Genomic DNA, 72,089 nt, shown 5'->3' on the forward strand with positions numbered 1-72,089 from the left:
CTTAACTCCTGGATGTGATGCAAGTAGGGGAGTATCTTAGAGTTCTTGGTTGCCCACTCTTCTCGAACTTGATGTACGAGCAAGTCTGAATCCCCGATCACTAGCAACTCCTAAATGTTTATGTCGATGGCCATCTTGAGACCCAGGATGCAGGCTTCATATTCGGCCATATTGTTGGTGCAAGGGAATCTGATCTTGGCAGATACCGGGTAATGCTGGTCGGTTTCTGATACTAGGACCGCTCCTATGCCAACTCCTTTGAAATTTGCGGCTCCGTCGAAAAACAACCTCCAACCATCGTAGGATTCTACAATATCTTCTCCTACAAAGGACACCTCTTCGTTAGGAAAATACGTTTTTAGGGGTTCGTATTCTCCGCCAACAGGGTTCTCGGCAAGGTGATCTGCTATGGCTTGGCCCTTGATTGCTTTCTGAGTCACGTAAATAATGTCGAATTCACTTAGCAAGATTTGCCACTTTGCGAGCTTGCCAGTGGGCATGGGCTTCTGGAAGATATACTTCAGCGGATCCATCCTTGATATGAGATAAGTGGTGCAGGCACAGAAATAATGCCTCAATTTCTGAGCTACCCAAGTCAGAGCACAACAGGTGCGCTCTAATAGAGAATACCGGGCCTCATACAGGGTGAACTTCTTACTGAGATAGTAGATGGCTTGCTCCTTTCTCCCCGTTTCATCATGTTGTCCCAGAACACAACCGAATGCTCCATCCAAAACCGCAAGATAAAGCAATAGAGGCCTTCCTGGCTCGGGCGGAACCAAGACTGGTGGCGTTGACAGGTATTCCTTGATTCTGTCAAAAGCTTTCTGACAATCGTCAGTCCATTTAGTAGCAGCGTCTTTCTTCAACATTTTAAAGATGGGTTCACAAATGACTGTGGACTGAGCTATGAACCGGCTGATATAGTTGAGTCTTCCCAAGAAACTCATCACGTCCTTCTTGCTCCTTGACGGTGGCAATTCTTGAATGGCTTTGACCTTTGATGGGTCCAATTCTATTCCTCGACGACTCATGATGAAACCCAGTAATTTTCCAGCAGGAACCCCGAATGCACACTTGGCGGGATTCAGTTTCAGATTGTACCTTCTCAGTCTGTTGAAGAACTTTCTCAGATCTTCCATATCAGTGGCCTTCTTGAATTTGATGATGACGTCGTCAACATATACCTCAATCTCCTTGTGTACAATGTCGTGGAAGATAGTGTTCATGGCTCTCATATAGGTGGCGCCAGCATTCTTTAACCCAAATGGCATCATTTTGTAACAATACATTCCCCACGGCGTGATGAAAGCCGTTTTCTCTGCATCTTCCTCATCCATCCATATCTGATGGTATCCGGCGAAACAATCAACAAAAGACTACAACTCATGCCTGGCGCAGTTGTCGATAAGAATGTGTATGTTTGGCAAGGGGAAGTCATCTTTGGGACTAGCCCGGTTAAGATCCCGGTAGTCGACACAGACTCTAACCTTCCCATCCTTCTTTGGTACCGGCACAATGTTGTCTAACCATGTTGGATATTCCACTACCCTAAGAACCTTCACTTTGACTTGCTTAGTAACCTCTTCTTTGATTTTCAAACTCATGTCGGGTTTGAATTTCCTGAGCTTCTGTTTTACCGGCGGACAGGTTGGATCTGTTGGCAGTTTGTGAGCTACAATGGACGTGCTGAGACCAGTCATATCATCATACGACCAGGCGAATATGTCCTCGTATTCCTTTAAAAATTCTGTGTATTCTTCCTTTTCTGACGGCGACAGGTGAACACTGATGCGAGTTTCTTTGACATTTTCTGTATCTCCAAAATTAATGACCTCAGTTTCTTCCAGGTTAGACTTAGGTCCATTCTCAAAATGCTCAACCTCCCTAACGACCTCTTCTGGTATATCATCCTCTTCTGAATCTACATCATTTTGCTGCGTTGTTTCGTTGCAAGTCACAGTCGTTGGTTCATCATCAAAGTAAGTAATAGTAATGCTGTGTGAAAATAGAGTAAATGATAGAGAAAATAATAAGAGCGAGATATATGATAAACAAAAATGCTTTGATTAAATTCATGATTGTTTGGAACATCGGAGCTCTTTTCAAAATTAAAGACAATGCGGAAAAAAAAATCAGCTAGTAAAAAGTAAAATGAGATGCATGGTGCTTTTGTTTAGCCTTGCTACCCCGAAGCCTTCTGGGCCCCGACGGTTCTGATTGACCAATTGCTGAGGCGGTCTCCTCGATTTACAGCCTGTATGGAAGGGCCTTCCTCCCCTTCCTCCTCGAAAAGAACACAACAGTCCATATTATCATCCTCCAGAAACAGATTCTTCATGGCTGCCAACGCTTCATCTTCCTCTGACCCATACATAGTATCTGCCGGTTGGAAGGTCTGCCCTAGGCTGGGTATCGGAAGCTCCAGTGGATAGTAGGGGCTGCGCCATGGTGGCGACCAGTTCTGGAATTCTTCCCAAGTATAACCGTACCCTAAACCAAATGTAGTACCGTGCTTCTTCAGTTTGATGGGTTTGGTGATTCCCTGGAGGTTTTTGCCGAGTCCCTTTCCAGGTTCGTACCCACACCAATTCAGGATACTTTCGATCTTGTTATCCCAGCACTTATCCTTATCTACAGTGTTGACCCTTTCGATGTGGTGGTATGTTTCTCCGCCTACTCTCCTTCTGCCTCCAATCATTGGGATGGTCTGATGACTATATATGGGGTTACTACCATCGCCATGAATAATCACCTCCTGGTGANGCCCATGAATGTTGCTTCGGACGGTTAGGATGACGTCCTCGGACCATGATGTCCTGGGCCATGAAGCGCAAAATTAAAGGATTCGCAGGCTATCAAATGATGTTCTCGGGCTATGATAATGATGCCTCCGAACCATGATGCCTTTGAATAATAATTTGCAGGATATAAAGTGGGGTCCTCGGGCCATGGCATGGTGTTCTCGGGCTATGAGGATGATTCCCCCGAACAATGACGCCTTCGGACAGTTTTGGCGATATTTCAGCCCATGAAATGCAGGATTTGGTGGTATTTCAGCCGATGCAAAAAAATGTAAACGGCGATATTTCAGCCGATGCAAAAAAATGTAAATGGCGATATTTCAGCCGACAGAAATTTAAATAAAGCAGGCGATGTTTCAGCCGATGCAAAAATGTAAATGGTGATATTTTAGCCGACAGAAATTTAAATAAAGCAGGTGATGTTTCAGCCGATGCCAAGAAATGTAAATGGCGATATTTCAGCCGACAGAAAGCATAGGTATAGATGATGATGGAGATGAACTGGCGATCTTTCAGCCGATGTAGAATTTAAATAAAGTTTGGCGATATTTCAGCCGATTGCAAGACGTAAGTAAAGGTGGCGATATTTCAGCCATGCAAGAAAGATAAGGTGGCGATATTTCAGCCATGCAAGAAAGATAAAGTGGCGGTATTTCAGCCATGCAAGTGGAGGTAGTGCTTAACCTCGGAAGGCAGAAAGGTAGCCTTATGCAGATAATGCAAGATGGAGACGACGCTTGGTCTCGGAAGGCAGAAAGGTAGCCTTATGCAATGCACGAAATGCAAATGGAGACAACGCTTAGTCTCGGAAGGCAGAAAGGTAGCCTTATGCAATGCAGGAAATGCAGATGGAGACAATGCTTAGTCTCGGAAGGCAGAATAGTAGCCTTATGCAATGCAGGAAATGCAGATGGAGACAACGTTTAGTCTCGGAAGGCAGAAAAGTAGCCTTATGCAATAAGATAAAAGCGAATAGTAAGAAAGAAAAAAAAAAATTCTTAGCTGATAGCTGATCGTGATATTGCGGCTGCTGGGGCCATTGCGTGCGGATAGCAAATGCGAATAGGCGCGACGGTTCAATGCGATTGCGTAACATGTTTCGTAACTTTGTGACTTGGGTGCCTGCATCCAAAGAAAATCGTGAGTTTTGTAAAGGGGAAAGGTTAGTTCGCTCTTCCGTAGCTTCCGTCGTCATGCATCATTGGGGTAGCATCACTAAACAGCAGCTATTATAGTTATGCATGATTTAACGAATATAACGTAAGTAGAAAATGGTTTTGTTTAAATGAACCAACGACTGCGACGTGGTTCAAAGCATTACAACCTTTCTTGTTCCGGAATTTTGAGGGTCCTCCTCAAAATTCTGTCCCAGTTTACTAGGCTGGCACTTCTGACGGCTGCGCTGAACGGATGAAAAATCAACTTCGGAATTTTGAGGGTCCTCCTCAAAATTCTGCCCCAGTTCACTGGGCTGACATCCCTGGCGATGAGCGGCTGAAGACTGACTTCGGAATTTTGAGGGCCCTCCTCAAACTTCTGCCCCAGTTCCAATAATAGGGGGACATGAAATTTTTATTAAATTGTGACCGAACCCATAGGGCTGCCTACGTATTCCCTCTTAAACGGGAATCAGGTCAGGCGTAGTTCAAATTACATCATAAAGCAATCATAGGTGATTACACATAATATCGTTTCATTGCATCTGAGTTGATTGGCTTTGGCCAGACTTCTCCGTCCATTTCTGCAAGAATAAGGGCTCCTCCAGTTAGAACCTGGTGAACCATGTACGGACCTTGCCAGTTGGGAGAGAATTTCCCCTTGGCTTCCTCTTGATGTGGGAATATTTTCTTCAACACCAGCTGCCCCGGTGTGAACTTCCTTGGCTTAACTCTTTTGTTGAAGGCTCTGGACATTCTGTTCTGATACAACTGACCGTGGCAAACTGCACTCATCCTTTACCCATCTATAAGGGTTAACTGCTCGTAGCGACCTTTTACCCATTCTGCGCCGTCCAACTCTGCTTCTTGTATGATCCTTAAGGAGGGAATCTCTAATTCGGCGGGGATGACAGCGTCTGTACCATAGACCGGCATGTAGGGAGTTGCTCCGGTCAATGTGCGGACTGTGGTGCGGTATCCCAATAAAGCGAACGATAACTTCTCATGCCATTGTTTGTGACTTTCGACCATCTTCCTTAGTATCTTCTTGATATTCTTGTTGGCTGCCTCCACGGCTCCATTCATCTGAGGCCTGTAGGCTGTAGAGTTCTTATGTTTGATCTTGAATGCCTCACACATTGCTTTCATCAAGTTGTTGTTGAGATTGGAACCATTATCAGTGATGATTGATTCCAGAATTCCGAATCGGCAAACAATATGGTCACGGACAAAATCTGCCACAACTTTCTTAGTCACTGCTTTGTATGATGCTGCCTCAACCCATTTAGTAAAATAATCAATTGCCACCAGGATAAAATCTGTGCCCGTTTGATGCGGCAGGCTCGATAGGTCCAATGACGTCCATTCCCCAGGCGGCGAATGGCCATGGTGAGCTTGTTGCAGTAAGCTCGTTTGGAGGCACCTTTATCATATCTGCATGTATCTGACAGCGATGGCACTTGCAAACATACTGGATACAGTATGTTTCCATAGTCATCCAGAAATAGCCTGCTCGGAGTATCTTCTTTGCTAAGACAAAACCATTCATGTGCGGCCCGCAGGTCCCTGCGTGCACTTCGTCCAATAGTCTGGATGCTTCTTTTGCTTCGACACACCTTAGCAAACCCAAATCGGGAGTCCTCCTGTACAGGATTCCTCCGCTGTGAAAGAAGTTTTTGGATAATCTCCGGAGCTTGCGCTTTTGAGTGGAGTTGGCAAGTTCTGGGTATTCTCATGTTGTCAAGTACTCGTTGATGTCGTGAAACCATGGTTTTCCGTCTGCTTCTTCCTCAACGTGAGCACAATAAGCTGTCTGATCATAGATCTTCACTGGGATGGGATTAATGAAATTCGTATCTGGATGTTGGATCATGGCTGATAATGTAGCTAATGCATCAGCGAACTCGTTCTGGACCCTGGGGACGTGCTGAAATTCTGTCTTTGCGAATCTTTTCCTCAACTCCTATATGTGATGCAAATAGGGAAGTATCTTAGAGTTTTTGGTGGCCCATTCTTCTCGAACTTGATGTATGAGCAGGTCTGAATCCCCGATCACTAGCGGCTCCTGAATGTTCATGTCAATGGCCATCTTGAGCCCCAGGATGCAGGCTTCGTATTCGGCCATGTTGTTGGTGCAAGGGAATCTGAGCTTGGCGGATACCGGGTAGTGCTGGCCGGTTTCTGATACTAGGACTGCTCCTATGCCAACTCCTTTGAAATTTGCAGCTCCGTCGAAAAACAACCTCCAACCCTCGTAGGATTCTGCAATATCTTCTCCTACAAAGGACACTTCTTCATCAGGAAAATACGTTTTCAGGGGTTCGTATTCTCCGCCGACAGGATTCTCAGCAAGGTGATCTGCTATGGCTTGCCCCTTGATTGCTTTCTGAGTCACGTAAACTATGTCGAATTCACTCAGCAAGATTTGCCACTTGGCGAGCTTGCCAGTGGGCATGGGCTTCTGAAAGATGTACTTCAGCGGGTCCATCCTGGATATGAGATAAGTAGTGTAGGCACAGAAATAATGCCTCAATTTCTGAGCTACCCAAGTCAAAGCACAACAGGTGCGCTCCAATAGAGAATACCAGGCCTCGTACGGGGTGAACTTCTTACTGAGATAGTAGATGGCTTGCTCCTTTCTCCCCGTTTCATCATGTTGTCCCAGAACACAACCGAATGCTCCATCCAAAACCGCAAGATAAAGCAATAGAGGCTTCCTGGCTCGGGCGGAACCAGACTGGCGCGTTGACAGGTATTCCTTGATTCTGTCGAAGGCTTTCTGACAATCGTCGGTCCATCTAGTAGCAGCGTCTTTCTTCAGCATTTTAAAGATGGGTTCACAAATGACTGTGGACTGGGCTATGAACCGGCTGATATAGTTGAGTCTTCCCAAGAAACTCATCGCGTCCTTCTTGTTCTTTGGCGGTGGCAATTCTTGAATAGCTTTGACCTTTGATGGGTCCAATTCTATCCCTCGACGGCTCACGATGAAACCCAGTAGTTTTCCGGCAGGAACCCCGAATGCACACTTGGCGGGATTCAGTTTCAGATTATACCTTCTCAGTCTGTTGAAGAACTTTCTCAGATCTTCCATATGATCAGTGGCTTTCTTGGATTTGATGATGACGTCGTCCACATATACCTCGATCTCCTTGTGTATCATGTCATGGAAGATGGTAGTCATGGCTCTCATGTTGGTGGCGCCAGCATTCTTCAACCCAAACGGCATCATTTTGTAACAATACATCCCCCACGGCGTGATGAAAGCCATTTTCTCTGCATCTTCCTCATCCATCCATATCTGATGATATCCGGCGAAACAATCAACAAAAGACTGCAACTCATGCTTGGCGCAGTTGTCGATAAGAATGTGTATGTTTGGCAAGGGGAAGTCATCTTTGGGACTGGCCCGGTTGAGATCCCAGTAGTCGACACAGATTCTAACCTTCCCGTCCTTCTTTGGTACTAGCACGATGTTGGCTAACCATGTTGGATACTCTACCACTTTGAGAACCTTAGCTTTGACTTGCTTAGTAACCTCTTCTTTGATTTTCAAACTCATGTCGGGCTTGAATTTCCTGAGCTTTTGCTTTACCGGTGGACAGGCTGGATCTGTTGGCAACTTATGAGCTACAATGGCCGTGCTGAGACCAGTCATATCATCGTACGACCAGGCGAATATGTCCTCATATTCTTTTAAAAATTCTATATATTCTTCCTTCCCTGATGGTGACAAGTGAACGCTGATGCGAGTTTCTTTGACATTTTCCGTATCTCCCAAATTAATGACCTCAGTTTCTTCCAAGTTGGACTTAGGTCTATTTTCAAAATTCTCAATCTCTCTAATGACCTCTTCAGGTATCTCATCTTCTTCTGAGTCTATATCCTTTTGTTGCGTTGTTTCATTGCAAGTCACAGTCGTTGGTTCATCGTCAAGATAAGTAATAGTAATGCTGTGTAAAAATAGAGTAAATGATAGAGAAAATAATAAGAGCGAGGTATATGATAAACTGAAATGCTTTGTCTAAATTCATAATTGTTTGAAACATCGGAGCTCTTTTCCAAATAAAAGACAATGCGGAAAGAAAATCAACTAGTAAAGTAAGCTAAAAAAATGAGATGCATGGTGCTTTTGTTTAGCCTTGCTACCCCGAAGCCTTTCGGGCCCTGACAGTCTTAATTGACCAGTTGTTGAGGCGGTCCCCTCTGTTCACAGCTTGTATGGAAGGGCCTTCCTCCCCTTCCTCCTCGAAAAGAACACAACAGTCCATATCATCATCCTCCAGGAACAAATTCTTCATGGCTGCCAACGCTTCATCTTCTTCTGACCCATATATAGTATCTTCCGGTTGGAAGGTCTGTTCCAAGCTGGGTAACGGAAACTCCAATGGATAGTAGGGGCGCGCCATGGTGGCGACCAGTTCTGGAATTCTTCCCAAGTGTAACCATACCCTAAGCCAAAGGTAGTGCCATGCTTCTTCAGTTTGATGGGCTTAGTGATCCCCTGAAGATTTTTACCAAGTCCCTTTCCAGGTTCGTACCCGCACCAATTCAGGATACTTTCGATCTTGTTGTCCCACCACTTGTCTTTGTCTACAGCGCTGACCCATTCGATGTGGTGGTATGTCTCTCCGCCTATTTTCCTTCTGCCCCCGATCATTGGGATAGTCTGGCGACTATATATGGGGTTACTACCATCGCTATGAATGATCACCTCTTGGTGGTTCCATTCAAACTTTATCTCCTGATGCAGGGTTGATGCTACGGCTCCAGCAGCGTGTATCCAGGGGCGTCCCAACAGCAAGTTGTAGCATGTCGGGACGTCTATCACTTGGAAGTCGAAGTCGAACCATGTTGGTCCCATTTGCAAGCATAGGCTAATTTCTCCAATAGTAGATCTCTGGGACCCATCGAAGGCTTTGACATTGATAGCCCCGTCTTTGATCTCGTGTAGGCCTTTCCCCAGAGTTCTAAGAGTTACAAGCGGACAGATGTTGAGGCTCGATCCTCCATCGATTAGAACTCTAGTAATGAAATAATCTTCACATTGCACGGTGATGTGCAGTGCCTTGTTGTGGCTCAAACCTTCTGGCGGCAACTCATCTTCGTGGAAGGTTATTTTATGGCTCTCCAGCACTTGCCCTACCATATTTTCCATTTCACCCCCAGTTATGTTGCTGGGCACATAGGTTTCGCTCAGTATCTTCATTAGGGCATTCTTGTGAGCGTCTGAACTCTACAGAAGAGCCAGGATAGATATCTGTGCTGGTGTTTTGTTCAACTGTTCAGCGACCAAGTACTCCTTAGCCTGTATTTTCCTCCAAAGATCGTCGGGCCCTTTTTCAATAGGCCGTCCTGGGGCTTGCTTACTAGACTCGGCTAGGTGCTCTGGGGTGTAAACCCTTCCTGTTCTAGTCATTCCTTGTGCGGCAATCGTTTCTCCTGCCTTGGTCTTTCCTTTCCTCCTAGCTTCGGCAGTGTAATCCCATGGTATGGCATTTGAGTGGAATGGTGTTATGTCTGTCATTGCCACTGGAATAGGCACCCTAGGTGGTAACACAGCAACTTCAAAGGGTGTAGGTGCCTTTGGAACTCCAAATTCAACCTCGATTGGTCCGGGCGCCTTTGCAGAGGGAGGCGCCTCAAATTCGAGAGGTATAGAAATATTTACTTCTTCGTCCCTAGAGGGCTGATTCTGCACAACAATTGGGTTAAGGGTAACCGCTGGTTTCTTTGGTTCATCCCATTCCGCAATCAAACCTATCGACCCTTTAGGATCCCAATCATCCTCGATCTCGATCATATGAATGTCTCCACCTTTGTGGTCAGGCAGGGGGTTATTACGAACATTAGAAGCAGGCTCCTTTGCTACAATGACCTTATTGTCGATCAGGGTCTGAATCTTGTCTTTCAACAAACGGCACTCGTCAAGGGTGTGTCCCTTCATGCCGGAGTGATACGCACAGGTCTTGTTGGGGTTGACCCACTGGGAGGGATTTTCTGGAGCTTTGGCTGGGATAGGAGTGACGTAACCAGCAGCTTTAAGTCTTTCATATAGCTGGTCAATCGGTTCAGCGATGGTTGTGTATTGTCTGGGAGGTTTGCGGTCAAAATTTGGTCTGGGTCTTGGAAAATTTTGACGGGTGGGCGGTGATTGGTAATGAGAGGGTTGAGCGTTATAATCTTGGTAAACAGGTGCTGGTTTAGAGTATCTGGGTAAGGTGGGTTTATATGTGAGAGGTGGAGAGGATTGGTAAACGGGAGGTGGATAGGAGGGTGCGGGTGCTTGGTAATTCGGGATGGGCTGATATGTAAGTGGAGGTGATGGGTAGGTGTGGTATTTTGGTGGTGATTTGGCTCCCTGTGCGACCATCACGGCACTCACATCTTTCTTCTTGGATGCGCCACCAGTTTGTAAAGCCTTATCGGTGGCTTGTAATGCTTCAAGATTTGTAACCATACCATTCTTAATGCCCTCTTCGATTCTTTCTCCGAGTTTGATGATATCAGAGAACTTTTGACCCTCGATCAGCATCAACCTCTCGTAATATTGGGGATCCTGAGCCCGGACGAAGAATCTATTCATTTGCTCTTCTTGTAGGGCCGGCCTGACCATTGCAGCTTCTGACCTCCAACGAGTGGCATACTCGCGGAATGTTTCGGTGGGTTTCTTCTTCAAATTCTGTATGTAGAATACATCCGGTGCATTCTCTGTATTGAATCGGAATCTATCTGTGAAGTCCGATGCCATACCTACCCAACTTGTCCATTTTTTGGGGTCCTGACTGATGTACCAGGATAGTGCATCTCCCTTCAGGCTCCTCATGAAGAGCTTCATACGGATCTTCTCATCTCTTCCAACCCCAACTAGCTTATCGCAATAGGTTCTCAGGTGGACTATGGGATCTCTTGTTCCATCAAACATTTCGAACTTGGGAGGTTTGTACCCCTCCGGAAGTTCAACATCTGGTTGAGTGCATAAGTCTTCATAATTTAACCCCTCGATACCTTTGTTACCTTCCACGCCCTGAACTCGGCTGGTCAATTTCTTGAGTTCTGCTGCTAAGTTCCTGATAAGGGAGTCTTTGTCATCAGACTCAGGTGCATTTGAGATTGGTTGAGTGAAGTGGGGTACAGTATCCACATAAATAGGAGTGTTGTGGAGATGGTCATTGGTGGTGTTTAGTGGCTCGGGAATGAGTAGTGGAGTGTTATTTGGAGTGTGGCATGCGTTGCAGTGCTGGGTATGAGTGGGTTGTATCTATGGTTATGGGGTATTTTGTGGAGGTGCGGGATTCTGGGTGTTGACATCAGGAGCGGTGGGGGGAAAATGATAGGTTCGCCAAATTCCGAACCTGATCCAGTTCTTCTCGAAATTTCAATAGCTTTTGCTCCAATTGTGTGGCAGTTTCCTTAGCAACCGGGGTACCCTGAAGAATATCAATCTCCTTTCTGGCGCTTGTATCTCCCATTTTACCTTTGTTCTTGTTCCGGACAGGACTCGGAGGAGGAGGAGGTGGAGGGACCTTGGATCTTGTGGAGTATGATGATGGTGCCAGAATGCACGAACTAACCTTTGGGGAGGGGAATAAAAATAAAGGTAAAACAAAAAGGTAACAAGTTAGTGCGGGTTATCAGGAAAAAATACTGCAGTATTTAAACACATTGTGTGGGAATATAAATCGCGTCCTAATTTTGGTGCCTCATTGTGCCCGAGGTAGGCCTAGCAACAAATAGTTTTGGAGAACTTATAATGCTAAATGCCTCATTTTATTGATAAAAATAAGACGAATCCAAAACGACTCTAAATAACAGAAAGTAAATGTCACTAGTGGCCATTGGCCTTATTACATCATTAAGGCAAAATAAAGGACTCCCAACTACTTGGTCCTAGAAGGACCTTCCCCAGATTTGGCATCTTCGTTGATCAAATCCTCCAGCTCGCGTAGGTTTACCAGTAAAAATGCCTTTGCCAGGCGTTCTCCTTCGTTTCCCTCAGCGTTCTGGCAGTCGGTGACTCTTTTTCTTACTTTTCCTTCCAATTCCAGCAGATTGTATTCCAGATATTACAGCTTTTCGCTAGCCTTGGTGACCCTCTCTTTCCACTCATTGATTAGGTCATTTGATGGGAGATTCCTCCACCAGGTCAGCAAGAGTGAAGGTATACTGACCATACCGAAGTCGGGGACCTTGTTCTCCATTTTCAGCAAAACAAAGCGTTAGGCCCTCACCCCACCAGACTCGACTATTTATACCAATAATTAGCATAGCAAGCATTTAGTTCTCCAAATAAATGCACAAAACATGGAGGTGTCCGTTTGGGTTTCAAGGAAACCCAGTGGACTTTGGACAAGGCTATCTTAATGAGTCATTATGTGGACAACATAACTGACTCGGCTAGGTTTGACCATGATGCATGTACAATTTAAATGGAATAAGGTTTCTATTGGGGTATTAGACAGGTACCCTTGAGCGGACAACTCAAGAGGGAAAGGCACGGAACCGTCGACTGCACCGCTGATCGACTGGTTTTACCGCAAATATGCCTTTTCCAAATTTAGGGGGTGATAGTATTGGAAGAGCGCAACTACTCATTATAAGTGTTGCTATAGTATTTGTTTGGCACGAGTGGAATATGATGTTGAAGATGCAGTTTACAAGAATGAAACAAATTGACATGTATTTTCACGTTCATACAATAAAGTTTACAATGATTGCTCAAACTTACAACAACATTGACGGGAAAGCGGTAAGCAAAAGTAATTAAAGAAAAAGAAACAAAAGAAACAAGTCAGTTTCAGATAAAGGCATTAAACAAAAGCAGTAAAAGAAAGCAATAAAGTCACATATAGCATGCAATGGTAAAAGCCTAAAGAATCCCCAGCAGAGTCCCCATGCTGTCGACGCCCCCTTTTTTCCTCGCGGAATCGGGTTCACGACATTCGGGAAGACAACTCTTATCCTGTTTGGGAATTGGGTTTTTGGAGTTTGGAGAGTCTCCACCTAATGATTATAGTGCATTAGGACACTTTTAGAAGGATTAAAGATGCAGACCAGAGTTTTGGGTAAGGGCTTGAAATTATCTCGAGGGGAAGGTGTTAGGAACCCCTCAAGATCCACTAGTGTGGTTCCCGGCCATGCTACAATTGTGACTTTAAGTGCAAATGCGAATAAACTAACAAGTATAACAGGAAGCACAAAAAGGTTAAAAGAACTGCTGAAATTCAGAAAGGGAGCAGTTTAGTTGTAAAAGAAATGTGCAAGTAGAGGGAAGAAGTCAAGCAATTAGTGCAAGCAAACCAAAAATCATGTGAGAAACAGAAGTTGAAAGTGCAGCAGCTTTTAAAGTTCTAAAAAAAATTTTTAAACTAATAAAAGGAGAGGGGAGTCCTAGGTTTATACATTACATGGATCATTCGCACAACACTGGTACCCAATTGTACACATAGTGTTATCGTGTAATCATCATCTCCATGTCTACCCTTCCCAACCCGTTAAGGTATTAAAGCGCGGAACGGTATCGTTTACTTATCGCATGCTACTACCCGTCCCAATCCTATCAGTTCCGGGGTATTAGGACTTCTAATCCTAAAAGGAAAGAAAGAGATGGAGGCCTTTGTGGAGTTTAAAGGATAAAATTCTAGCTCGAAATTCAAAACAAGCATCAAATAAAGGGAAGAATAAACAAGCAAATAAGGCTCAAATAAACCCCAGAAATCAAATAATCATATAGTTTAGCATGCCTTGACAAATACTGATTTGGTCTTAGATTAAAATTAAGCAGTGAGCGGACAGGTTCAACACATATATTTGGACAGAAAGTCTGCATTAGGCAACTCGAATACAGTTGTCAGAGATTAAGGCACTGAATTAGTCGCGAGTTCATTTAAGAAAGTACTGATTTTAGAAGATGATCATGCAGAAGAGTCTTGAAGAAAAAGGGTATACTGCAGACGTAGAAACTAGTTCAAAAGGGAAAACAAATTGCCTAATTTTAGTTAAACACAAAAAAGAAAAGTTTTGAAAATTCCAGAAGGGACAGAGTTATCTAAAGAAAAGAGTGAGTTGCGGAACTGATTTAAAATGACGAGTTCAAAAGACAGGAATTGAGTTGGAAAACACGTTTAGGCAGAATATTAGAAAGAAGGAGTTTCAGAAAAGATATGCCAGTTAAAGAAATAGATTTTAGGGAAAAGTATACACTGATTTGAAACAAGTTTTATTAGAGACTACGTTTTGGAAAACATGTACTGACTTAGGCGTATAAGAAACGGCTAATCAATTGCTACTACTGTTAGACAGGCTAAGCGAGTTTGGTTCAAAAGAAGCTCCTATGGACATGATATCTACAAGTTATTGATTACCGAACTTGTTAATAAACTTGTGGACGGATGCTTGTTTATTAAACCTAAAGTTTGCCTAATGTCATGCGTATGCACATCCTATAGGCATGACACCTATAAATTTGCAGAAAATTAACTCCTATAGGCAGGATTTCTATATGCATAATTGCAGAAAGTGAGTGTTAAGTCCTATAGACATGCTTTCTATGTGATTAAAACGGTCCTATAGGCAGGATCTCTAGATGGTTAAATAATAAAGTCCTAAGATCATAATTTCTACCCTTTTGATGCAAGAAAGTAAAGACCCCTCCCACATCGCTTTACTATACTCCCCGAGTTTATACAAGTTATTACAGAATGTAGAAAAAATACATCAGAGGCTAACAGCTAGATCCGAGCAGCCTAATTCAACCTTAATGTCTAATAATATGCGATTGAGCCACTCCCGGGATCCAGATTTCCAAAGCCTTCTCTTTACCCAGGGTGTTTCAAAGTTCCAAGGAATCTCAGGGATTCCCGGCATTGCTTACACCCAAGATACCATTAGAATACAAACAGTGCAGTGTGGAAGAGCCAGCTCTCAGGCATCCAAGTTCAGAGGGAGCTCAGGGGTCCCAAAGCATGGCTTGCAAGAAAGGGGCAGAACTTAATAGCAAAGAGTAAGTGCAAAGTGATGGAGGGATTGTGGAGCCATGACAGGTTGTGGTCATACCTAGCCACAAAGTAGGCTGGCACACCCCTGATCACCTGCTTGGTCAAACACATTAAGAGCAGACCCTTGAAGGTCAGACCAAAGTCTGGACAGTGATTAGGACACTGCCAGACCCAAGTCTAAAGCTCAAAAACACATAAAGGGGGAAAGGAAATGGGAACTGATTGAGTTTGGGATTCAAAGAATCCAATCCAGAATCATGGACAACAATATTAGAGTGTTGTCATGCCCTGAACCATAACTCACATATAAAGGGGTATGAGGGTTTGGGATTCATAAAGTATCAAATTCATGACAAGCAACTGACAGGATGCATACATAATTTAAATACTGAATTACAAAGGAAAGGGGGAACATGTTACAATATGCTAGAAACAAATGTCAACTAAAAGAATTGGACAGAAGTGGGCAGAAGTAAACACATTGTGGTGGAGACATGTAAACTAACTAAGACATACCAGTAGAGAAGCAAAAGAGTGCAGGAGAAAGTAGAGTAAACAAAGTCCACAGCAGCATAAGTAAAAGAGAGAGAGTTTTAAGTGAGAGTGACTTGTGAACTCAGATTGCGTTCTGTGTTCGTGTGTGTTCAAAGAGAAGGGAGGAGAGTATTTATAGTTTGAAATCAGGCAGGGAACAAGGTAAGAAAATAACCATATATCAATTAGAATCAATCAGTAGCGGAAAATCCCTTTAATTGAGGAATTCAAATTTGAACGGTAAAGGGCAAGAGTTTTTTTTTTAAGGAAGGAGATCAAGTAAGCATATTGTGCATAGCATACAAATAAGGGGTAAATACATAGGGGTTTTAATTAAGGAAAGAAAATTTTGAAATACACGGTCAAATAAATAAGGCAAGGACAAAGTAAATCAAATGGTACGTAGTAAATCAGGAAATCGGGGATTCAAAATTGCCCCTGAACCAAGTCAGAAATAGGGGAATCGAAAGGTTAAAAAGAGTTTTCAAATAAAACAAGGAAAGAATCAATCATGCTTACACAAAGAAGTCTGAAATTAGTCCCGAATCTATGGTTATTTTAGAGGGACATTCAACGTGTATAAAGAGCGCACAAACATTAGGCATGCGAGGTTAAACCAATTTAGAGATGAGAACCAGACAAAACACATAGCAGATAACCTTAGAAGAAACATTCAGAAACCTCAAAAGAAACCAAGATTCCTGACATGCAAGTTCTAGAATGTCATAAAAGGTCACAGAGATATGCAGACATGCACAAACAGAAACAAGAGAAAACCACGAGCGTTAAGACAAAGGTAGGCAAGAACATGATCAGCGGAACTTTAGAAACAAAATTAAAGCATGAGCCTGAACACATATAGCAAAAAGTAAGTCAACAACCTAGGCTAGCATGTGAACACAGAATGTAAAAGAATCTCTGTAGAAATCCGGTAAGAAACAAGAGAACAGCCTCGAACATAATAGGAAATAAAACAACGAGCATAAACACACATAAGGGAGAGTAAAAGAATCAGAAAACATTTTAGGAGCCATTTTCAGAAAACCCTAAAATTGATTTGAACAGTTTTGAAAAAGGAAATTTGGGGAAAAACTCTAAAATGTTACCAACAGCGTAGATCTAGCACAGATCTAAAAGAATAAACGAAAAGGAACCTCAAATAGGCTAGGGCTTCTGAGAACCCTAAAGGACGAGAAAGGCTTGGAAGTCACGAGAACGGATCTGAGTTGATAAGGTCGAATCCAGGCTCAAGAGGCCAAGATACGCCGGAGCAAGGCCGGAAACGGCCAAAGAATCTCGAATCGACCAAGGTCTGGATGAAGACCCTTGAGGTCTAGCCTCGAACCTTCAGTGAGCAGGCGTGTGGGAGCAGTACGTGGTGAGTAGAGGTCGTCCATGGTTCGATTAGCCATGGATTCCGGTGATTTGAGGTCAAAGAGGGGGTAGGCGGCTATTAGGGTTTCAGGTGGGTGAGAGCGTTTGAGAGAGACGAGGGATTAGAGGCGGCGGTCTTTGAGAAAATGGGGAGGGTTTGGGGGGTCGTTTAGAATTAAAAATGGTAAGGGGGAGCCTGGGCCGTTGATCAAAATGATCAACGGCTCAGATTAAAAGGGACACGGGCCGGTTCGGGTGATTGGGTGTTGGGTCGGGTGGATTAGGAAATTGGGTTAGGGAATTAGGTTCAATTTGGGGGTGAGATTGGGCCCAATTCCGGTAAAAATTGAAATGCAAAAAGGGCTAACTTTTAAATAGCCACTTTTCCATTGTTTAATTTATAAAAAATAGCAAAATAATTTCTGGAAGTAAATCAAACGTGCTAAAATAATTAATAATACATAATTATCAAATTAAAAATACTGGGGCCAATTTTATAAATATAATTACAATTAAATCTAAAAAGGAGCTAATATTGCAATTATGTGCAATTTAATTTTAAAAAATACTAAATAAATTTGTAAAAAAATATGAAAAAATCATGTTAGCCATATTTTGGTGTAAATATTAGAATAAAAAATAGGTTGTCCACCAAAATAATAACTTTGGGAATAATTTTTGGATTTTATGGTATAAAAATAGGCAATAAATTGGTTTTAAAAATCATTAAAAATTTGGTAAAGTACCAAAACTCTTGTGTGTGCTCATATATGCACATATATGTTATTTTAAAAGTATTTTGGGTATAAAAAATATTTAGGGAAAAATTGGGTATCAACAACTTGTCCCGACGATGGATCTCTGTCGACTGGGTTCTTGAGGGACTAAGTCGAGAAAAAAAATTTGGAAATATAAAGACTCTTCCTAATGACGGATTCTTTAGACAATTTTCTTGAGGGAAGCTAGTCTACAGAAAACACCAAAAAGATTTTTTTTTCAGGTAGTGTAGTAACTCCCCCTTGGTTTTTCTTTGGGCCACGGTTCTTTTCCAAGGGTTTTGCTTGAACCGGGTATAGGTAGATTTTTTTTTTAGGTCAGGATTAATGGGCGAAGAGCTGAAATTTGAAGAAGAAAGACCCTTAGCGTTCTTACACCTGAACACGATAGACACTAGAGTGTAGCGCTTAGCTTCAAGGGTTGAATCTTGTTTGAGTGCCTTAAAAATTGTATGTTTGTACTTAACTTGAACACTCGAAAGAGAGTATCTTGATAAACTAATCCGGAGTGAGTCATGTGCCAAGTAAGTGTGAGTATTGTTTGTATTCCATGCTGTACATTTGATGCCTAGAACTTGCCCTGTGTGTTTGCAAAGTGAAATAGTAGCTTCATTCAATTTTAGAAGTGATATAGGCATTTCTTTGTTGAGCCAGGAAAAAAAAAATTTTTTGAACCCACCTGAATGCTTTACATCTTAGTTAACCCCGTTGAGCCTATAAGCCTGTTTCTTTGGCAACCACAATGTGAACCTTACCCAATTGTTTGAATAGCCTGCTGTTTGAACCAGTTTTCCTTCCGCTCACTAAGCACCAGAATGGTATTGAGATTATGCAAAAACAAGAGTGTGGGGTGGTGGTTTGGTTTTCGAAGTGGAACCATGGAAAATAGAGAAAAATGTGCGGAATGTGAAGCGTAAAAGAGAAGCACCACGAAAAAAAAAAGAGAAAAAAAAATTCATATATTTTGTAGTGATTAATAAGTGGTAGCTAGTATAAATTGCACCTAATGTATGGGGATGTTTAAATACGGTGGAGTGTTGGCTTACAAAAGGATGAGGTTGAAGTTCAATGTAATTGTATTACAAGTGCTTAGGGAGGTTAGTCACTATATCCAAATGTATCCTACATGTCCCTTAGCCTACATTACAACCAAATAAAGTCCTATTGATCTTAGACTGAGTGGGGCACGATTAGTCGAGTACTACACTAGGGGCAAGCCTATGGTGCGTCTTTGTTGCATGCGAATGTTTCTTTTGGAGAGTGAGTGAATTCTGTCTATTTGAGTTCCTAGATGTATCATTATCATTATATACATGGAACTACTCTCTTGTGTGATGTGGGGGCATGTGATTCACGAAGGAAAGGTGCGTCTTGACTATTGTATAGAGTGGTTTGAGTAAGTGCAGATGTTGCAGGGTACGAAAAACTTGATTCTTGAGGTAAAAGCTGCTCACTACTAGGTGTAACTCTTGTAAAATGTTCATGGTGTGAGTCGTTGAGGGAAAAGCATAGGGAATAAATTTTTATGAGTGTGGTGAATTGCTCGAGGACTAGCAATGATTTAAGTGTGGGGTGTTGATAATAGGCTATATAGTTGTTATTTACGCCATAATTACCCATGCTTTGTGGTTGTTTTGTAATGTAGTGTAGTGCCATGATACTTGAATATTTGGTTCGGGTTTCTCTGAGCCGGATCGGTCTGCAGAGGTCGAGGCCACCTAGTATCTTTGATACGCCCAATGGCCAATACTATGGCGGAAGCATTTACGCTGAAGTTATATTCTGATATTCGGGGTGCTTCATTGGAACTGACATCTCTATCGAAACCACTCTTGCTCATGAGCCCTCGGGAGCTTTGTCCCCAATCATTCCTTCTATCGTTCTGAATGGGGTTGTGTCCAGACCCGCTATTTCTTCGATATCTCCCGTATGGCTGATATCGGTCTCTTTTGATCGTGGTTACCGATCAACATGCCTTTTAACTCTGTCCACGGGCCTGTTGGGATAAATCGAACCAATTGGAGCCCCCAGTTGATTGTCTTCGACCCTAGTCTTCGACTGATATTGATTATGCACGTCGGACCACGTGGTGGCTGGATATTTGATCAAATTCTGCTTTAATTGTTGCGAAGCTATGGAACTCTATTCGTTGAGACCTTAAGTGAAGGCTTGAACGGCCCAACCGTCGGTGACCGGTGGCAAATCCATCCGTTCCCTTTGAAATCAAGATACGAATTTCCTGAGCATCTCGTTGTCTTTTTGCCTTACCTTGAATAGGTCCGACTTTCTAGTTGCAACCTTAATGGCTCCAGCGTGTGCCTTCACAAAAGAATCTGCAAGCATAGCAAACAAATCAATAAAGTTAGGTGGTAAATTATGGTACCATATCATGGCACCCTTTGATAGAGTTTCTCCGAATTTCTTCAGCAACACGGATTCAATCTCGTCATCTTCCAAGTCATTTCCCTTAATGGCGCACGTATATGAGGTGACGTGTTCATTTGGATCTGTCATCCCGTTATACTTTGGAATCTCGGACATACGGAACTTCTTTAGGATTGGCTTCGGAGCCGCACTCGGGGGGAAAGGTTTTTGGACAAACTTTTTGGAATCAAGTCCTTTCAATACCGGTGGTTCCCCCAGGATCTGGTCGACCCTAGAGTTATAAGTTTCCACCTTCTTATCATTTTCCTCGATCTTCTTTTCCCCTGTCTCGATTCGCTTTGTCAGTTCCTCGAGCATTTTTACGATAGCGGGATTAGTCTCCGATTCTCCTTCATTCGATCTCTTGGCACCGATTTGGCCCTATGAATAACTTTTTGTAATGGCTCAAGCTCGATCCTACTTGGTGCACGATTCTGATTTTGGTATTGTGCTATTGCAGCTTGTTGAGTCTGCAACATCTCGAATATCATTCGAAGGCTAATTCCGCCTTCTTCACTGCTCTGTGCATTCTGATCGGCTGTTCGAGCACCTCGGACGCTATTCTCAGGGTCAACGCCCAAATTCCCATTAATGGCAATATGGGAGCTGACGTCGATTGGCTCCACGGCCGGAGCTCCATCGGGGTTAATTGGAGGTACTTCGTTTCCTGGGGCGGCTATGTTTTTGTTCTCGCCATGAAGAACAAGACCGTTGTCTGTGTGCGTGGGTGGTACTTGGGAGTTTGATATGTTGATCCTGAAATCAAAGACACTTCAATGAACAAGCATAAATAATGTGTGTTACGAAAATTGTACCGGGCAATCACTATTATCCTTAGCCCCACGGTGGGCCCCAAACTGTTTACCCTTAAAATCGGATAATAACAAACTTATAAGTGAATTTAAGAATATGTGATTTCACTTGGCACAAACTGATAAATATAAGAATTAATGCGAGGAATTAACAGTAAAACAAAGCAAACCAATGCAATGAACAATTATGGCCCTTGAGCTAATTGCCCTCGAACCAACTGAACAAGCTATTAAAAGTATGAACTGGACAACAGAGCTTGCAAGAGATAAAAGTGTGATATATTATTTTGATATGCGTGAATGTAAGATGATTAAAAATGGTTAAGACCCTCTTTATATAGTAGAGGAATCCTATCTACGGTATAATTTTAATTACAGAAGAAAATCCCATGATTAGCTAAACAACCGTCCTTGATTTGATCTGTTCCGAGATTTTCGCCATGATCTTCGACCAGTCTCGGATATCTCGCTTTTACGTTATTACGGTATCTTCGGTCTTGCTCGATGTCTATCCCGTTCGATCTCGATCATTATTGGTCTCGATCTCGACAGGTACTTCAAATCCCGAACTTGGTACCTTATCCTTGCGTCTCGGTCTGATATGCTATGGGACCGATCCTCGATCCATCCCTTTGGTCTTGGTTAGTCAGTAACATCGGGTGGGCCCGGTTTTAGGCGTATACAACAAGTTACGAAGAGTTTAATTTCATGCAAATATTAAATTAATAATACAAAGTTTTACATTAAAAATCAAATGATTTTTAAGTAATTCATTAACTATATGTGAATATTAATCTTTCACTAATCTAAAAGTGGATTTAGCATGACAATTACTTAATAGAAAATGTCTTGTTGAATTTTAACTATAACTTTACTGGATTTGGACCCGTTTCATTGCAATTTTCCCTAATTTGCGCTTTTCTAAGACTAAATATTATTTGAGTTGGGTTTTCAAGAGCAAATTAAAATGGGAATTGAATTCATCTTATCCGTTGCTAAACCCGTTATTCGTATTAAATATGAATGAGTCGAATATTTATCCTTTTTTTTATAATTGTTTTTCACCAACCCAAATCCAACCCGACACGCCCCATTCCCCCCCCACCCCCCCCCCTCCCCCTCCCCCTTCCAATTATGACCATATAATGTGGTCCAAAGCATCCCCTTCCGGACGCCTCGATTGTGGCCGTCACTTTTGGCATGCGAAATAGCCTCAGGAGTTAAATTTTTATTTATCAAATGTCCGAGCAGACAGTAATCAATAATCAGTGACAAAATCAAGTAGAAAGACTTGCCAAAGGCAGCACTGCACAATGGATCCAATGCATTTCTAGAATCGTTCAAGGCATGGAGAACTGCTTAAGTTGCCTCTCATTATATACTCCAGTAATTAATAAAATGATACAGTATGAATTAACTAACAGTTTCAATTTCTGTATTTTATCGGGTAAATTGGTTAGAGAATGTGATATTTAAAATTACAAATAAAAAAATAAAAAAAATAAAAAAAGCTCTTTTTGTCACAATACAAAATTGGTGTATGACGGGAAAAAGAAAAAGAAAAAGGTAAAATCAGCACAAGGCCATCCCTTAGGTTGCAAAAGTGACACGTATCGTGCGGTGCCACAGCACGGCAATCCTGAATCAAAGTACAATGCAATCTGAGGATTAGCCTCAAATAATAATATTAGACCATCCCCACAAGGGGCAAGGGAGTGCCAAACCTATAATGAAAAATACTACACCTAAAATATAAATGCAATTATTTATTATACTTTGAAAAGCATAGCTTGTTAAATTAAAAGACTTCTTAACTTTTCATTTTTTCCCCATCTCTTTTAAGGAAAAAGAAGGATAAAGAAAAGTTAACCTGATGCATTAAGTTCACGTTCGTAGGAGACTAAAGTTAAGTCCGTCAAATATAAATTTTAGATCCATTTCTTCACAATAATAGTAGTACACCTATTATCTTGAAGTTCTGGATCTACCTCTGGTTAAGGTGTTCAAACTTTAAACAAGTCGGTAATTTTTTTTGGTCTATGAATGTATACCAAATTTTTAAGTAAAACTACGCAACATTTAGCTGAACAATAAAAAACTTTTAATAGAACTATAGTTTTATAAATCAAAATTGAAATAACAAAAAGACAACATTAGAAATTTTACTAACAAAAGTAAGCATAAAACCAAAGGAATGGAAGTTGAGAGAATTTATACTTTGTAGAGAGCTTTTTTTGAAGAAATTTTGTAGAGCTTGACTTTTAAATTATAAAATTTATTTAAGAAATAACTTTTAGTTAAAAAATAAAATTTAAGATTAGTTGTTTATTTCTACACTAATTCTAAGAGCTATTAGGACATTTTTTTAGATTGAAAAAGAATCAAATAGCCACACATGGTGGTCTCCGTGTAGTTTTGGCAAACAAAATGAGCAGAACTTTGAATTTGTGAACAACACGTCACTTTGAACACCATGAAGTGCTGGGCTGCCTCACTCTACTATGCTAAGGGTGTTCAAAATATAATATATAACCATATAATATTTAATTTATGTACGCAATATAATTTTTTATCGCGAAGGGTATGCGCTTGACCACCTTGGCATAGGGTAGCTACGCCACTGGTTGGAGACCTTTCACCTATATATTCTTCCCTCATTATGAAATATTTTATCATAGTGTTGGGCCATAATATATCGGGATCCTTCTGAATTTATACAATACTTTTTATTTGGTATATATCTAAACTAGTTTTGGTCTTAATTACTGCAAACGACCCGGCCGGTCGTTTTGAGTGTATTAATCTCGATCCCCTGTTTACTGCTTTTCCCGTATCTTTTTCTACTTATGCGACTTACCGGGAGGTTCTGTTTTTGGTATCGGAGTGTTTGGGACACTTAGTCCCTAAAACGGAAGCTTAAGTTCTAGGATTTTGACCGTAGTCGGAACTGTGTGAAGATGACTTCGGAATGGAGTTTCGTTAGTTCTGTTAGCTCTGTTGGGTGATTTTGGACTTAGGAGCACGTCTGTATTGTGTTTTGGAAGTCTGTAGTTGAATTAGGCTTGAAATGGCGAAAGTTAAATTTTTAGGAAGTTTGATCGGAAGTGGACTTTTTGAAATCGGGGTCGAATTCAGATTATGAAAGTTGGAGTAGGTCCGTAAAGTCGAATATGACTTGTGTGCAAAATTTGAGGTCAATCGAGCGTGATTTGATAGGTGTCGACATTAGTTGTAGAAGTTTGAAGTTTTAAAGTTCATTAAGTTTGAATAGGAGGGTGATTCATGATTTAGCGTTGTTTGATGTAATTTGAGGGCCCGACTAAGCTCGTATGGTATGTCAAGACGTGTAGGCATGTTTGATTGAGGTTCCGGGGATCTCGGGTTAATTTCGGGTGGTTAACGGATCATTTTGGACTTGTGAAAAATTATAGATTTTCTGGTATTTCCAATTCTGGTTTCCTTCTTCGTGTTCGCGAGGGGAGTTCCGCGTTCGCGAAGAGTGACTGCAGGCAGGAGGGATTTTGTGCTTCGCGTTCGCGATGGAAGTCCTGCGTTCGCGAAGCTCTGAGGTAATTGGTCTACGCGTTTGCGATGAGGTTCCCGCGTTCGCGTAGAGGAAGTTGGTCAACTGAGTTCCAGGCCTTTTTGCCTACGCGTTCGCAATGTTGGTCCCGCGTTCGTGTAGGGTCGAGTTGAGTAATCTTCGCGTTCGCGATTGAGCCATCGCATTCGCGATGAAGGATTTTGAACTGAAGCAAGTTTGTGCTTCGTGAACGCGAGGGTTCTTCCGCGTTCACGAAGAAGGGATCACTGGGCAGAATATAACATTTCAAAATTGAGGGTTAGGACATTTTTAACATAACTTGAGATAGAGAGCTCAGATTTAGACGAAACTTTGGGGGATTTTCAGAGAAAGCTATTGGGTAACGATTCTTGACCCATTTATGATTATATTCCATTTATCTATAGTTGATTCCATCTTTTAATTTTGGATTTGGGTTGAAAAAATTGGGAAAAATAGGAGAAGTTCTTCAACTAAGTTTTTGAGTTTTGATCCGGATTTAGATATCGGATTTGGATAATTTTGGTACGAGTGAACTCGTGAGTGAATGGGTGTTCATATTTTGTGACTTTTACCCAATTCCGAGACGTGGGACTGGGTAGACTTTTTGAGCGATTTTCTAATTTCTTGTTTAAGACTTGATTTCATTAATTAGATTAGTTTCTTATAGTTAAATTTATGGTATGAAATTGCTTTTGGCTATATTTGGGCCATTCGGAGTCGGAAAATCGTGGAAAAGGCATTCTTACTGATTGATTGAGCTTGGTTCGAGGTAAGTGGCTTGCCTAACCTTGTGTGGAGGAAATCCCCTTAGGATTTGGTATTGTTGTGATATGTGAGCGTCGTGTATGTGAGGTGACAATTGCGTACATGGGCTATTTGTTGTAAAAATTCGATTCTTACTGAGTAATCACCTGTTTCATCTTAATTAAGTTATGCCAGCATGTGTAGTTATCCTGTTTAGCCAAAAATCGCATGTCTACGTATCTTAAATGCTTATCTGAACTCTGTGCACCATGCTTAGTTGATTTCCTGCTTTTCCTTTATCTCTATCAGTCTTAACTGTAGATTTTTTGCTGTTAATTGTTATATTCATCGATTTCGAGCTGTGTGTTTACTTTGGGACTACGAGGCGGTACCTCGAGAGGTCCCTCCTGCACATTTACTTAGAGACTACAAGGCGGTACCTTGGGAGATCCCCATGCACATTTACTTTGAGACTACGAGGTTGTACCTCGGGAGATTTTCCTTTAATCCCGCAAGTATATGAGGTAATATGTTCATTAGGGTCGGTTGTCCCGTTATATTTGGGTATATCGGGCATGCGAAATATTTTAGGAATGGACATCGGAGCCGCGCTCTAAGGGAATGGTTTTTGTATAATTTTTTTGGTATCTAAACCTTTCGAGACCGGGGGTGCCCCCGATATTTGGTCAACACGGGAGTTATAAGTTTCCACCTTTTTGTCATTGTCTTCGATCTTCTTTTCCCCAGACTCGATCCTCTTGGTGAGCTCTTCGAGCATTCTCATAATGGTGGGGTCAGTCCCCGAGCCGGTTTCATTTGACCTCTCTGGCGCTGGTTCAGCACGACGAGTGTTTTCTTGTTTGGCTATACTTGGAGTTTTATTCTGACTCTGAAGTTGAGCGATGGCGATCTGCTGAGCTTGCAGCATCTCGAATATCACTTGGAGTCTGACTCCCCTATCTCCTATACCTTGTGTTCCTTGGCCCCCGGATCCGGCCTCCCTGCGTACACTTCCTGCAGGGTCTGCGCCTAAATCTGCATTCAAAGCAATGTGCAAACTAACATCAACTGGTTCCACATTTGGCACTTCCGCAGGGTTTATCGGTGGTATACCGACCCCTACATTGTTGTTTTCCCCATGGAATCCAAGACCTTCATTGTCGTGAACAGGTGCGTTTTGCGAGTTTGACATGTTTAATCTTGAGAACAAAAAATCTTGACAAGAACAAGTGTGAAAATAACGTGTGTTATCAGAATCGGTACTGAAATAATCACTATTATCTTAAGCCCCACGGTGGGCGCCAAACCATTTACCTCGAAAATACGAGTAACAATTAAATTTGATTTGTGGTTTTAAAGATATGTGATTTAGTTCAATAGCAATTAATAATCAAGAAATATAACGTATAAATGAAAGAAATGAGTAAATCAAACAAGTGTTACTAGGCAGTATCGACCTCGATCCCAGTGACCTCGAGATGGATTAAGAACAGTAAAGCAAGAATGGTAAAGCTAAAGGATAATTCTGATGAAAAATGAGCGAGAAAAGTAAGAGAGTATATTTTTTGCCAATGATTAGATGATGTTTACAAATGATTGGGGTCCCCTTTATATAATAGGAAAATCCTAAATAAGGTACATTTCCATTTACAGTAAAGAACCTTATTGGGACAGTTGTCTAACCGCCTAGTACGGATTTGTACAAATCTGTTCCGGGATTTACGCCATGATCTTAGGGACGTGGCAGGAATCTTGCTCATGCTGTTACAAATCCACGCCTAATAGAGAGTGCATTCACTCTCTTTTCCATGTTAGCGCAAGGGGGCGAAGGCTATCAAACAGCCAAGCTTGAGGGATAATTAGGATAAAAATTAGATCAGATGTGTACTGAGTAAAACGAATCAAGTTCGGGGGTTCCGATATATTATGCCTGGTGTAGGCCGCAAAAAGTAAATGATAAGTTGGCATAGAGAGGAATTAAGGAACTACCACGATAATTAACAAAAATGTTGTCATTAATAAAGACGTTATCAGTTATCACTCCTTCGAAATCGTCCACGGATCTCGAATTCTCGATTTACCTTTATAAAAGTGGCTAAGATTGGATTATCTCACTATCTATGTTGGATATTGAGTTATGATTTACTCGAGGAAATGAGCCTTTATGGCATTTATAATATTGAAATTAAATATGTGTCATTTCACTAACTAGGATGCTATCACTTTTGAGCTTACAAATGGACACCAACGATTAGGCCGCTTTCCCTTTTTGGTTAGGGAACATTATATTGTCATTTCACCAATTCTGCCCTTGGAAATTTGATGATTGATCAGGACGTTTAGAAAGAATGTACGTTTTATCATGTGAAGCTAAGGTTGATCACGGATCAGGAAGTTGAATGACACCCAATGATCGTTCTGTACTGTTATCTCACTATATTCAAAACTAGAAAATCAGAAAAAGTTAGTTTAAGAAAACAAAACACAAAAATTCCCAGTACATAAGTTTCTTGTATGTCCTTAAGGAATTTAATCCCCTCAGAGTTGCCCAAGGTTTCGGATTAATTCCTTCCAGGATAGAACGGAATAACTAGTTTGTGATAGCGGCACTTCAAATCACAAAACTTCGGCAAACTCAAATGGCGGAGCAAATCACACAAAAAAAGCTTACGTTTTTGCTTTGAAAAACAATACAGAATACAGAAGATAGAGGGGAGAGATTTTCAGATTTTCGGTGGTGAAAAATGAGGTTGAGCCTCTCTATTTATAGCGAATCCAAATCCAAATCCAAATCCAAATCCGAAGGCGAGCCGAGCGAGCGACGACGACGGCGCGAGGCTTGCTCTCTTCTCAACTCTTTAAGAGCTAGAAGAAGTGCTTCTATATATAAGCACAAGAGTTTTCCTCTTCCTATCCAATGAGGGACAAAGTTCCTTTGTAAAAGGGACTAATTCAAATTTTTATTTCCCTCCATTTTTTTTTCCACCATTTCCATTCACACCTCTTTTGTTTTAATTAACAAAACCCAACAATCCCCCACATGAATGGGTAATGGCTATCAGGAAAAATTATGCATGAAAAAACTGTGTGATTCACAAGTAAGGATTAATCGCATCTGGATAAGTAGGTTTTCCTTTAAACTTTCCGTAGTGAACATATGTCGGATATATTCGATCAATCGGTAGATTTGATATTCTTGAACTGTCGAGCTTTAGTGTATACCTAGACATCCATATGTCACATAATCAACCCTAACCGTCTTTGATTCTCATTGTTGTGTTCGTTTCAGCCATGAACACCGCTTGGTTTCATAAGTGCATAGAGAACTGGCCTTATAAAATTCTCCTTGAAGCGGCTTACACTTCACACTTACATAGGTGATTCCTAAACGTGTTATCCCGTAGATACACTATTTGATATATCCCGTATCAAACTTAAAAACCATTAAAAAGCCTTAACGCTTTATCTTTGATACTGAACGTTGTCTTCATCATGAGAATGGACCAAAAATTTATTTGACAATGTTGAACCGTCACTAATGACTTTATTTGATCTCCTTGAACCTAGATCTTGGGATCTCCAGTCTTCTAGGTAGAGTTACCGCCACAATGACTTGTCCTCGGCCATAATCCCATTCCCTTTGATGACTTCTCAACCGTCTCTCTAGTTAGGCCTTTTGTAAGCGGATCCGATACATTATCTTTTGACTTTACACAGTCAATTGTGATAATTCCACTATAGAGTAGTTGTCTAATGGTATTATGTCTTTGACATATGTGACGAGATTTCCCGTTATACATAACTCTCCCTGCCCTTCCTATTTCCTCTTGACTATCGCAATGTATGCATATAGGTGCCAAAGGTTTGGGCCAAAATGGAATATCTTCCAAGAAATTTCGAATCCATTCAGCTTCTTCACCGGCCTTGTCTAAAGCTATAAACTCAGACTCCATTATAGAGCGGGCGGTGCTTGCCTGTTTGGACGACTTCCAAGACATTGCTCCTCCACCAATGGTAAAGATGTATCCACTTGTGGATTTTAATTCTGTTGATCCGGTGACCCAATTTGCATCACAATATCCCATAATAACCGGGGGATAATTATTGTAATGTAATGCATAGTCTTGGGATACCCCAATACTCGTTTCATTGCTATCCAATGAGCTTGGTTGGGATTACTTGTCTATCAACTAAGCTTACTTATCGAACAAGCTATATCAGGTCGTGTACAATTCAGAATATACATCAAACTTTCCAACACTCGAGCATATTCCAATTGAGACTTGCTTTGACCTTTATTCTTCACAAGCGTATGATTTAAATCAATTGGCGTTTTGCAACTTTAAAGTCCAAATATTTGAACTTTTCGAGTACCATTTTTATATAATGAGATTGAGACAAAGCTATACCTTTAGGAGTCTTAAGGATTTTAATTCCCAAAATTAAATCAGCAACTCCTAAGTCTTTCATATCAAACTTACTAGTAAGCATGCGCTTAGTAGCATTTAAGTTAGCAATGTCGTTACTCATTATCAACATATCAGCCACATATAAACAAACAATGACTATTTGATTTGGAGTATTCTTAGTGTAAATACATTTGTCATACTCATTGATCTTGAAACCATTTGACAACATTGTTTAGGAAAATTTCGCATGCCATTGTTTGGTGCTTGTTTTAGTTCGTAAAGTGACTTAACGAGTCGACACACCTTCTTTTCTTTTTCGGGAAATACAAACTCTTCAGGTTGTTTCATATAAATTTCTTCCTCCAAATCTCTATTTAAGAAGGTTATTTTAACATCCATCTGATAAATTTGAAGGTCATACACGGCGGCTAACACTATTAACACCCGAATAAATATAATCCTTGTTACCGGCTAGTATGTGTCAAATTAATCAAGACTTTCTCGTGTCTAAACCCTTTAACAATTAATATTGCCTTATATTTGTCAATATTACCATCAACTTTTATTTTCCTTTTGAAAATCCACTTAGCACCCAAAGGTTTATTTTTCGGAGGAAGATCAACCAATTCCCAAGTATGATTACTTAATATGGATTCTATCTCACTATTGACTGCCTCTTTTCAATATTGTGCTTCCGAGGAAGACATTGCTTCTTTGAACGTTTGAGGCTCATTTTCCAACAAGAATCCCAGAAAATATGGTCCAAAGGAAGTAGTTGTCCTTTGATGTTTACTACGCCTTGGATTTTTCTCTTCAGAAGTACTTTCCTTTGCTTCTTCCCGAGGTCGCTTAGATTTTTCACTAGATGACCCACTTTCCATTTTATATGGATAAATATTCTCAAAGAATTCAGGATTATCTTGTTCAATTACCGTGTTAATATAAATGTCGGGATTTTCTGATTTATGAACCAGAAAATGATATGCCTTACTATCTGTTGCATATCCTATGAAAACGCAATCAATGGTTTTTGGTCCAATCATTACCCTTTTGGGTTTAGGGACTTGCACTTTAGCCAAACACCACCACACTTTAAAATATTTTTTTAAGTTGGATTTCCTTCCTTTTCATTTTTTATATGGAATTGATTGCGTTTTGCTATGGGGAACTTGATTGAGTATTCGGTTAGCTGTAAGAATAGCTTCTCCCCACAAGTTCTGAGGTAAACCAGAACTTATTAACAAGGCATTCATCATCTCCTTTAACGTTCTATTATTTCTTTCTGTAATTTCATTAGATTGCGGTGAATAAGGGGCAGTTGTTTGGTGAATAATGACATATTCCAAACATATTTCTTCAAAAGGAGATCATATTCGCCGCCCCTATCACTTCTTATCATTTTGATCCTTTTTGTTTAGTTGTGTTTCAACTTTATTTTTGTATTGCTTGGATACATCAATTCCTTCATCTTTACTATTAAGTAAGTAAATATAGCAATATCTAGTACTATCATCAATAAAAGTTATGAAATACTTTTTCCCACTACGAGATGGTATTGATTTCATGTCGCAAATATCTGTGTGAATTAAGTCTAAAGGATTTGAATTCCGTTCAACTGACTTATAAGGCTACTTAACATACTTTGATTCCACACATATTTAACATTTCGAGTTATTGCATTCAAACTTAGGCAATACTTCTAAATTAATCATTTTCGCAAAGTTTTGAAGTTGACGTGGCCTAAACGTTCATGGAATAAATTATTTGACTCAAGCAAGTAAGAAGAAGCTGAAATTTTATTCATATCAATGGAAATTACATTGCGTTTAAAAAGGCCCGCAGTAAGGTAACCTTTTCCTACATACATTTCATTCTTACTAACTACAACCTTGTCGGAAACAAAAATACACTTAAAGCCGTTCTTAACTAGAAGTGATGTCGAGATTAAATTCTTCCGCATTTCAGAAACATGAAGGACATCATTTAGAGTCACAATCTTGCTAAAAGTCATCTTCAAAGCTATCTTGCATGTTCCTTCAATTTTTGCAGTAGCAGAATTTGTCATAAAAATTATCACATCATTTACAGCAGGATCATAAGAAGTAAACAACTCCTTGTTAGCATAAACATGACGAGTTACCCCCGAATCAATCTACCATTCTCTAGGATTTCCAACTAGGTTGCATTTGCGAAAGCATGGAACATAAATTGTTTATTTCATCATTCTTCTCAATCATGTTTGCTTGGCTTTTATTCTTATCCTTCTTTGGTGCACGGCCTTCAGCACCCTTGTGTCCAACCTTCCCACAGTTGTGGCAATTACCTTTGAACTTCTTTTTGCTTGGGTAATTCTTTGGTCCAGACGACTTCTTTCTCTTTTTGCTCGTCGAAGCTTCTTCAACAATATTTGCACCCATTATTGTTGAATTTCTTCGAGACTTCTTTTCTGCAGCCTTGTTGTCCTCTTCAATCCTTAGGCGAACAATAAGGTCTTCCAATGTCATCTCCTTGTGCCTATGTTTCAAGTAATTTTTAAAGTCCTTCCACATCGGAGGCAAATTTTCAATAAATGCCGTAACTTGAAACGCTTTATTTATGACCATACCTACAATCATAAATTTAGGATTAATAATATAATCAATATCTTTAATAAAAATATCGATTCGATTTATACCTTCGGCAAGGAGGTCATGAACGATGACTTGCAGTTCTTGAACTTGAGTTATGACAGACTTACTATCAACTATTTTAAAGTCCAAGAACTTTGCGGCAACAAACCTCTTAAGTCCAGCATCTTCCGTCATGTACTTCTTTTCAAGAGCATTCCACAACTCTTTCGAAGTTTCCATGCCACTATAAACGTTGTACAAGTCATCTTCCAAATAACTCAATATATAATTTCTGCACAAGAAGTCAGAATGCTTCCATGCCTCCGTGACCACAAACCGCTCATTAGCCGGAGTCTCTTCTCTCAAGACTAGAACATCCTCGCTTATAAAGCACTGCAGATTGAGTGTGGTTAGGTAGAAGAACATTTTCTGCTGCCAGTGTCATCGCCGGCGCACGCGTTGTGCGACTTGAAGACATCGTAGCCATTGCAGCAGTAGTCCTTCCAACAGAACCAATTTGTTGTTCCGTACTTGTTTTCATTTTTCTGTTAAAGAAATTGACACAAACAGAATTAGTATCTTGGTAAAGTTTTTATATCTTCAAACCGAATAAAAACAACTGGGTAGAAAATCACAAGGATTTTAATCTCGGATTGAGTAGAATCACAAAGACTTTAATCTCAAACTGGAGTTAAAATCCGAAGATTTTAATCTCCAAAATGGGAGTAGAAAATCACTACGATTTTAGTCTCCCAAACCAGAAAGTAAGATGAATAAAAAATAAATTTTAAATTCCTTAAGCTTGTTATCTCACTGTATTCAAAACCAGAAAATCAGAAAACGTTAGTTTAAGAAAACAAAATAAAAAAAATTTTGAGCCCACAAGTTTCTTGTGTGTCCTTAAGAAATTTAATCCTCTCACAGTTGCCCAAGGTTTCGGATTAATTCCTCATAGGAAAGAACGGAATAACTATTTTGTAATAGCGGCACTTCAAATCACAGAACTTCGGCGAACTCAAATGGCGGAGCAAGGGAGAGATTTTCAAAATTTTGGTGGTGAAAAATGAGGCTGGCCTCTCTATTTATAGCCAATATAGTTGAGTCCCAACAGGTGCAAAGATGCCTGTTCGTTTGAAGAGGTATCTATTCGACAGAATTTCTGTTAAACGGAATGGTTGGTCGCGAATTTGATCGTTGGAAATAATGCCGCGAATTTAATAGGAAAAATATTAGGAAAGGAAATATTAAATGATGGAAATGGAAAATAAATTTGGTCAAAAAAATTATCAATCATATCAATTGAGCGAAGCCGAAGTCGTGCGACGCCGACGACGCGAGGCTTACTCTCTTCTCAACTCTTTAAGAGCTAGAAGAAGTGCTTCTATATATAAGCACAAGAATTTTCCTCTTCCTATCAAATGAGGGACAAAGTTCCTTTATAAAATGACTAATTCAAAATTTCATATCCCTCCATTTCTTTTCCCACAATTTTCTATTCACACCTCCTTTGAATTAACAAAGCCCAACATGTACAAATTAGCTCACATTTCATATGGTATAGTAATGACCTTCACGTGTACGATGGGACAAAATGTACATGAATAAAAGAAACAAGACATCGATAAATTACTACTACTATAAATTTGTTATGTTTGGCTAAAAAAATACTTCGAAACACAAGAAAAACACCAACTGTGTTTTGATACTTAGCTTGTCAAGTAAATCATTTTTACTTTTAAGAATTGAACCCAAAACAAAATAAAACTAATGAGTATATTTCTCCACAATAGTTTGACGAACTCTTGAATGTTATAACTTGGACCCTCTTTTTTAGTTGTACGTTCTTCATTCTTGATATTCAAATAATTTCCCTGGCAATGTATAGTTAAATTCCAAAATAAAATAAAATATCATGAGCTTGTTTTTTAACAATATAAAAGCTGTTGTTCTTTTGTTAACGAGTATTTTCTATTTCCTTATATTAGTGATTAGCTCAGTCACATTACTATAGTAAATAAGATGTTGTTGGGGATAATAATTAATATATTCTTTGATTTAACTCATAGACACTTGCAGATAACTTTTTTATATCATCAATGTATTGTAAACTTGATATATACAATATGTTATTTGTTTTAATTTTTTAAATCTATAAATTAGCTTACTATTGATAGTTACATATTGTTGCATGTGAAAAAAATAATGTCACTCGAATTATTAGTTTCGTTTCTTATAGACCTGACCAATTCCATCTATTCCCTTTTTCCTACATTATTAAATCGGTATTTAGGTAACTATCAGTGAAGGTGCAGTCAACCACGACAAGCACATGATATTTTCTTAACGAAAGATATCCTTGAAGTGAAATATGATTATTTTATGTGATGTTTTTAAGGCAATGGACGTGGAAAGTTGCCTTGTCGTCTAAAAATCCCATAACGATTTTGTCCTTTTGTTTCACCTGCTAACATCATCAGTATCTCTTACTAGAGGCAAAGAGTCACTGCACCTTGTTAATTCTTTTATATTCTCTTATTTTCCACTCTCTTTTTAATCAATTTTTAAATTGGTACGCTATGGCACACCGATAACTGATAGTGACACACATAAATTACATAGCCGTCCTGTTTATTTTAATATGGTCCCCCTAGGTTTATATATGCAATAAACTGCCACACCTAGTAAACTACAAACTTTGAATATCCAGAGTATCATAATGTATTTCAACAGTAGCCACCCAAGTCAATCTTATCTCAATTAGTTGATTTATTTATATATTATAGTACTCTCTTTATTTCAGTTTATGTGATATATTTCTTACTCGAATACGTTTCTCGACAAATATTTTTTAAAATCTTGAATTATTAGTTTCTAAATATGTAATTTTTATTTTAAATAATTTCAAAATTCTATGTGCGAATTTACATTAAAATTATTAACTTGATATCCTACTCCGAACTTAGTGTAAAACAAAGGAAGTATAATAAAGTCCATAGCTTTGTTGCTCTGTTAGTGCATCTGGCAGCTAGAGAGAGATGGGGAAAGATGGATGTAGAAGAGAAGAAAGTAATTTGAATCTTCCATTGTTTGAGTCAAAGGCAGCGAGAGGAAGGAATATGTACAAGTTATTTGCTTCAACAGTGTTTGTGGGTATATGGTTGATATGGATATACAGATTGATTAATATGCCAAGAAGAGGTGAATCTGGGAGATGGGCATGGATTGGAATGTTGTTATCTGAGCTTGTCTTTGGTTTCTACTGGATTATCACTCAGTCTGCTCGTCTCGATGTTATATATCGTTTTCCTTTCAAGAACAGACTCTCCCTCAGGTTCGCTCTCTTAATCATTCCATATATATATATATATATATCAGGATTTTTTTTCTCTTTATTCTGATTTTGATTTTCGTATCATGTATTTTGGGTCGTGCTTTATGGTATTTTCACTATATAAAAAAAATTCAATCCCGCAAAGAATTGTTCAGGAACTACTATCGAGATTCTTCGGACGTGTAATCGAATAAAATAAAATAAAAAAAGGCAAAATGGTTTCCCGTTTGGTTGATTTTATTCAATGATTGACCAAAATATTACTCCCTCTGGGTATACTTTCATTGTTAGTCTGTTTCCAGAAAGAATGACACATTTCTATATTTAGAAACAATTTAATTATAAACTTTTATTTTACCCATTTTACCCTTAATAAAAAATTTTTATCGTCACACAAATATTATGACCCATAAAACTTTTGTCCCCTAAGCTTTTGAGATCATATGTTTCAAAAGCCTTCTTCTTTTTTTGTTAAACTTTGTGCCACGTCAAATTAAATCATCTAAATTGAAATTGAGTAAATAATAATTAATAAATAAATTATTCATTTTTATTACTCCCTTCGTTTCAATTTATATGAACCTATTTTCTTTTTAGTCCCTACGAAAAAGAATGATCTCTTTCCATATTTGAAAATAATTTACCTTTATGCAATGATTTATAGTCACACAAAATATATGTGCCTCATTTTACACCACAAGTTCAAAAGTCTTTCTCTTTTTTCTTAAACTTCTTGCTCAGTCAAATTTGTTCACATAAATTAATAAGGCTGGAGTAATAAATTGCATGAACTTAGATCAATCAAATAATAATATTTCTATACATATGGAATTATTCGGCCTAATCAATTTGTCTATTTAGATTTATCTTTACTTATATATATATAGACACACACATAGAAATTATTAAAATTGTACTAACAAATAACAAAATTTGAAATCCATAATTCTAAAGTATCATGAATTTAGTGATAAGAATTGAATCCATTGAAGTTTAAATTTTGAATTAATCTTTGTTTTGAATTTGTAGATACGAGGAGAAGTTGCCAGCAGTGGACATATTCGTTTGCACAGCAGATCCTATAATGGAGCCTCCAACGATGGTGATTAACACAATCTTGTCAGTGATGTCATATAATTATCCTCCACAAAAGTTGAGTGTTTACCTTTCAGATGATGGGGGTTCAGAATATACGTTTTATGCTCTCCTTGAGGCCTCTCAATTCTCAAAATATTGGATTCCTTTCTGCAAGAAATTCAATGTGGAGCCCAGGTCCCCTGCTGCCTATTTTAAAGATTTCTGCAGTTTAGATGATAAAGCTTTTGCACAAGAATGGTTCAATACCAAGGTGAGAACTTGCCTTTTTTCTCAAAATTGAAAATACTGATAAATAAGTGAGTTGAGTCAAACATGCATTCTTTCCATAACAAACGAAATCGTTGCCTTCGGACCCAACTGTGTTTTGTCTTCGGCTTCATGTGTCGCTTTCTCATGCGATCATTAAATATGAACATATTTTACCCTATACACTCAGTTAATCTAAATTTGGACGAGTTGGGCGGGCTACTAAAATATTTGCTGAATTTAATTTACTACCTCTACGGACATGGAAATAATTTAATCATGTCTTCCTTACAAACTTCTTCAGAAATTATATGAAGACATGAAAACCAGGATTGAGGCTGCGATAGAAAGTGGAAACATCCCCAGTGAAATTAAGACTCAGCACAAAGGGTTCTCGGAATGGAACTCAAAAGTCACAAAGCATGATCATCACTCTATTGTTCAGGTAATATATTCTCTTGTTACTACATCATTTATTAAGATCAAAAAAGAAAAGAACAAAGAATAAAAGATCTACTTTGTGTCCTTTCAGATTCTAATAGATGGAAGGAACCATAACATGGCTGACGTGGATGGAAATCGATTGCCAACACTTGTCTATATGTCACGAGAGAAAAAACCAAAGTGGCCACATAACTTCAAGGCCGGATCAATGAACTCATTGGTATATAAAGCAATGACAATTTCTGCTTGTACAATTTCATTTTCGCTTTTTTAGGATTTAACTTATATATATTAATAGTAAAAAAAACTTTGTACGCGTGCAGATAAGAGTTTCGTCACAAATAAGCAATGCGCCCATCATCCTTAACTTGGATTGCGACATGTACTCAAACGATCCAGATGCAATAAGAGAATCACTGTGCTTCTTCATGGACGAAAAGAAAGGGCACGAGATAGCCTACGTTCAGTATCCTCAGCGTTATAATAATGCAACCAAAAATGATATTTATGGAAATGTGGCTCGAGTGACTCATGAGGTAATTTGTAGAAATGATCATGCTTTGACAACCATTTTTCAACTCTATTGGTGTATGGAAATGAAGTACTACTATTTTATTAACATTCAAAGACATGTTGATGAATTTAAAAACTTTGAATCTCCACAAATGTAGATTGAACTAGCTGGATTAGGAGGTTATGGAGCAGCTCTGTATTGTGGCACAGGGTGTTTTCACAGAAGGGAAAGTCTCTGTGGCAGAAAAGTCTCTGAGGACTATAGTGTTGAATGGAATAATAAGGAACAAAAATTCACCTATAAAACTGTGGAAGAATTAGAGGAAGCATCAAAAGTTGTTGCAAACTGTAGCTATGAAGAGGGAACTCAATGGGGAAAACAGGTACTAATTTCTTTATCCACGTGTATGCATTTTCAGACGTTTCGAGTTCAAATATGAGAATTGAGCCATATTTGGTAGGAGTGCTAATACCCCATAGTAAACTTTCAAGAGTGCCAGTCCAAATTAGTCGGACCAGTGGATTTAAAAAAAATTACACCATAGGAACATTCTAGCAAAAGATGATAAACATATGTTTGTTTTTTGCAATTTGTTTTCAGATGGGGCTGATGTATGGGTGTCCTGTGGAAGATATAATCACAGGATTAACAATCCAATGCAGAGGATGGAAATCAGTGTACTATAATCCCAGTAAACCTGCCTTTTTGGGTGTAGCTCCAACAATCTTAGACGTTGCTCTTGTTCAGCATAAGAGATGGTCAGAAGGCTTGTTCCAAATTTTCATATCCAAATACTGCCCCTTCATATATGGCCATGGAAATATCAAATTGGCTGCCCAAATGGGATATTGTATTTACCTTCTTTGGGCTCCTGTTTCTGTTCCTACGCTGTTTTATGTGTCAGTTCCTTCTCTGTGTCTGCTTCATGGCGTCTCTCTATTCCCAGAGGTAATCGGTTTTACTATTTAATTATGTCTTCAACATATATATTCACGTGAGGGCCTGATTCTTTATCACGTGCCAATCACATTTGTCCGCTCAGATATAGCTAGCTATTAGATAGAATACATTTTTATTTACTTTTGGCACATGTTATGTCGCAGGTGTCAAGCCTATGGTTGTTGCCTTTTGCATATGTGCTTTTCACCTTGAAGTTTGTGTATTCCTTGGCTGAAGCCATGAGCTGCGGTGATACACCCAAGTCCTGGTGGAACTTACAAAGAATGTGGATGATTCGAAGGACAACTGCGTACTTCTTCGCATTCATAGATTCAGTGATTAAGCAATTAGGCCTGTCTCAGACAGCATTTGCGCTCACAACAAAGGTAGTAGACGACGATGTCCAGAGGAGATACGAGCAAGAGATCATGGAATTTGGCAGCTCATCTGCCATGTTCACTATCACAGCAACACTTGCTTTGCTTAACCTGATTAGTTTCACTTGGGGAATCAAGAAACTTGCATTAGATGGAGTGGTAAATACTGTGCCACAAGTTATTCTATGTGTATTAATGGTTCTTGTGAATGTACCAGTGTATGAAGCACTGTTTTTCCGCAGCGACAAGGGAAGCTTCCCGTCCTCTGTTTTGGTACGATCTGTCGTCCTAGTATCACTAGCATGTCTGCTACCTCTTTTTTAGATTATAGTAGCCTTGAGATTGGGCTTTTGTACCGATGTACACAACTTTAAAAGATGATATTTAAGTTATTAAATAATAAAAAAAAAATGTAAGTTTCCAAAATAATTGATAACTGACCATGTAAAGTTTAAAAATTAAATCGGAAAAGGGTTAGATATATCCCTGTACTATCAAAAATGGTTTAAATATACCTTTTGTTATACTATTTGGCCATCTTAGACCCTACCGTTATACTTTTGAACAAATATATACCCTTATTTTGGATGGAGTGTCACGTGGCTGTACCAGATTAAATCCACACATCCCCTTTTTAAACCCGATTCACTTAAATGAAACCCGATCTGACCCAAAATCCACCCCATTTGAAGACCCTACAAGGTTATACAAAAGACTCGCAGATATTACACATCCACTGACAATGGCCGGTGCAAGATGAAGAACATCAATGGCTTCTACTAAAGCTTTGACAAAAACCAGAAAACCCTAATCCCCTTGTATAAAGAAGGAGTAAAAAAATAGCTGAGAGCTCAAAATGATGCAACAATATCAATCATACTCTGTTTAATATCTCAGTACCTCCCTGATTCTTTGACGGACCTTTGTTTCTCCAAGATAGCTTGGAGAAAGGAATAACCAACTTAGTGGTTACGTTGCATCAAAGTTGAAGACGTTTTAGTTAAACAATAACCAGAGAGAGTGTAAAAATAATTGAGTTAAGGATGACTAATCAATAAACTTTTGGTTGTTTGAGGATTAAATTCAGGGGAAGATAGTACTAGTACTAAAAAATGGGCAAAATTCCAAACGGTCAAAGCTTTAGTTGCAATGTTTAAGGGTGTATTTGGCTTCTGTTGTTGGTTGCTAATTGATAGCATGATTGTGGAATCTGTTATCATGAACATATCTTGAATACATGAGCTACTACATAGAAATGAGGGCATGAAACGTTATAGGGTCTTCTTTTGAGTGGGGTGGATTTTGGGTCGATCGGGTTTCTTTTAAGTGAATCAGGTTTTAAAAAGGGATGGGTCGATTTAATCTGGTGCAGCCACGTGGCACTCCATCCAAAATAAGGGTATATTTGTACCAAAGTATAACGGTAGGGTCTGAGATGGTCAAATAGTATAACGATGGATATATTTAAACCATTTCCGATAGTACAGGGATATACTTGACCCTATTCCGAAATAAAAAATGTTGATTTACTAATATTTATAACAAATAATTTAATACATTAGACTCTGTCCATCTCAATTTATGTGGCACTATATATTCATTTCTCGAGAGTTAGTCTCGTGAATGTGTTTTAGAAATCGAGTTATAATCAAGTGTCACATACAATTAGTGAGTTGGAGTGAGTGTTTGCTTTACAAGTTAGAGTAACTTGTAACTCAAATAGTCGTAGTAGGAGTACTGGAGAGTATTGAATTACAGTCTTGTAATTGATACATTTTTTCCTCATTGTTCTAGTGGAGTTGAAGTTGAAAATCCTATGTAGTACGTCGTGGTTTTTGCACTTTTTGAGTCGGGTGATTTTTCACGTGAAAATTGTTGTGTTTACTTTACTGCTTATTTACTTCACGTTTAAGAAACACGATAAAAAATCAAGTTCTTTAATAATATATACGAGCACTCAAACTAACAGTTACCACATCTACTATTTAAAAGATTTTCTCCACACGAAAGAGTAACTATCTCATAGATTACATTGAAAAAAAAAAGAAATTTTGAAGAGCAAGCTCACGGGCCAGCTGCGGCCCGTTTAGGACCATGCTGGGCTAACATCTGGAGGCCCTTTCAAATGAAGGTCTAGGCTAGGCAATTAAAATCGAGAAATTTTCATAAAGCACTATCTTTTAGTAGTAATTAGCCATCTATAGATATCATTTGCTATATTACGGATTATAGATACCTTTTATGTGGTTATAAGATGTATTTGATGTATTTAAGCTATTGTATTCATGAATACAGTAGCAAATTGCGTGAATCAGGGAAGTTCAGCTAATCAGTTGTTGTATTCGAGCGTATTCGATTGTATTCATGGAGTGAAATATGGGATTATAACTGGACAGATTATTGTATTCGACTGTATTCACGGCGTGAAATAGGGGATTACAGTGTTTTTAAAATGGAAAGTGAAGTAATTAACATAATAGACTCCTAATATAATCAACAAAATCAATTATAACACACAAATTTTGTATTTTCAGTTATAAAAAAGATTCTCAACCGAAAAATATCCCAAAAATATAGCAATCTTCAGAGAAATTATATAATACATCTGAATATATAAATTATATTAATTTAAAAAAACTTATGAATACATTCATGGCATATAGCGAGACAGTGAATACAATGAAATACATAGAATACAGCGGGATACATTCAAATACAATGAGAAAAAAGACAGTGAATACAATGAAATACATGGAATACAACGAGATACATTGAATTACAATGAAAAAAAAAAAGACAGTGAAATACATGAAAATACATTGAAATAAATTAACAGAAAATCAAGTTGCTCAACCCCAAACTCCATCGTCTTTGTTCAAGATATCAGTAGGATCTTTTGTTATCTGCCTATTTGGGCTGAATTTTCCGATGTTGCTTTTGATATATGCATATCTAAATGCAAAAAATCTTCATAGTTTTCTTTGTTGCTGCACAATGCCGATTCTCTTTTCTTTACTTTTTGTTTGCTCGCGTTGTTGATTGTACAGACTCCTGCTATTTGGTTAACTTCTTGATAATTAAGCGAGAGTTTTTTCTATTGTAGGTGGTTCTCCCAGTAGATCAACTCAAAGCCATTACTCCGTCAACTAGTAAGATCAATCCGCATAAGGAACCCTAATTGGATCAATGGAGATGGAGAAAGTGGACCTGCTCTGAAGTGGGCTTTGCACAAATCCGGTGGAAGGAGGAGGAGGAGGAGATCGGAAATTTTAATGGGATGAGGGAAGAGAATGGGATGTATCAAAGTAGAGAGAAAGAAAAAAGTGTAACTGATTAGCGTATTTAGTTGCTTAGGGCTAGGAGGTAACCAAAATTAAATATTTTGCTATAAACCTTAAAAGGTATCTATAGAATATAATTTTTTTAAATGGTATTTACTTAAAATAAATAAGGTGTTAACCTTTACTATAGGAGGTAAAAATTCCATTAAAATCTCCAACCCGCTAGGGTGTACAGTGCAGTAATAGTGTGGGTCAGCCACTTTTTAGTCCTGTAATTAAAAAATAGCCACTTTTATGAACTTACAAATTGGGTGAAATTCCATGACAAAATTTGGAGCTTGACCGTGGAATTTGAAATTCCTTGACTATTTTAAATTTATTGGGGCTAAGAAGTGACTATTTATGAATTTTAGGGCGATGTACACAAATAGCCACTAACAGCTCATGTCTTTATTTTAAAGCCAGTGTTTTAAATGTTTTTAGCCTTTAGCCACTAGTTTAATAAACTTTAACTGCCCGGACGAAAATACCCTTTTGCTCATGTCCTTAACTTCAGGACTACATGTCCTTAACTTTTGAACTTGAAACTCTAAGTTCAGGACTTCAAGACTACATGTCCTTAACTTTTTAACCTGTAACTCTAAGTTCAGGACTTCAGGACTACAAGTCCTTAACTTTTGAACTTGGAACTCTAAGTTCAGGACTTCAAGGTTACATGTCCTTAACTTTTGAACTTGGAACTCAAATTTCAAGACCAAGCATCCTTAACTTTTGAACTTGTAAGTCAAAGTTAAGGACCTATTGTCCTTAACTTTTGAACTTGCTTGTCCTTAACTTTTGAACGTGTAACTGTAAGTTAAGGACTGTCTGTCCTAAGGACTGTCTGTCCTTAACTTTTGAATTTGTAAGTCAAAGTTAAGGACTTATTGTCCTTAACTTTTGAACTTGTAACTGTAAGTTAAGGACTGCTTGTCCTTAACTTTTGAATGTGTAACTGTAAGTTAAGGACTGTTTGTCTTTAACTTTTGAACTTGGAAATCAAAGTTAAGGACTTATTGTCCTTAACTTTTGAACTTGTAACTGTAAGTTAAGGACCTATTGTCCTTAATTTTTGAACGTGTAACTGTAAGTTAAGGACTGTCTGTCCTTAACTTTTGAACTTAAAACTCAAAGTTAAGGACCTATGTAAGTTAGAAAAAATAGAAAATGAATACGAACAAGCAAAGAACAAAGAATTGAGAAGTACCTCAAAAATAGCAGAAATAAAAGCAGGTGATTTTTTTTTTTTTGGCAAACTGTTTTTTGAGGTTTATGTTGGCTTGGTACTATAATAAGAACAATTCCCAAGAAGTGAAATGGGAAAGATAATGGATCTAAGTCATAGAGTTTTGATATTATTCTCACGCAAGTCTTGGAAATATTTGTTGTTCACACTAATAATTCTAATAGTAATAATAATTGCAGACACACTGCAGAAATAGTAGTACAACGATGAAGAAAAGACTTTTTGTGGTCTCCTTTCTTATGTGGCTACGACGAAAGTGAAATAAGAACGTAAACATTCATTTTGGATTACGGAGAAGGCACGCAGAGAGAGAAGCGAGGGTTTGGGAAGAAAAGCAAGGGAAGAAAGGATAAAAATGTCTTTTTCACATTAATTTTAACAGGGCAGTGGCTATTTTTGCTCAACATTAGAATTGCTGGATAAAAACTAAATACCACCTTAAATAGTGGCTACCCCATGCCATTTCTACTGAATTTTATGCCGCTAAGATTGGGTTGGGTTGGGCTAGCCCGCTTTGGATATAAATATGTAAAATAAAATGGGGAAATTTTACTTTATACCCATTAAGTCAAAACTATTTATCCTTTAATACGTAAGCCCAAAGGATTTACTTTTTCTACCTATACAGTCTAAATTATTTACCCGCCTACCCAATTCCCTTTCCCTTTTCAATTTCTCTAAACAAGCAGAGTCTCACGCCCCAAATGTTCCTTTCCTCCTTCAAAAATACCCACTGCTTAGTCTTAGGGGTGGGCGTTCGGGCAGTTCGGATTGCATATAAAATTTCGGTTTGGATTTTTAGTTTTCGGATTGACGAAATGACAATCCAAATCCAATCCAGATAAGTTCGGATTGGATCGGATTTTTTAAGTTCGGTTTCGGATTAATCGGTTTGGATATTTTGGATTTTCGGTTTTGAGCTTATAAGTTGAGATGTCTCTTCTTTTTACAAAAATAAATATCCAAATGAAGTACTCATGTTACATTGCCTGAAAAGTTCTTCATTCTCACCGCAATCATCCAAATGAACTATTAAAGTAATGAAATTATTATATTAAAAAATAAAAAATAAAATAGAGACGTTAATACGACAGATAAGAAGTAGAAATAGTAAAACCATGTCCAAATAGAAAGTATTCTCATAATAACTTAGTAATTAATATTGAATCTATATGATAATATCTAATGGGTAAGGTATTGAACTTATTACTATTGACATATGGATAATGGACTAAATATAAAATATAAGAATTTTGGGATATCCAAAAATTTGAAGTACCAAATCCAATATCCAATCCGAAATCCAAAAATTTTAAAAATTAAATCCAAATCCAATTCGTAATTCGAAAATTCAAACCAAAAATTCAAGAAATTCGGATTTCGGTTTGGATTTCGGATTAGTCCAAAGTATGCCCACCCCTACTTAGTCTTTTTAGTGTATGGCGAAAATCCAAAACAAATCCATGCATTTACCCTTTTTTTGTTGTTGAAATTTCTATATAATTTTTAAAAGACAAATTTTTTATATTATTGTACATGAGTTTCACTCCAAAATTCTCTTTCTATATTAGTATTTTTTTTTATTTTTTGTATTTCTGAACCCATTTGTTGTTGTGTTTATATATTAAGTTTCTCAGCTCTGATTTTTGTATGTGTATAAGATCCACCATTGATGAGCTTGAAGCTCCTGATTTTTTTTTGAAAATTTATTATTTAATTCAATGTGGGTGCTATAAAATATTGATTATAGTACCTTCAAGTAAGCTTCCCGAATTTGAATTTTTATGTATATTTGAGTATTCACCATTGTTTGGCTTGAAGCTCTTGAATTTAAATTTTTTATTTTGAAGTTCTTTTATTTGATTCAAAGTGGGTGCTGTTAAATATTACTTATAGTACTTCTGCAAGTTCATACTGAAATTTGATAGTATTTGGAGCTGATTTAAGGTGATTCAGATCGAAATTTTCAAAGAAAATCGAAGAAGAATATAGCTACCCAACAATATACCACTACGATATACAATATGTTATAGGAGTATATAGCTATACTGCAATAGTATACCATTATAGTTTACAATATACTGCAACGGTATATTGTAACAATCGAAGAAGAACACAGTTACCTAACAGTATACCGCTACAGTATACAATATATTATAGGAGTATATAGTTATACTGCAACAGTATACTATTATTGTATATAATATACTATTACGGTATACCATAATAATATGCAATATACTGTAACAGTATGCTGTAATAGGATATAATATACCATAATAGTATACTTCGACTGCGATTTGTTGAATCATCTAGGTGTTATTGTGCAAAACTACAATCATGGCTATAATAACATTATACTGTTATAGTATACAATATAATATAACAATATAACGTGATAAATAAGTCATTTTTTAATTTTTCCAACTAGGTCCTTGCAAAAAAATAAATTTTTGATGGAGTTCCATGAAAATAATATTCTTTTCTTTTTTATTCTCTCCCTCCAAGAGCTCCCCACCTTGCTCTTGGGGTGACTCGAATTCACAACCTATTGGTTGGAAGTGAAGGGTGCTCAACACTTAAGCAACCCACTCTTGTTTCGTGAAAATATTATTCATTGTATAAGAATTAGTCGCCGAAAGACATAAAATAGTAATATGGGAAAAATATTATAAAAAAAAAGGTTCAATGAAATTAGAAAAGGAAAACCACGAAATTAAAAAAAATCAACAAAAGGACAGAAAAATAAAAATAAAAGAATGAAAAGAAACGAGCCAAATTGATTATAAAATCAGATTATGGTAAATAAAGTAAATAAAAATAATATGATTCTGGAAAAAAAATTATGAACAGAAAAAAAAAAGAAAAAGAAAGTAGAGAAATGAAAAAGAAAATGAGAAGAAAAAAAACAATTATCCACAAAAGTTATAATGGGTAGGAAGGGTAATTAGTTTGGTGAATAGAAAAATTAATTGGTAGGCAAGGGTAATTAGTTTAGTTTTTGTGGGTAAAGTCATAAAACTCCCCAATAAAATTAAGGAATTTTTACATTCCTATACCATATAGGAAACCTTATTACCCTCAATGTTTAAGGTTTGATATAATTACATTTAGTATACCAAATTACCAATTCTATAACATAGTATATTTTAAGGGTACAATTAATGCAGCGTATATCCCTCCTTAATTCAAGGTACCGTATATCCCACCCCTCCCACATTTTAAGTTTCGAGGTTAAGAATTACTGGAGAACAAAAGTTCAAAAACATGCAAAACAGCTGCACTGCGACGTCAATAGCATACGATTTCGAGATTTCTTTCGCTATCAATGGCTTCCCTCTTTAGCTCAACAAATACGTGAAACGTCATCATCTATGGAACATCTTATGTCCTCTTCTTCTGTCTATCACAGTAACACTGAAGTAATATTGGAGAATTCTACTTTTCTTCAAACTAGGATAAATGGATCGACTAACATCACATGTCCAATAAACCAGACTCCAAACGTTGCCCAAGTTACGTCACTAATAGATGATAATGGAATTGAGGTTCGATCGTAGCTTGTAGCTTAATTGGTATTTTCGGCATTGGTACAATTTCTCATTTAATTGTAGCTTAATTGGTATTTTCGACATAATTGTGTTTTTGCAGAAGATTTGTAGAAGTTTTAGTCGTTTTGGATTTGTGAAAACAGAAAACAATGCATCTACAATCAGAATACAAATAATCTACAATTCATCTACAAAATATCTACAAACTGGGTATATTGAATTTTAATATCCCAATTCCCATTCGATTGTAGTTTAATTGAGATTTTCGACATAATTACATTTTTTGCAGAAGATTTGTAGAAGTTTTAGTCGTTTTTGATTTGTGAAAACAGAAAACAAAGCATCTACAATTAGAATACAAATAATCTATAATTTATCTACATAATATCTACAAACTGGGTACATTGAATTTTTATATCTCAATTCTCATTCAATTGTAGCATAATTGTGATTTTTGACATAATTGCGTTTTTTCAGAAGATTTGTAGAAGTTTTAGCCGTTTTTTTATTTGTGAAAACAGAAAATAAAGCATCTACAATCAGAATACAAATAATCTACAATATATCTACAATTTCTGCAATATGTCTTCTTCTTCTTCGAGTTTCAATCTGAAATTCATTCAAAACCAAGTCTAATCTTCACCAAAACCCCTCAAAATTGAGATACAAACTCCAAACCATATTCCCGATTATTTTCAACAACACCCAATCCAAACAAATAATGATTTTTGAAAAACCAAATTTGAATTCAAAGCTTTCAAGCTTTTTAATGGTTGTCAATGGTGGAAAATATCTGGAAGAATATTTACTTCCATAATTGTAGCGCGCCTAAATAGGAATATCTGGAAGAATATTTAGTTTCAGATTTGTAGCGCGCCTAATTAGGAAGGAATCAGCTCCTAATAATTGGTATTTAATGAATGATATATATTTTGTAGAATAACTGTGAACATGGCGGGTAAATATGAAACTATGCACATTTTTGATAATAAGGTTTCATATATAATATAGGAAGGAAAAAGTCTAAAAAATTAATGGTATTAAAGACTAAGGAGTGCCAAATTCGTGGGGAACGCCAACTTAGCTCGATATAAAAAAGTAAAATAGAATTTATCCACTTAACTATCTAAAGATTACTTGAAGTTAAGGTTTGGTTAATACAAAGTTCCCAACTTCCTACTCCATAACGGGTTGTGTCAAGCAATATAAACCGGTCTCTTAGGGGTCGTTTGGTAGGGTGTATAAGAACAGTGTGGAATAAGGTGTATTAGTAATCCATGGATTAGTAATGCATGTGTCATTAATTATGCAAATATTATTTTTTATCTATTGTTTGGTGTGGTATATTAAAATTATAATGCATTGCATAATTTTTAAGAAAAATAGTTGGTTACAAAAATGTCTTCCATATTTTCTAGCTTAAGGGACTTTAAGGACAATTTTGTCAAAACCATGCTAATGCATGCATTAAAGCCTTGGTATTACTAATGCCATGGTTTTCTATGTATTACTGATGCACAGGATAATGCCATGTATGATGTATATTAGTTATACACAAGTTGAAAAAATATACCAAACAAGATATTAACAATGCATAGAACTAATGCTTGCATTATTTTTTCTAATACCTCCTGCCAAACGACCCTTGGGAAAAGTAGTTTTGGGTATTAGTACTGCCGCACGTCCCTTTTTCTGGATGTGCTGTAACTTAACTTGGTCAAACACTTTAAGTTCCAACTCTTGCTATTCGCGCTCCAAAGTTTCACTTCTTTCCCTAAAATGGTAAGCCTAATATTCATTATTTCTGTTAATCTTTGTTAGATTTGGAAAATCGAACTCAGAATTTATTTATCGCAGATGAGATCTGAAGTTTGGATGGCGGTGACAATATTGGTAGTGGCATGGAGCTTCAATGGGGCATTTGGGATTAGATTCGTAATTGAGAAAGAAGAATGCTTTTCACATAAGGTTGAAATGGGGGAGACAGTTCATTATTCCTTTGTTGTCATTAAGTCCGATGGCTCTTGGCATTACAGTGAAGAAGAGGGTGTTGATCTTGTGGTATGATTTACTTAACAGAGCTCTTTTTTCCCCATAAATTAATGGATTTTTAAAAATATGTACATTTTTAGTAATAGTTTATTATGCCTCGTATTTTTGTTAAGATTAAACCTGGTAAAAAATGCATCTTACAATGGTCACTGTGATGTTATTTGAATATTTTGTTGATTTTGTTTTCATGAAGAGAATGTACAGAATCTAGCAAAGGTGTCTTTTTTATTTCTTTTCTAGAAAGCTAGCTGGCATCGACATAAATAAAATAAAAAATGTGCCTCAAGTAGAAAACAGTCCATCGAAAAACTGTTTTTGTATAATGTGGGATACATCCCCCTCAAGTACAAAGATAGCCCCGAGGAGGAATCGCAAAAACCCGGGGGACTTGGGAGGGGGGGAGGGGGGTGTGCTTGAATTCTCATCCATGGGAATGAGAGTCTATGACGGTGCATATTCAAAGAAGTTTTGAGTTGCAGAGCTGTAAATTAAAGAGATGGATTCTTATTGACACAGAGAATACTCACTCAGGTTTTTCTTAATATTTGGTGTAGCTTGTTCTGCGATCGTTTCTTCATGCTTTCATGATGATGATATCTTAAATAGTCAAGTCGTACATTTTCTGCTTTTATCCATTATATAGTCAGTTATTTATACTGCATTATTGTATTGATGTTGCTAAGATGGTGATATTTTAGGTGAAGGGGCCTTCAGGAGAACAGATTCATGATCTTCGTGACAAAATAAGCGAGAAGTCCGAGTTTGTAGCTCATCATGAAGGAATTTACCGTTTCTGTTTCACTAACAAGTCACCCTATCATGAAACCGTTGACTTTGATCTACATGCTGCTCACTTTGTATACCATGATGAGCATGCAAAAGATGGTGCGAGTGCTACTTTGCTTTATCTTGGTGTCGACTTCTAATATGTATATTCGATATTTTACTTGATTTGTTTGAGACTTGCAGAGCATTTCAAGCCTTTGTTTGAGCATATCGGAAAGCTAGAAGAAGCTTTGTACAACATTCAGTTTGAGCAGCACTGGCTAGAGGCCCAGACAGACCGTCAGGCAATAGGTAATGTTTACTCTTTTTTCTTGTGGTTTATTACATGTAGCAGCTTCAACTGCATCAGTACCAATTTGTGATAGAAATCGGTTACCTTTTCCCTTTAGCATGCCTTTAGAATGGGGTAATTTTCCCCCTTCAATATTCCTCCTTTGGGATGTCTATCTTGTTTTGAGAGTTTAGTATATCAAAATTGAACGCTTGTCTTGGAAATCCATGATTCATGCCTGTCACCCTCCTAAAATTAATTTGCAGTAAATGTTAATCAGCTGAGCTACATAGAGTTGTTCACTTCTGCTCATCATCGTGGGCACCCACCAATAGTATGAATATCAAGTTGATGTAAAAGTTAAGGCCTATTAACCCAATTCACTTTTGAAGTCGTTCTCTTGGGATTTACATTATATATCTGGAATTTAGTGGTTTAAGTGCTTCACCTTATACTATATATGTTTTTACTTTTTGCATCTCAAACTTAAACTTCATCATATGAAGTTGTCTCCCCATATTAGCTGCAGTCATGAAAGTGTGCATAGTCTATGACATGGTCTCACAGATTTAATTCCTACTAATGCAGTGAATGAAGGAATGAGCAAAAGAGCCGTCTACAAAGCTCTGTTCGAGTCTTCAGCTCTTATTTGTGTTAGTTTTCTGCAAGTATTCCTCCTCAAGAATTTGTTTGAAAGAAAGCTGGGGCAGTCCAGAGTTTAGCTTTTGGCACAGGGATGATAATATTCTTCTGCCAAACCCTGTAAACTTTAGATGTATTAACTTTTTGTGCCTTTTTCTGAAGGCAGATCCCACAGAAACTAGAATCACAGATGTTTTATTCATAAATTATGTTATTTCAATACATTCTTTCAGGATTTAGTGAGATTTTTCTAATCTGTTTGCTTGCAATTCCTTTAAAGTCCATGACATGGTCGATTGTTGAATTTGATAAATCAAAATTTGTAATCAGCAATCATATATTTGCAGTGGCAATTTCCCATAAGTAAATAGAATTTTGTTTCAAACTCTCTTCGGGAACTAATTGGCAGTAGTTGTGCATATACCTGCATTTTATTTTCCTTATTGACAAGCACTTGATTATTTATCTTCTTTCTTAAATTTTTTGTTGATAATCGAGAAATTCCCTAGCTGGCGCATGGTTCAAAATTCGATAGATAACATACTCGACCCTTAGATCCTTCCACTTAAATACTAGGCTTTTAGCATGCGTAGGCTGCATCTGACTATACGAGGAAATCAGTGACTGGAGAAGTTATCTTGCCTGAAGTCCTGGAGTAGTGCCGTAACAACATGCATGCGGTTTCTAATCTTATTCCAAACCTACAGATGCTTAGTTTGTTACTTCCTCCGTCCACAATTTGTGACCAATTTACTTTTTTATTTTGGTCCAAAAATAAATGTCCCTTTATATAATCAAAAAAATTTTCAATTTATTTTTTCAAAATTACCCTTATGTACGTATCTCTAAAAAGTCTTTTACTCCTCATATTAAATTATGCTGCAACATTTAATTAAGGATAATTTAGTCACACTAACTATTCTTGTCTAGAATTTAGTATTACCTTAATTGGCGTGACCAAAGCAAATTGATCACTTATTGTGGACCGGAGGGAGTAAAAGTTTTCTAAAATCCTGTTATTTGGTAGTTTAACAGGTGTCAAGAATTATATAGCTGCCAGATACACCAATTTTACACATACAACTCCACATGGCTGCATAATGCAAGTTAGTCGTGAATACGCAATAAGTTGGTAAGCTTGGGAGTTGGGACCAGAAAAATCTATGCAAACAAGATATGATTGTGATGAAATTATCAGAATAATAATAGTTGAGATGTGTTCTACTAACCACACGTATATGAAAGCAATCGAAAACTTGTCTGCTAAATGTAAAATACAAAATACATCACATAGGTACATCAAACATGTCGTTTCTCCCCACTATCACAAGTTTACAAGACAAAAACGACTTCAGCAGTTCCTCTGTCTCCAGCGCCAACACAAAGGGAGTTCTGGAGTTTGTTGTGAATATGAATCCAATATTCGACATGGGCAGATAGATAACCTTGTCAGGATTCTGCATGGGGGCTTTGCATGCAGCAAAACCATTTTTTCTGCAAAATAAAACTTAAGGTGAGATCCTAAAAGATAACAGGAATGTTTCAGAGGTTCACCAGAGAAATGTTAGTGTCCGTTCAAACAACATCACAGCCCAGTTGTTGGGTAAGTTAATCTAACATTAAGAACCACAGTCATAACTAGCCACTAAGATAAATTTCAAAGAGGGAACAAACAAAAATAACAACAGCAACAACATCAACAATAAACTGGCCCTGATATTCCAAGACTAAGTTTGAGAACAGGCGACCAAGTCTTCCCAACTTTCGCCACCATGCAACATGTCAGGAGAAAAGTCCCTGCGAAAAATAAAAAGATAGTATATTCTAAAATAAAATTGTGTGTCTACCTTTCTCCTTTTTTCTATACCTTCAACAGAATAGGGGATTTGCACAATTCGTAGTCATGTTTTTGTCGCACTGGCTCAAGCATTTATGAAATCTTTGATTACGTACAATAACAACAACAAAAAACCCAGTGGAACCCCACACGCCATAAGTGGAGTCTGGGAGAGTAGTGTGTAAGCAGATCTTACCCCTACCTTGGTGCAGGTAGAAAGGAAAATCTTTGATTACTTATCAAAAAAGAAATTATCAAAGTCGAATGAAGAGAACATGTTGGGAGTAAAAGGGTAATATCATTTGCTTCACCACCCCCCCCCCCAAAAAAAAAAAAAAGGAAGTTACTATGGGGTGGAATTCTTCGAGTTCCCTAGTTATTTGTCCCAAGTACAAGCTAAAACACCAAACTTACCCGACAATTAACTCCAAACTTACACTAGAAAGTTCCATTCGAGAGAAGTCACAACAAAAGGAGTAAAAGACCCATTTTCAGCACCAGGGTATAAGATCCCATGAACAGTCCTCCACTTGTTATAGATGCTCACATCCAGAAGAACCCATGGCCAACTTAGAAACAAAGTTTTTCTAATTAATTTTCTATTCAACTTAGTTAGACGAAAGTATGCAATAACTAAATTACGAATTTTAAGCTTCGGCTAACAGAACAGAAATCCTTATTCTTTCTCCATTTATAAAAATTTAAGAAGCCAACACAGTGTGGTGGTTATGAAGACTATTTTATTAGGAGCAAGAGTTTTACCTATAAGCGGAGTGTTAACCAGAAAAGGACACAGGCACCACTAAATTGTATTTAGCTTTAAATATCATAAATAAAGTTTTCAAATATATTAAAATATGAAATATTGTATAAGAAATCATGAGAAATATTTACAAAAATGGATTAATCTATTTTGGAATGTTTTATATCACCAATTATTATTTGTAGAACATTCTACATAAACTATAGTTAAACACATAAGAGAAAATGTTCTGTGGCCCATTATCCGAGTTTTGAAGCTAGAAAACAACGATTTCTCAGTTCACAGAATAACATGCCATGGGGCGTTCATGCAAACTAGTGAATTTCTCGCTGGAGAAGTTCACTACCTAGACCTAGAACGATTTCCGAGTCGAGTCCCTACCTTGGCTCAAGCTTATTTTATCGTTGATCATCCCAGTTTAGACCCTCAACTCCATTGAGGTTTTTATAAATTTGACTAGGCGCTTTGTATGAAGGTTAGCCAGCTTCGATGGATTATGCTTGGGCAACAATGAAGGTTCCTCCACCATATATGAAGTATATGACTATCCTATTGATCCTATATATACACTCAAAATATTTTGGATCATTTATATTATGTTTAATCTCTCAATTTTCTCCTAATTTCAGCTCATTCGCAATCAAACTCTTTCGTTGATCTTTCAAGTAATATTGACTACTTGATTACAATGTAATTGACAATTTATTTTGAAAAATGTTTCATGAAGAACACTCCAAATCAGGACCATAGTATCATAGCCAGAGGCTACTAAAGATAGCCTAAAAGCGGCTTAAGCTTGGACATTGGATAACACTCCGGCCATTCTTTCTTCTCCTTTATTCTTTATTTTTTCTTCGGTTGGGGTGGGGAGGGGTGAGGGATGATGGAGCGGCTATGGTATTTCACCTCTTTGATAATAAAAATCTTATGTTTTATACGTAAAAACTCTTTATATGAAGATGTATGCTATAACAGCCAAATTATCTCAGTTTTAATTGTGTGAAGATATTTGGTTAGGAATACATAAAATAAAATAAGAGAGAGAGAGAGGAGGAAAAAGAAGATCATAGTGGTAAAAAAGTTCCCATTGAGCTATAAGATCAACTTACAGCTTGAGGTTTGAACGGGTCTGCTGCTTGCTTTGTATTGGAATCAGCCTTTGAAGGTGATTCTGGATTGCCACCTGTTTTTTTCTCATTTCGGGCCTTGTTGAAGATCACCGTGAATCCCTCTGCTGAAGCTGGGTCATTGACATCCCACTCACCAAACTTAGGCAATGGTTGACCCTTCTCCTGCTGATGGTTAGATAAAAAGGGAAACAAGACAACGTAAATAATTGTACAAGCATGAGAATACTCCCTGATATATTGATGTATGTATATTGTTAAGCATGCACATTGGAGTTCCTGAAGTAAGACTATTCGGATTTTTTTTTATCCTTCTTATTTACTTCTTTAAAACCTTATTTGATGGAAAGCACGTGATCTTATGCGCTTAAAAGGAGCTAGTTCCCTAAAATTTTCATTCTACAAGTTCAGCTAAGTAATCTAAGCATGGTCAGATTCTCCATGTCTTCCTCCAAATCCCATTATGCAACCAAACAAAAAGACACCACTAGATTTCCCATTCTATTTTCTTGCATGAACTGCAGTTCATATCAAATCTGATCCAGAACATCTGAGTTGCATAAATCGAGGTACGTGATAAAAGGATTGTTCTTTGATACATGATAAGGATCTGATCATAGGGCTCGCTCAGAGATTGGAACAATATACATTTGTGAATTCCTAAGTAACAGGTTTAGATCTATAGGGGCCAATCAGTAGCTAAAGTCACTCTCTCATAATCCATTTTCTCTTCTCAAATTTTCCTTCACCTACCGCCTCCCCGCATTTATTTCACATAAATAGATGAAGGGTAACAGCCAAATATTTGGAAACTGGCATCATAGCCATCCTCTGTTAAGAAGTTCTTAAACCACTATGACCTCAATCTCTGTAAAAGGGCCTTGATACCTTCAAAGAGTTCTAAGGCTGAAACGCCATAACATTCATATGATCCATAAACTTCTTAGACATCTCAAATTAACTCTAACTGGGGAGACATATATTTACCATCAAGAAATGCATCGGCATAGAGGATTTATGCACTAAATATAAGAAGCATGTCGTAGAACTTATGCATTAACTAGGAGTTAAAAATCTACACACAGCAATACCAGTGCTAAATTATGCAAGCCAAACGACAAAGAGTTACCAAGTTGAATTAATCAATAGAATCTCTATATTAATCGCAAAAGTACAGTACATTTATAAGGACACGTCACAGTCCACCTACCAAATGCATCCAATAAAGTCCTACATCAATTCCCTTTTCTGCTCTCAGCAATAGAACACATCAACTCCAACTTTATATGCAATTAAACATAGTGGAGTAAGTGTACACTTCACGAAATTTCGGTGACCCAACAAGGAAAAAAATGGAGAGGCACAATCTATAGGATATAACTTATGGGGTTAATCAGACCATACTACCAATTCTGCATTTGAAAATAAATTAAGTGAAGGAAAAATAATTATCAAATGATGAATTTTATAAAGAAACTAAAGAGGCATCTAGTGACAACTTATTTTTAATGACAGCGGCTGAGCAACTTGTGTGCATCTGGACTATTCCACCAAGTACTTATCTCACACCAGCACTGGTATTGGGTAACTCTGCCCAACCAAGCATTAGGACAGATGGGAAGAAACCACCTAGTAACTATTATGATATCAATTGTAGCATACAATTAAAGTTCACCCTAATAAACACCGATAAAGTACCTCAGGAGCAGTCAAAATGCAACAACAAAATACTTTTTTTTGACGATCGAATTCAGCTTACTCAAAGTAAATTTCATAAGAACAAAGCGATCTATCAAAATTCAGAAACTGAAAAAAACATATAACATGACAGAGCTAATTAACTCATGAGGTAATTTGGAAAGGATTAATAAAATCGAGTAACCCAAAAAAAAAAGTAATATTATATGGAAAAAAACCCAAATTTGGGGCTGGATTGTACACATACCGACATGAATCCGGGAATAAGTCAGAAGTGTTCTTCGGAGAATATGACTGGTGCTGTGCAGCAAGAGAGAGAAAGTTAAGAGGAGAGAGAATTTGTGAGAAAGAGTATATAATAGTATGTGTGTATGTATAGGTGGATGAGGTGTATATTGGAAATGGAATATGAAAAAAAATGGTAAAATGAGAAATATAGAGAGATAGAGAGTGGTGGGTTTAGGTGGGCTCCAGGGATGCATTTTGTGGGACCCCACACCACACCATGTGAACCCCACACAACTACTCTTTTACGCTCGTTGGCTGGCTGATTATGATTGAGTGATTAAGCAAAGAACGATTAGTCCAAGCCTAATATGCGTATTTGAATGTCAGAAGAAAGAATTGGTCCAATCATTCACACAATTTCACTTGTAGTTGTAAATGATGGTGATAGCCGATTCCAACTTATTTGTTATTATTGAGGTATAATTGCTATTGTTGTTGATAAATTTTGGTTAAAGCATGATAGACTAAACGAAAGATCATACATTACAAGGCAGAGCATATGTTTAAAAGACTAACAGACCTATCAAATGCACCTGTTAGAATATATTATAAACCATGTGTGTTGTTATATATTGAAGATTAAATTACCAGTTCTTATAAATCATAACGTTTATGCTCACAATTTAATGGTGAAATTAGGAAATGACTGTAGCACAAGATTATATTTAATTTATCTATACTATATTATGTTGGTCGCCTTTTTTACTCTTTTAAAATATATATTTTATATTCAATAAAAGTGTAATTTAAGCTACTTTCTTAAATTAGGACTTTGAAATCAACTAAAACTTTACGTATTAAATCGTTTCTTATTTGACTTATTGTTTACCCGTAAAACGGTACAGTTAAATTTATATGTGATTTCTAGACAAGTGAAATAATTTGATCCTGAAAATAATAAAATAGTTAAAGAATTATGCAATACTTAGCCTTAAGATGTAGATGAAACGGCAGAGATGACAGTTCCAGGAACAAGATTTCCGGGCACAGTAATAATGAAATCAAAATGCGAGAAAGTAATATTGTATTAAGCTTTGCTAGAAAATTCGTGTCCTTTACAATGATAACTGAGTTCACTTTTTATAGTTGTGTCTAGGGAATGAGGTCCTAGGATCGTGCCCTCCTTTAATGTCAATTATGAGGGCCATTGATGAAGATATAACGGTGGACAGAAATGCCAAATTTCCTGTAACGGGCCGCTGCTCTTAATGCAACAGAATCTTTTTTTATTAAATGATACCGGGCACAGAGCATTTAATACACCTTTATGAACGTTATCCCTTCCGGTGACAAGCGGATCTGCGTTCGGTCTTTAGCCATCCCCGTCTTGGGTTCCACGTGTCCTTCCTTTAGATGACCACGCGTCATATCATATTTTACCCTATACAGATAGTCCTCTTGCTTTCCAGTGACATAACTTTGTGTTATCGGGAAGTTTGTAGAAATACTCTTTTGGCGGAAATTACTATAACTCCGTCTGAAGGCTTCTGACGGTTGATTAGACGCACGTCTCTCCGCATTTAATGCCTCGAACACGCGTCATCCCACGATTCAGCACAGTTTTTTGCCGATTATCGAGGTAATCATGACCATAAATTTAGCCGCCAAAATTTTACTTATACGCATCATCTTTTCTCCTTTGCACTCTATAATTTTCCAAGCTTTTGACTTGCATCTTTGTTCTTTATCTTTTCTCTAACTTTCTTCAAACAAAATAACACTGTTTTCTTCTTCTATTCAATGGATGTCACGATCCAAGTTCTCCCTCCGTGAACTATCGTGACGGCACCTAGTCTCTACGACTAGGTAAGCCTAACAAATTGCGGAAAATGGAAATAAAGATACGAAACTAGCAATTTACGGGTAACAAAATAAAGAAGTTTAAAATGCCGCTCGGCATATACATATCACTCTCTCAAACTGAACAAAACACTCCCAAAATCCGGAATTTCATGAATCACAAGCTAAAGAAAATACATAAGGTTTCTAACTCCAGAAGTCTAATAACAAGGGAAATACATGGAAAAGCCTATAACAGTAGGGAGAGTAGAGAGGGACTTCTAGGTCTGCGGACGCGGCAGATAAACCTCGAAGTCTCTGGGTCGCGTCGCCTCACGGATAGTATGGCTGAACAGAAGAACCTGGATCTGCACGCGAAAAACATGTGCACGAAAGGTCATGAGTACACCACGGCGGTACCCAGTAATTGTCAACCCTAACCTCGGTCGACTAGTGACGAGGAAGGTCAGGGCCCTACTAGTTATATAACAAGGTAAAACAGTATAAAATGTAACAGTATAATTAGAGATGCTAATAGTCAAATAAAGATGAAATCTCAGAAAGGAAATAACTCAGTAAGCAGAGATAGCAGCAGGGGATCTCCCAGGATAACGTCCCGTAGTCCCAAACGTAAATGTGCAGAGGATCTCCCGGATACCGTCCCGTAGTCCAAAAGTAAATAACCAGTATAGGGGGATCTCCCGGGATACCGTCCCGTAGTCCCAAATATAAATGTGCAGGGAGATCTCCCGGAATACCGATCCGTAGTCCCAAAGTAAACATGTAGGGGGATCTCCCGGGATACCGTCCCGTAGTCCCAAAGTAAACACACGACAATCTCAAGAAAGAAAACTACAGTTCTATCCAAGTTCATATAAAAAAGAAGGGAAAAATTCTACTATAAACATGCTACATAGAATTCAAGTAAACAGTTAAAGCAGATAAGACAGTTAAGTCACATAAGCATGCTTTCCTAAGCCTAACAGGAAACTTCAAATACAAGTATTGCTCAATTAAAAGAGAACACAGATATTTACTTAATGAAAATGGGGTTTTTCAACAATTAGCACGTGTACGCACTCGTCACCTCACGTACACGATATTCATATAACAACAGTACCAAAATCCTAAGGGAAGTTCCCCCACGCAAGGTTAGGCAAGCCACTTACCTCGAACCAAGCTCAAATCAATCCGAAATCACGCTCTTGCCACGAGTATCCAACTCCGAGTGGCCCAAATCTAATCAAATCAATATCATAACGTAAATATAACTACAAACAACTAATTTAGCTAAAGAAATTGAAGCTAAGGCAAGAAAATAGAATAACACCCAAAAATCCTCCCCAGGCCCACGTCTTGGAATCGGGTAAAAGTCACAAATTATGAACACCCATTCACTCACGAGTCTAACCATACCAAAATCACTCAAATCCGATACCAAAATCTCGATCAAAATCCCAAAATTCAGCCTTAGAACTTTTCTCAAATTTTCCCAATATTTCACCCAAGTCCGAAATTAAATGATGAAAATAAGCTTAGATTAATGGGATATAATCAAAAAGGAGTTAGGAATCATTAGCCACTGATTTTCTCTTCAAAATCTCACAAAATCGCCTTCTCCCGAGCTCAAAATCGAATTTGATGTTATGAACTCCAAACCCTCGAAATTTCATTATTCTGCCCAACGATTACCGCATCTGCGGTCATGGGGCCGCATCTGCGGTCCCGCACATGCAGGAAAAAGCATCGCAGGTGCGAAATCCACTTATCCGGGCTGGGGCCGCATTTGAGGTTCCGCATCTGCGGTTTCCCAGCCGCATCTGCGGTCCCTGAAGTACAAGGCCAAAACTCGCTTCTGCAGTTACCAAGACATTTTTGCGGCGCCGCACCAACGGTCCCACATACGCAGGTGCGGTTATAGCAGGTTCAGCAATATCAGAAAATTCCTAAGTCCAAATCAACTTCCGTTAAGTATCCGAAACTCATCCGAGGCCCCCGGGACCTCAACCAAACATGCCAACTAATCCTAAAACATCATACGAACTTAGTCCAACCCTCAAATCACATCAAACAACGCTAAAACCACGAATCACCCTCCAATCCAAACCTAATGAACTTGAAATCTCAAGAATTCTACAACCGATGTCAAAACCAACCAAACCATGTCCGATTGACCCCAAATTTTGCACGCAAGTCACATTCAACACTATGGAGCTATCCCAACTTTCGGAATCGGATTCCGACCCCGATATCAAAATTTCACTATCGATCCGGAAACTTCAAAAATTTAACTTTCTACATTTCAAGCCTAAATAAGCTACGGACCTCCAAAACACAATTCGGACACGTCCCTAAGCCCGAAATCACCCAACGGAGCTAACGGGATCGACGGAATTCCATTCCGAGGCCGTCTTCACACCGTTCTGACTACGGTCCAAATTCTAAAGCTTAATCTCTCATTTAGGGACTAAGTGTCCCAAAACACCCCGAAACTCAAAATGAATCTTCCCGGCAAGTCACAATAGCAGAAATAAACACGGGGAAAGCAGTTAATAGGGGATCGAGGCGTTAATTCTCAAAACGACCGGCCGGGTTGTTACATCCTCCCCCTCTTAAAACATTCATTCGTCCTCGAACGAGCATAGAGACATACCTCAAGTGGTGAAAAGATGAGGGTAACGGTTGCGCATATCCTGCTCGGTCTCCCAAGTCGCCTCCTCGACCGGCTGGCCCCGCCATTGAACTGTTACTGATGCAATACTCTTTGACCTCAGCTTTCGAACCTGCCTGCTCACTTTAGCCACTGGCTCCACAATATAAGATAGATCCTTGTTCAGCTGGACTGAACTGAAATCCAACACGTGCGACGGATCACCGCGATACCTCCGGAGCATCGAAACATGAAATACCGGTTGAACTCTTGCCAAGCTGGGAGGTAAGGAAAGCTCATAAGCAACCTCCCCAACACGTCGCAATACCTCAAAGGGACCAATAAACCTCGGACTCAATTTCCCCTTCTTCCCAAATCTCATAAAGCCCTTCATAGGTGAAACTCGAAGCAAGACCCGCTCTCCAACCATAAATGAAACATCGCGAACCTTCCGGTCCGCATAACTCTTCTGTCTGGACTGGGCTGTGCGGAGTCTATCCTGAATCACCTTAACCTTCTCCAAAGCATCCTGAACCAAGTCTGTGCCCAATAATCTAGCCTCGCCCGGCTTAAACCAACCCACCGGGGATCTACACCGCCTACCATACAGAGCCTCATATGGTGCCATCTGGATGCTAGACTAGTAACTGTTGTTGTAGGCAAACTCCGCCAGTGGCAAAAACTGATCCCAAGAACCTCCAAACTCCATCACACACGCACGGAGCATATCCTCAAGAATCTGAATAGTGCGCTCGGACTGTCCGTCCGTCTGGGGGTGAAATATTGTGCTCAACTCCACCCGAGTACCCAACTCATGCTGTACGGCCCTCCAAAACCGTGATGTGAACTAAGTACCTTTATCTGAAATGATAGAAACTGGAATACCATGCAGACGAACAATTTCCCAAATATAAATCTCAGCCAATCGCTCTGAAGAATAGGTGGTACACACAAGAATGAAGTGTGCGGACTTGGTCAGCCGATCCACAATCACCCATATGGCATCGAACTTCCTCAAGGTCCGTGGAAGTCCAACTACGAAGTCCATGGTGATCCGCTCCCATTTCCACTCCGGAATCTTTATCTGCTGAAGCAAGCCACCCGGTCTCTAGTGCTCATACTTTACCTGCTGACAATTGAGGCACCGAGCTACAAACCCAACTATATCCTTCTTCATCCTCCTCCACCGATAGTGTTGCCTCAAATCCTGGTACATCTTCGCAGCACCCGGATGGATGCAATATCGCAAACTGTGGGCCTCCTCTAGAATCAACTCCCGAAGCCCATCAACATTGGGCACACATATCCGACCCTGCATCCTCAATACCCCGTCATCACCAATGGTCACTGTATTGGTGAAAATTAGACTCGCCATGTGGGTCTATTAAATGGCAACACGTGTCAGCAAAGTATGAAGAAAAATGAAGAATGACATGTAAAGATGATATGTGAAACACCCCCGCGACCGAACATACCGTGCCTGTTAGCCTCAGAACTGATCATCATGAAATAGCTCAGATCAGGTGCGGGAGAATGTCTCATAATTACAAATGAGGAAGGAATCAATTAATCCCGGATTATATGGGATTTACCATCATTACACCATCAGTTACAAATTAATTATTAATAAATGCAATAAATGATTGTAACGGTCAGAACAATGTAATCAATTACAAGATTGACTCAATAGGCACGAGATTGACTCAATAGGCACGGGATTGACTCAACAGGCACGGGATTGACTCATCAGTTACGGAATTAACTCATCAGTTATGGAATTCCAGCATTTACACAGCTGTTACAAGTCTTCCAAAAGTAATGGATGAATTGAGTAAATGCTCATAATGGACCCATAATTCAAGGAGAATGGTTACTTAGATTTAGCCCTATAAATAGACATACTTTTACCACCATCGGGGGGATCTAATTCTCTTCTCTATAATTCTATACATTGTAATTTATAGCATATTGCTCTCAAGTTAGCCAAAGTTCGGCCCTTAAAGCTCTGTTCGGCTCATTATCCTATCAAGGATCATTCAATAAGAATTCTTTCTTCTCTGCTTTATTTTTATTATATTATCTGTCATTGAATTTATTTTCCACTTCTCTATCACGTTGTATTAACAAAATTTTATATCTTTCGGATTGAATCGGTTGCTTGTGGCCCGTCATATAAAATTATTGCTTTGACCTTGAAAACTATTTTTTGGGTTAAACAGTCACATCTCTGGCATTGCCATGCAAAACCTTATCCTTGAGGACAAGTAAATAAGGGTCATCATACTGACGCTCTCTGATATGATCAAATAAGGAAGACCGAGATACGACACAAGCAAGGACCCGACTGGGCTCCAAAAGATCCAATCTCACAAACTGGCTGGCTAAGGCCTGAACATCCATCGCCATGGGCCTCTCCGCTACTGGTAGGTAAGCCAAAGTACCCAAACTCTCTGCCCGGTGACTCAAAGCATCGACCACCACATTGGCCTTGCCCGGGTGATACAAGATTGTGATATCATAGTCCTTCAGCAGCTCTAACCACCTCCTCTGGTATAAATTAAGGTCCTTCTGCTTGAACAGATGCTGCAAACTCCGGTGATCAGTGTAGATCTCACAAGGAACACCGTACAAATAATGACGCCAGATCTTCAAGGCGTGAACAATAACAGCTAACTCGAGATTATGGACAGGATAATTCTTCTCATGCACCTTTAGTTGTCTAGACGCGTAGGCAATCACCTACCGTCCTGCATCAATACCGCTCCAAGGGCAACCCTCGAGGCATCACAATAGACAGTATAAGACCCCGAAACTGTAGGCAATATCAAGAATGAGGTTGTAGTCAAAACTGATTTGAGCTTCTGAAAGCTCTCCTCACACTCCTCCGTCCACCTGAACGGAGCACCCTTCTGGGTCAGCATAGTCATAGGTGTTGCAATAGACGAAAATCCCTCAATAAACAAACGATAATAACCCGCCAAGCCAAGAAAACTACGGATCTCTGTAGCTGAGGATGGTCTGGGCCAACTCTACACTGCTTCCACCTTCTTCGGATCCACCTTGATCCCCTCACTCGATACTACGTGACCTAAAAATGCCACGGAATCCAACCAGAACTCACATTTCGAGAACTTCACATATAACTTCATTTCTCTCAAAGTCTGAAGCACTGTCCTTAGGTGCTGCTCATGATCTTCCCAACTCCGGGAGTATACCAGAATGTCATCAATAAAGACAATGACGAACGAGTCAAGATATGGCCGGAATACACTGTGCATTAAATGCATAAATACTATTGGGGCATTGGTCAGCCCAAATGACATAACAAGGAACTCGTAATGACCATACCGAGTCCAGAAAGTAGTCTTCCGGATATCTGGCTCCCGAATCTTCAACTGATGATAACTTGAATGTAAGTCAATCTTAGAAAACATACGAGCACCCTGTAACCGATCAAACAGGTCATCAATACGAGGCAAAGGATACTAGTTCTTCACTGAAACTTTGTTCAACTGGCGATAATCAATGCACATATGCATAGAACCATCCTTCTTCTTCACAAACAGGACAGGATCACCCCAAGGTGACACACTGGACCGAATAAAATCCTTATCAAGCAATTCCTGTAATTGCTCCTTCAACTCCTTCAACTCAGGAGGAGCCATATGGTAAGGAGGAATAGAAATGGGCTGAGTGCCCGGCAACATAACAATGCCAAAGTCAATATCTCTGTCGGGCGGCATACTCGAAAGATCAGCTGGAAACACATCAGAGAAATCCCATACTACTGGGACTGAATCAGCTATAGGGGTATCAATACTGACATCTCTCACATAAGCTAGATACGCGTCACACCCCTTCTCAACCATTCGCTGCGCTTTAAGAAATGAAATAACTCTAGTGGAAGTGTGATCTAAAGTACCCCTCCACTCTACTCGCGGTACACCTGGCATAGCCAGCGTCACGATTTTGGCGTGACAATCAAGAATAGCATAATGGGGCAACAACCAGTCCATGCCTAAGATAACATTAAAATTTACCATGCTGAGCAATAACAAATCGGCTCTGGTCTCAAAACCACTAAGAGCAATCAAACACGACCGATAAATGCAGTCCACAATAAGAGAATCTCCAATAGGAGTAGAAATATAAACTGGGGAACTCAAAGAATCCCGAGATACGCCCAAATGCGGGGCAGAATAAGAGGACACATAAGAATAAGTGGAGCCTGGATCGCATAGAACTGATGCATCTCTATGATAGACCAGAACAATATCTGTGAAAATAGAATCGGAGGCAACAACCTCAGTACGGGCAGGAAGGGCATAGTATCTGGCCTGGCCTCCTCCTATAGGGCGACCTCTACCTCCCCGACCTCCACCCCTAGCTGGCTGGGTAGGTGGGGTAGCAACTGGTGTTGTAATCATAGCTTGGGAACTCTGCGGAGCGTACTGTGGCTGAGAAGTCTGTGGAGGTGCACCCCTCCTAAGTCTAGGGCAATCCCTCACCATATGGCGTGTGTTACCACACTCAAAACAAGCTCTAGGAGGACGTGGCGGTTGTGACTGGCTCAGGCCATGTCTGCTGGACTGACCACTGAAAGCACCCTGTGCAAGAGGCGCACTAGATACTGGAGGTGCATAATAAGGCTCCTTAGGTCTAGAAGGAACTGGAATACCACTGGCTGCTGGAAGAGCTGAATGAACGGGGCGACTCATATAACCCCTACCATGACGAACTACAGTTGGGGCACGGGCACCAGAATAATGGCCCGACTCTCGAGACCTCTTAGCCTCTCTCTCCTATCTATCCCGAGCATGTATGCCCTCTACTCTCCTAGCAATGCTCACCACCTGCTGATAAGCAACATCCATATCCAACTCCCAGGCCATGCTAGATCTGATGCTGGGAATAAGCCCCTCAATAAACCGGCAAACTCTCTCACGAATCGAAGAAACCAAGGCCAGTGCATGCCTAGCCAAGTCACTGAAACGGACAGCATACTCCGAAACAGTCATAGAACCCTGGCGCAAATGCTCAAACTCTGCGGGCCATGCGTCCCTGAGTCTCTGAGGGACATACTCTCTCAAGAACATATCTGAAAACTGAGTCCATGTAAGTGAAGCTACCTCAGCCGGACTGTCCCACTCAAAAGTACTCCACCACTGATAGGCTGCTCCTCGAAGCTGGAAGGCAGTGAAAGAAACACCACTCGATCCTGATATACCCATAGTGCGGAGGATACGGTGGCACTCCTCCAGAAATCCCTGAGCATCCTCCGATGCTAGACCACTGAATGTAGGAGGCTGGTACTTTTTGAACCTCTCAAGCCTCCGCCGCTCCTCCTCAGAAGCTACTGCCCTATCCTCGGGCTGAACTGGGGCTACAGGCGGTACCGGTATAATCTAGGACCTGATCAACATGCACTCGCTGCTCAGGAGTGCGGGCGGCGGGAGTCTGTGCTCATCCCCCGTCCTGAGATGTGGTTGCAGTAAGGGGAAGCAACCCTGCTTGAGCTAGAGTGGTGTATATGCTCATGAACTATGCAAGGGTCTCCTGGAGAGCTGGAGTAGTAGTAGCAGTAGGCGTATCAGGCGCCTGGGCTCCGGCTGGAGCTATTGGTGGCTCTCTGTAGCAGCTCGCACGGGTGCTCTAGCTGCACCACGTGCGCGTTCTCAGCCTCTACCCCGGCCCCGACCTCTGACAGCTCTAGCAGTGGGCGCGGGTGTCTGATCATCTTCGGTAGCACGTGTCCTCATCATCTGTGAGAGAATATAAGATAGGGGTTTAGAATATTGATATCAAACATCTCGCACGACAAGGAAATCAAATGAAGTGGAATTTTCCTAATAGTTACATAGCCTCTCGAAGATAAGTACAGACGTCTCCGTACCGATCCGCGAGACTCTACTAAACCAGCTTGTGATTAATGACTCCTATGAACCTAGAGCTCTGATACCAACTTATCACGACCCAAGTTCTCCCTCCGTGAACTGTCGTGACGGCACCTAGTCTCTACGACTAGGTAAGCCTAACAAATTGCGGAAAAAGGAAATAAAGATACGAAACTAGCAATTTATGGGTAACAAAATAAAGAAGTTTAAAATGCCGCTCGGCATATACAATATCACTCTCTCAAACTGAACAAAACACTCCCAAAACCCGGAATCTCATGAATCATAAGCTAAAGAAAATACATAAGGGTTCTAACTCCAGAAGTCTAATAACAAGGGAAATACAGGGAAAAGCCTATAACAGTAGGGAGAGTAGAGAGGGACTTCTAGGTCTGCGGACACGACAGATATACCTCGAAGCCTCTGGGTCACCTCGCCTCACGGATAGTATGGCTGAGCAGAAGAACCTGGATCTGCACACAAAAAACATGTGCAGGAAAGGGCATAAGTACACAACGGCGGTACCCAGTAAGTGTTAAGCCTAACCTTGGTCGAGTAGTGACGAGGAAGGTCAAGGCCCTACCGGTTATATAACAAGGTAAAACAATATAAAATGTAACAGTATATTAAAGATGCTAACAGTCAAATAAAGATGAAATCTCAGAAAGGAAATAACTCAGTAAGCAGAGATAGCAGCAGGGGATCTCCCAGGATAACGTCCCGTAGTCCCAAACATAAATGTGCAGAGGATCTCCCGGGATACCGTCCCGTAGTCCCAAATATAAATGTGCAGGGGGATCTCCCAGAATATCGATCCATAGTCCCAAAGAAAACATGTAGGGGGATCTCCCGAGATACCATCTCGTAGTCCCAAAGTAAACATACGACATTCTCAAGAAAGAAAACTACAGTTCTATCCAAGTTCGTATCAAAAAGACGGGAAAAATTATACTCTAAACATGCTACATAGAATCCAAGTAAAGAGTTAAAGTAGATAAGACACTTAAGTCACATAAGCATGCTTTCCTAAGCCTAACAGGACACTTCAAATACGAGTATTGCTCAATTAAAGGAAAACACAGATATTTACTTAATGAGAATGGGGTTTTTCAACAATTAGCACGTGTAGGCACTCGTCACCTCACGTACACGGCATTCATATAATAACAGTATCAAAATCCTATGGGAAGTTCCCCCACGCAAGGTTAGGCAAGCCACTTACCTCGAACCAAGCTCAAATCAATCCGAAATCACGTTCTTGACATGAGTATTCAACTCCGAGTGGCCCAAATCTAATCAAATCAATTTCATAACGTAAATATAACTACAAACAACTAATTTAGCTAAAGAAATCGAAGCTAAGGCAAGAAAATAGAAAAACGCCCAAAAATCCTCCCCGAGCCCACGTCTCGGAATCGGGTAAAAGTCACAAATTATGAACACTCATTCACTCACGAGTCTAACCATACCAAAATCACTCAAATCCGATACCAAAATCTCGATCAAAATCCCAAAATTCGGCCTGAGAACTTTTCTCAAATTTTCCCAATTTTCACCCCAAATCCGAAACTAAATGATGAAATTAAACTTAGATTAATGGGATATAATAAAAAAGGAGTTACGAATCATTAGCCACTGATTTTTTCTTCAAAAACCTCACAAAATCGCCTTCTCCCGAGCTCAAATCGAATTTGATGTTATGAACTCCAAACCCTCGAAATTTCATATTACTGCCCAGCGATTACTGCATCTACAGTCATGGGGCCGCATCTGCGGTCCCGCACCTGCGCGAACAAGCATCACAGGTGCGAAATTCACTTATCTGGGCCGGGGCCGCATCTGCGGCCACTGGGCCGCATTTGCAGTTCCGCATCTGTGATTTCCCAGCCGCATCTGCGGTCCCTGAAGCACAAGGCCAAAATCGCTTCTCTGGTTACCAAGCCGCTTTTGCGGCGCCGCACCTGCGGTCGCACATACGCAGGTGCGGTTATAGCAGGTTCAGCAATATCAGAAAATGCCTACGTCCAAATCAACTTCTGTTAAGCATCCGGAACTCATCCGAGGTCCCCAGGATCTCAACCAAACATGCCAACCAAACCTAAAACATCATACGAACTTAGTCCAACCCTCAAATCACATCAAACAATGCTACAGCCACGAATCACCCTCCAATCTAAGCCTAATGAACTTGAAACTCAAGAATTCTACAACTGATGCCGAAACCAACCAAATCATGTCCGATTGACCCCAAATTTTGCACACAAGTCACATTCAACACTACGGAGCTATCCCAACTTTCGAAATCAGATTCCGACCCCGATATCAAAATTTCCCTATCGATCCGGAAACTTCAAAAATTCAACTTTTGGCATTTCAAGCCTAAATAAGCTATGGACCTCCAAAACACAATCCGGACACATCCATAAGCCCGAAACCACCCAACGGAGCTAACGAGATCGACGGAATTCCATTCCGAGGCTGTCTTCACACTGTTCCGACTACAGTCTAAATTCTAAAGCTTAAGCTCTCATTTAGGGACTAAGTGTCCCAAAATACTCCGAAACTCAAAACGAATCTTCCCGGCAAGTCACAATAGCAGAAATAAACACGGGGAAAGCAGTTAATAGGGGATCGGGGTGTTAATTCTCAAAACAACCAGCCGAGTCGTTACACTTCTTCTTCAAAGCGTACCAGTTCTTCAATAATAAGAACAAAGTCGAAGACTCAATTCCCCAACGGTAGGTTCCATCATCCCTAGAAGTCTTAATACCACAAAAGAATTCGAAGAGAAATTTCCTACTGCTAACCCTCGTTCATGGGCTGTCAGTAGGTATCCTTCTTCAATTCGTCCTTCCAGTATTCTTGTTGTGAAGGAAAATTGCCGCTGCCATGAGTTGGATATTATTACTCCTGATCTATCGGAGCGAGTGACCCTTCCAAGGAGAATTTTATATATTTTTACACGTATCCCTTTACTTTGGGTGCGTTTTCTTTAAGTGGAGAGCTGGATTCTGTGATTGCAGAATTTTGCCTCCGCTACCAAGTATGTTTGGCACAAGTAAGTCCTTCTATGTGGAGGACGGTCACCTGCCTTTGGCATTTGTGACAGGAGACTGAAGAAGAGCTAACCTTAGCTCGTACGATGAATCTCTACTCTCCCAAGATTTTCCATGGGGGAATGATAAACCTCTGCAAACGTAGCCACCATACTCTGTTGACTAGAATGGATGATGACAACGACCATGGGTAGATGGAACGGTTCATTGCAATTGCCACCAATTATATCATTCCAACAACGACTTCAACTTTTCCGTCCGTTTGGAACCGTACTCGTAAGATCTTCAATTAATATTTCCTTTTACTAAATATTCCTTTATGGCCGTATTAACTTTTCACCCTTTGCATATTCCAGCAACTCGATGGCTCCCAACAAAAGATCTTGGATGTTACGATGCTCAAAACTCGTTTGTGGAAAGAACTGGCCCTTAAATACGGATGGAAGGCCAAAAATCATGGTAATTTAAACTTACCTTGTTTCCATTTTTATGTGAAGAACTTGGTTGAACCCTTCTCACTTGTTCATGAAATTAGGTCTACTTGGGGGCTCTGTTGCTGTCCCCGAGGAAGATGTTTTGTCTGATCCTGCTGATGCAGCAGGGGTGCTTTAGGAGGCACTTACTCGATTAGGTATCTCCGGGCCTACTTCGAGCACAAATATTTTACCACGGAGTCCCCGATTGGAGAACAAGCAACCAAAAAGAAGGCGTTCTTCTGTGGCCGGGGAAAAGAATAAGAAGGCGAAGACTATTACCCCTGAGTCATCTCCAAAAGTCGTGATCACTAGCCTTCCTCCCAGCCGGTCATAAACACCATGATGATTTATGACGAAGGAGAATCTAGTGACGATAAGGCTTCTCTACACAGTAGGCAACGTTTATCATCAACTCAACAGAATGCTCAATCTGTTGAGTTAGTTACACCAACCGAGGACGACACCTCGGTGCTTTGGGGGGGAGTTTAATTTAGTGGAAAATGCCAATTCTCGCTATCGGATCCCAACTGCTGTGCCTTGTACTGTGGGGCTGAGTACCGAGTCCCTGCCGTCTTTGGTTGGCGAGCATCTAATTACCAGCACTGCATTTGATGCAGCTGCTTCTCACCCTTCGACTCCATCAGCTTCATCTCCATCTCCACCAACACCAGCAACTGCTACATCACTTCCATATTCATCTGCTTTTCCACCAGCAATTGCTATATCTTCTTCGTCGGCCGTACTCGACCATGAAGAGGATGTTCCTCTCCCCCAGTCCCCAGTTCATGGGAATTTGGGCAAAATTATGTTGCCCCTTTTTAAGATCCAGAAAGGAGGAGGAATGTTACTCTTCGATCTCTACAGGGTGCAACCTACTTTCCCGGCCGGTGGAGCTTGCTAAGTATCTAAAGCCTTTGGCTTCAGAGAAAGATTGAGAAAGGTTCGGGCACTCTCGGGAGAGTGTCTGTCGAACAATGCCATGCATAATGCTGCAACGGTAAATTCCTTTCTTTCTTTGTTATTTCTTCTACTTTTGTGTATTCTGAGTTTTACCTTTCTTGTTTTGTGTCACACCTCCTTTTTCCTACTACACCCCGTAAAGGCATAAAGGAGTTTTTCCACTTAAGGGACAATCGGAACGGGATTTATTATTAAGATTCAGAGTCGCCACTTGGGAGATTAATGGTGTCCCAAGTCACCGGTTTAGAATCCCGAACCGAGGAAATTATGACTCTGTTAACAGTCCGCGAACCAGAAATCCGGGTAAGGAATTCTGTTAACCCGGGAGAAGGTGTTAGGCATTCCCGGGTTCCGTGGTTCTAGCACGCTCAACTGTCATATTTGACTTATTTATTTGATTTTAGTACATGTTTTTGGATTTATGTCTTTAGCTTTGAACCGCTTTTATTATTATTGTTTGTTTTAAGAGAATTGCAATGTCGTGAAAACACGTCTCGAACCACGTCACATAAATGCACCCGTGGTTTTTGACACATTTC

The 72,089-nt window shown here is 39.2% G+C and overlaps 2 protein-coding genes across 3 annotated transcripts; one reads left to right on the top strand and one right to left on the bottom strand.

The window, feature by feature from the left end:
- The first annotated feature begins 34,900 nt into the window (after positions 1-34,900).
- LOC109206775 (cellulose synthase-like protein E6) lies at positions 34,901-51,291 on the top strand. Its single transcript, XM_019369636.1, has 14 exons — positions 34,901-35,536; positions 36,566-36,884; positions 37,185-37,325; positions 37,413-37,544; positions 37,648-37,860; positions 37,996-38,220; positions 38,439-38,786; positions 38,942-39,427; positions 44,486-44,521; positions 46,231-46,250; positions 49,179-49,332; positions 50,022-50,208; positions 50,293-50,400; positions 50,969-51,291. The coding sequence occupies exons 1-14, from the start codon at positions 35,241-35,243 to the stop codon at positions 51,100-51,102; spliced, it is 2,799 nt and encodes a 932-aa protein (XP_019225181.1). The 5' UTR covers positions 34,901-35,240; the 3' UTR covers positions 51,103-51,291.
- An 891-nt stretch (positions 51,292-52,182) lies between these two features.
- On the bottom strand, positions 52,183-56,838 carry LOC109206777 (RPM1-interacting protein 4-like). 2 transcript variants are annotated; one of them, XM_019369638.1, is made up of 3 exons: positions 56,695-56,838; positions 54,732-54,914; positions 52,183-52,516 (listed from the first exon to the last, which is right to left on the bottom strand). In XM_019369638.1, the coding sequence occupies exons 1-3, from the start codon at positions 56,698-56,700 to the stop codon at positions 52,472-52,474; spliced, it is 234 nt and encodes a 77-aa protein (XP_019225183.1). In that variant the 5' UTR covers positions 56,701-56,838; the 3' UTR covers positions 52,183-52,471. The 2 variants fall into 2 exon arrangements, with proteins under 2 accessions (XP_019225183.1, XP_019225182.1); XM_019369637.1 differs by having other exon boundaries at positions 54,732-54,917; positions 56,695-56,836.
- Between the last annotated feature and the right edge of the window lie 15,251 nt (positions 56,839-72,089).

This window comes from Nicotiana attenuata, unplaced genomic scaffold, assembly GCF_001879085.1.
Source record: "Nicotiana attenuata strain UT unplaced genomic scaffold, NIATTr2, whole genome shotgun sequence".
NCBI classification, from domain to species: Eukaryota; Viridiplantae; Streptophyta; class Magnoliopsida; order Solanales; family Solanaceae; genus Nicotiana; species Nicotiana attenuata.

What these genes read in the sequence shown, in the direction of transcription:
- LOC109206777 (XM_019369637.1), bottom strand. An exon ending in ACCCGTTCAAACCTCAAGCT is followed by an intron (nt 52,517 to 54,731) that starts GTAAGTTGATCT and finishes TTTATTTTGCAG; the next exon opens with AAAAAATGGTTTTGCTGCAT.
- LOC109206775 (XM_019369636.1), top strand. Translation starts at nt 35,241, where the DNA reads ATGGGGAAAGATGGATGTAGAAGAGAAGAAAGTAATTTGAATCTTCCA. An exon ending in CCGGATCAATGAACTCATTG is followed by an intron (nt 37,545 to 37,647) that starts GTATATAAAGCA and finishes GTACGCGTGCAG; the next exon opens with ATAAGAGTTTCGTCACAAAT. An exon ending in TGATGAGCATGCAAAAGATG is followed by an intron (nt 50,209 to 50,292) that starts GTGCGAGTGCTA and finishes TGAGACTTGCAG; the next exon opens with AGCATTTCAAGCCTTTGTTT.